This window comes from Zingiber officinale, chromosome 6A, assembly GCF_018446385.1.
Source record: "Zingiber officinale cultivar Zhangliang chromosome 6A, Zo_v1.1, whole genome shotgun sequence".
Taxonomy (NCBI): Eukaryota; Viridiplantae; Streptophyta; class Magnoliopsida; order Zingiberales; family Zingiberaceae; genus Zingiber; species Zingiber officinale.
In genome coordinates, this window is record NC_055997.1 from 76642798 (window position 1) to 76713908 (window position 71111).

At 38.5% G+C, this 71111-nt stretch overlaps 6 protein-coding genes across 9 annotated transcripts; 3 read left to right on the top strand and 3 right to left on the bottom strand.

Annotated features, from left to right (window-relative positions):
- Positions 1 to 24535: 24535 nt before the first annotated feature.
- LOC121996628 (malate dehydrogenase, chloroplastic-like) lies at positions 24536 to 26905 on the bottom strand. Of its 2 annotated transcripts, none has more exons than XM_042550648.1 (2): positions 26778 to 26905; positions 24536 to 25930 (listed from the first exon to the last, which is right to left on the bottom strand). In XM_042550648.1, exon 2 carries the CDS (start codon positions 25916 to 25918, stop codon positions 24695 to 24697), a length of 1224 nt encoding a protein of 407 aa, XP_042406582.1. In that variant the 5' UTR covers positions 25919 to 25930; positions 26778 to 26905; the 3' UTR covers positions 24536 to 24694. The 2 variants fall into 2 exon arrangements, with proteins under 2 accessions (XP_042406582.1, XP_042406583.1); XM_042550649.1 differs by having other exon boundaries at positions 24536 to 25936; positions 26778 to 26873.
- A 164-nt stretch (positions 26906 to 27069) lies between these two features.
- Positions 27070 to 29647, top strand: LOC121996629. The gene is made up of 6 exons (XM_042550650.1): positions 27070 to 27468; positions 27595 to 27645; positions 27727 to 27860; positions 27971 to 28062; positions 28166 to 29210; positions 29287 to 29647. The coding sequence occupies exons 1-5, from the start codon at positions 27127 to 27129 to the stop codon at positions 28363 to 28365; spliced, it is 819 nt and encodes a 272-aa protein (XP_042406584.1). The 5' UTR covers positions 27070 to 27126; the 3' UTR covers positions 28366 to 29210; positions 29287 to 29647.
- Positions 29648 to 37524: 7877 nt separating this feature from the next.
- On the top strand, positions 37525 to 40932 carry LOC121996632. Its single transcript, XM_042550654.1, has 2 exons — positions 37525 to 37992; positions 39926 to 40932. Exons 1-2 carry the CDS (start codon positions 37594 to 37596, stop codon positions 40748 to 40750), a joined length of 1224 nt encoding a protein of 407 aa, XP_042406588.1. The 5' UTR covers positions 37525 to 37593; the 3' UTR covers positions 40751 to 40932.
- Positions 38227 to 51802, bottom strand: LOC121996630 (probable protein phosphatase 2C 3). 3 transcript variants are annotated; one of them, XM_042550652.1, is made up of 9 exons: positions 51395 to 51802; positions 49309 to 49480; positions 49059 to 49212; positions 48914 to 48977; positions 48699 to 48806; positions 48333 to 48458; positions 47960 to 48192; positions 46258 to 46465; positions 38227 to 38268 (listed from the first exon to the last, which is right to left on the bottom strand). In XM_042550652.1, the coding sequence occupies exons 1-9, from the start codon at positions 51638 to 51640 to the stop codon at positions 38242 to 38244; spliced, it is 1338 nt and encodes a 445-aa protein (XP_042406586.1). In that variant the 5' UTR covers positions 51641 to 51802; the 3' UTR covers positions 38227 to 38241. The 3 variants fall into 3 exon arrangements, with proteins under 3 accessions (XP_042406586.1, XP_042406585.1, XP_042406587.1); XM_042550651.1 differs by having other exon boundaries at positions 38227 to 38307; XM_042550653.1 differs by lacking the exon at positions 38227 to 38268 and adding an exon at positions 45216 to 45384.
- On the top strand, positions 42357 to 43240 carry LOC121996633 (protein HOTHEAD-like). Its single transcript, XM_042550655.1, has 2 exons — positions 42357 to 42941; positions 43071 to 43240. Exons 1-2 carry the CDS (start codon positions 42598 to 42600, stop codon positions 43135 to 43137), a joined length of 411 nt encoding a protein of 136 aa, XP_042406589.1. The 5' UTR covers positions 42357 to 42597; the 3' UTR covers positions 43138 to 43240.
- Positions 51803 to 53605: 1803 nt separating the features above from the next.
- Positions 53606 to 54873, bottom strand: LOC121996634 (probable pyridoxal 5'-phosphate synthase subunit PDX1.1). Its single transcript, XM_042550656.1, has one exon. The coding sequence runs from the start codon at positions 54795 to 54797 to the stop codon at positions 53865 to 53867; it is 933 nt and encodes a 310-aa protein (XP_042406590.1). The 5' UTR covers positions 54798 to 54873; the 3' UTR covers positions 53606 to 53864.
- Between the last annotated feature and the right edge of the window lie 16238 nt (positions 54874 to 71111).

Below are 71111 nucleotides of genomic sequence, written 5' to 3' on the forward strand. Positions count from 1 at the left end.
AAATTTTTAATTCACTTTTACCTTAAGAATCTTTATTAGAAAGTTTTTTTGCAATTAATTACCTACAAAAATATTAAAGCATTAGAAATCACTTTTTCTAATTTTCCTTAAGAAAAGTTTTTTTTAAATAACTTTAAAATTCTTACTTAGTAAATTTTGTTTAAAGTTATTTTGAGAAATTTACTTTGAAAAATTTTTAAACTTAAAGAAGTTTTTGAAATTCTTGGAAATTTCTACTTGGATATTTTTGAAAAATTTTATTCAGAAATTTTTATTAAAAAATCTACTTAGAATTTTTTAAAATTCACTTAAAAATTCTTAACTTAAAAAATTTTACTTAGAAAATTTCTAAAGTTTTCAAAGCTTTACTTATAAATTTTTGGAAATATACTCAAATGTATTAGAAATATTGTTTGAAATATTCACTTTAAACTGAAATATATAAAGCATTTGCCTTCGATTATTTGCTATATTACTGTAAAATTATTTGTATGATTGTACTTCCTTTTAGCCTTATTTTATGGTTTATGCATTTATCTTTTTGACGTATGTCAAAGGGGGAGGATAGTGGGTTAGGTTAGAAAAATCTACTCACTTTAAACATTTTATGCTTTATTGCATTTTTTTCTAACTTTAACCCAGGTTGTCATTACATCAAAAAACAGGAGATTGTTGGTGCAGGTTGCACTAATAATCTAATTTTGATGTATGATAAATAGGTTAAAGTTAGATGTGTTATTTGTTTAACTACTCTACCAAGTGTGCAGGAGTTGATTGGTCTGAGGGACCTGACATCAGGTTGAAATCCAGCTAGGTCTGCAGGCCTAATAGCTGGTGGAAAGTTCAGATAGGTCCGTGAGGCCTGATATCTGGCTGGAAGTCCGGTTGGGTCCACAGGACCTGACAACTGGCCAAAGTCTAGTTGGGTCAGTAGACCTGACAACTGGCGGAAAGACCTGGTGGGTCAGAGGTAAGTCAAGTAACTGCAGTTGGTAAGTGAAGGTAAGAAATTGGAGGAGAGATCTAGTGAGAATGCATTCCCCGTTGAGGGAACTGTAGGTTACAACTTAGGTCCATTTAGAAAGCCTAAGTTGAGATCTTGACTAGATTCTAGTCTCTAGGAGATAGGATCTAATTACTACCCTATCTGCTATGTTGTACTAACTCTATTTTGCAGGATAGATATAACCTTTGATTGCCCGGACTAACCTTTTCTTGTAGGGAGAAGGCTATTGAAGAAAAGGGCCTGAGCACCGGGAAGAAGCCCGGACACCTAGAACAGGCTCGACCAGCGGGTGTTGAGGGCGCCCAGGCAATCTAGGTGCCCAGACTCGGTTCAGGTGCCCGAAACTGAAAAATCATCCACAAGCTGACGTAGATCGCATCAATTGGCTGAGCCACGTGGCCCAAGCGCTCAGAGGGGTTTTAGGCACCTGAAATGGACCTATTTAAAGGCCTTCAACCCGGAGCTTCAGAACAACAATTGTGTCAAGTTTCCTTCTTGCTCAGTGCTCCGAAAAAGCTCCTGCGACACTGTGAAGCTCCTCCAACAACCAGCGACTCAGATTTTCATATTTTTCTTATTGTCGATAACCTTGTTTTTTAGTTCTTGTACTTATCTTGTAACACATTTTTACGAACTATTAGTGGATTGCCTAATGAAAGCACTTGATGAGTGCGGGCCTTGGAGTAGGAGTCATCGAAGGCTCTGAACCAAGTAAAACCAACTTGTGTTAGAGTTGTTTGTTTCTTCCATTTTTCGCTACGTAACTTAGTTTTAATTCGAATTTTTTGACAATCGTTATTCACCCCACCTCTAGCATTCTTTCCAATCCTACGGTTGCATCTTCCGCACAACTTCTTGTGCTCTTAAATTCTTGCACACTTAAACACAAGGAACATATACAATATGACCTAACTTAACTCGGTTGATCACATCAAAATTTACCCGGGGTACTTACAATCTCTTCCTTTTTGATGTGCATCAACCTCAAGTTAACTTAGGATAATAAAGGGAAACTAACAAAAGTAAATTTTGATTTTGCAATTTATAATATAATAAATATGCAATTAAGTAAAAAAAAATTATTCCTTTCCTAAACTTAATCATATTTCTCCTCATTTGATCATATTAAAAATAAGAGTAATCATTAAAAGGAATCTAAATAAAATTCTAAAGGTTACTGAAATAGTAATCAATTTTTAGAAAAATTATGAGAGTTATTGTTCAATAATTTGAATTTCTAAAAATAGAAAACTCGTTTTGCCAAAAATAATTTAAAAATTATTTTTAAACTTCTAAAAATTCTAAAAATTTTTGTCATGGTTAAATATAACTATCCAGTGTGGTAATAAAGTTTTCACAAAAAAAAAAGATTAATATTAGTGAAAACTAATTATTTTATTCAAAAAAATATATTTCTAAAGAAAAATACTTAGAAAATAGATTTTGAGTTCAGAAAATCTTGTAATTTTTTCTTAGTATGTAAACAAAATGTACACCCTGCAAAAAAAAAAAAAAATTTAAAATTGAATGTTCAAGAAGTTTTAATTTTAAAATTAATATTTTAGTAAAAAATTCATAAAAAATTTATTAATGATCAGAAAATTTCTAAAAATTTTATTCTAACAGAAGATTTACTATCTTATCACTATAAAATTTTGAAAAAAAATCTAATAAAAAGTTTACATGAAAAATATTTTTCTAAGTAAAGCACTTCTAATTTAGCAAATCAAAAGAAAATCTACTTTAAATATGATTTAGGAACCCAATATAAGTTCCTACCTACTGGTTTAATAAGATATTTTTTTTTAATATATTTTTGTGATACTTTTACAATTTGACCTTGTGATATCTGAAATACCAATTCAGTCATTGAAAGTTTCTACAATTTTGAACTTTTGAACATGCATCACCTTTTGCAATTGTTCTAATTTTTATTTTAACTTAGTATTTTTAATTTTCAGTTTGTCAAATTATTCTAGTGGGCATGCTTTAGCTAAAACTACTCTTATTTCTAGGTTTTCCTTTTTCAATTGTTCATTTTTTATTTTAAGCTTACATAGAAACTTAGATATATATTTTATGCCTTAATATAAACGACCAAGAGGTAGAAGATATACCTCACTTACCATATTAGATCTAAAGCTCAATTCTCCCCCTTCATCGCTGTTGTCTTCTGATGTGGCTTCCCCTTCATTGATGCTTGCTTTTGAGTTACTTGATTCTTCATAACTCACCATCAATGTCAATCTAGAGTAAGCTTCTATCTCAGATTCTGATAAGGAGCTTTCATCCCAAGTAGACTTGAGATTCTTGTGCTTGGATTGCCTTGGCTCTTTATCTTTATCCCTCTTGAGCTTTGGACAATCATCCTTGATATGCCCTTCTTTTTGACAATTGTAGTATTGAACCTTTCGTTTGCTCCTTGGATTTTTCTTGGCCTGCATCTCATTAAACTTGTTAGATTTAAAAAACTTTTTAAACTTTCTTACTATATATGCTTCTCGATCTTCGTCAAGGGATGAGTCTAACATGAGTTTGTCCTCCTTGTTGGCTCTTAGTGCTAGGTTATGGTATATCTCCATTTTTTGTCACTTCATCACATCTAGATTCATATAATTTGAAAGTTAAAAAAATATTCTTCTAAGGTACTTACTGTAAGTACCCCGTAGTGATTTTAAAGTGATCAACCAAGTCAAATTAGGTCCTGTTATGTTTTGATGCCCTATGTCTAAGTGTGCAGGAACTTAGGAGCACAGCAAGTCAAGCGAAAGATGCAACTAGCAAAAAGGATGGTACAACAGAGAGTCAACAGGCTTGGTGCATCCGAGGGACAAGGTGCTGCGGAAGAGTACGTTGGCGGACGAGAAGGAAACACGCTGCAGTTTTGAGGGGCGAGAAGCCGAAGTGGAAGACTGCTTGAGAAGGCAGGAAAATGGGTTCAGGTGAGTCCTATTCTGAATGGTTGAAATCACCCTAGCGAGCGAAGCTAGAGTGAAAGACCCAGACGAAAAGTCAACCGGAGGTTGATTGTGCTCCGAGCGCTAGGACCTAAGGCACCTCAGGCTCACGCCCTAGTCGAGATGATTCATCCCAATTCGGGCGTTCAGACCAGAAAAGTTATCAAAACATGTGTTGTCACGATTCAATGTGATGTGGATAAAATTCTATCCATGTCTAGGCGCCTAGAACCCTTCTAAGCTCTCCGATCACGACTATAAATACATCCCTGATACCAGAAGCTAAACAACACTAAAAAATATAGAGAATAACACTTGTAAACGTTCTACCTTTTGTTTAGCTTTATATTCAAGTACTTTAACTACTGTAAGAAGCTTATCCGCCTGAAGGAGATTTGATAGTGAGCTTTACTTGTCTTATATTAGTAATCCTCTGATTGCAAACCAAGTAAACGATTTGCCTCTTCTTTTTTGTTTGTTAATTAGTTTCTTTTTATGCAAGTATTTCTTAATTTGGTTTGAAAAAATGAGAAAGGTTTTAATTTCTATTTTAGGCTATTCACCCTCCTCTAGCCGGCAGCAAAGGGGTTAACAATTGGTATCAAAGTGAGGTCACTTCAGAAAGAATAATCGCCGACTGAAGTACAAGAAATGGCCTGAGCTAGAATCTATCCACCAATGTTCAAGGGGGAGTTCACGTTTTGGAGACTTCAAATGGAGGTATATTTTAAAACTGATTTCAATATTTATCTAATGATTAAGTATGATTTTGATATGCCCGAGAGCGAAGAAGGAAAAGAACTTGAGGAACATCGATGGACTGAGAAGCAGTGCAATGATTTTATGGAAAATGGTAAGACTCAGTTCCACCTTCTGAGCATTCTATCTGCTCAGGATCTCGACAGAATCGATAAATACAAGAGTGCAAAGAAATTTAGAAAAAGTTCTTGAAGCTCTATGAATAACCAAAAGAAGTCGAATCCAACTCCTTGATGGACACCAAGTAGTTGTTAGAAGAATCCGAGATTGAGAAAATTACTGGAACATCTCTTATAGCTGAATACCTTCCTGAAGACAATGAAAGCTCATTTGAGATGTGTATCGATGAAGGGGGAGAATCTTTCGAAGAAAGCAGCAATAAAGGAGGAGCATCTACCGATGAGAATGATATGGTAAGTCAAGTATGTGAACTTCCTCCAAATCAACTGTCTGAGGTGGCGTTTGATTCTTTCGTAGGAATCAGAATCAGAATGGGAATCATAGAATTATAGAATGGGAATGGGTATGAATATGAGTGTCACTCTTAAAAATAATGTTTGGTTAGTTGAATATTTTCTATCGGAATAAACATAAATTTCCTTCTTTTACCCTTAAAGAAAAATAAGAGAAAAAAATAGATATGAGAGAAAGTTAAATGTGAGAGAAAAATATGATGAGAGAGAATGGTGAAAGACAAAGTCTAATGAGAGAGAAAATGTGATGAGAAAGAATAAAGAGAGAGAAAGTGTGATGAGATAAAATGAGGAAAGAGTGTGTGATGAGAGAGAGCATGATGAAAGAGGATGAGAAGAGAGAAAATATGATAAGAGAGAAAGTATGATGATAGAGAATGAAGAGATAGAAAAAGTGATGAGAGAAAATGAGAAAAGAGAATGTGTGATGGGAGAAATTAAGGAGAGAGAAAGTATGATGAGAGAGAAAGTGTGATGAGAAAAAAAGATAAAATAGAGTGTGATGGGAGAGAAAGCATGATGAGAGAGGATAAGGAGAGAGAAAGTATGATGGGAGACGATGAAGAGAGAGAAAATGAGGAGAGAGCGTGATGACTGAGATTAAGGAGAGAGAATATATGATGAGAGAGAAAGCATGATGAGAGAAAAAGTGTGATAAAAAATGATAAAAGAGAGCATGATGGAAGAGAAAGAGCATAACGAGAGAGGATGAGAGGAGAGAAAATATGATGAGAGAGGATGAAGAGAGAGAAAGTGTGATGAGAAAAAATAATGAGAGAGAAAGTAAGATGAGAGAGAAAGTGTGATGATAGAATGAGGAGAGAGAAAGTATGATGAGAGAGAACAAAAAGAGAAAAAGTGCCATGAAAGAAAAATTGAACAAATATATTAAGGGTATTTTCATCCAAAACTTAATTTTCATTCTCATTCCCATCAAAACCCCAGAGAGGAGGTGGGTTTCATCAAAACCTAAGTTTTGGGGTTTCGTTCCAAAATTTTAATTCCATTTCTATGAACCAAATACAAGGTTTGGAAATGAATCCATTCTCTCATTCCCAAACCCCTAAACCAAACGCCACCTAAGTGCATTAAAATGATAAGTAGATCTTTATGCAAAACCAGATCTGAGTATGCAAAATTAAAGAAAGAATATGGATGTCTAAAAGAAGAAATTGATAAATTAATAGATGAAAATATAAAATTGAAAGATAAAATTGAAATGCTAGAAAAAGACAATTCATGCTCAAATCTTTCACATGCTCTAGAGAGAATTTTCAAATATTATCGGAGGCTTACTTGGTATTTTAGATATCATCAGAGACAAATTAGAAAATTATCACCAAAAAATATTCCTAAAAAATTTTTAATTTACTCGATTGGAAGGAAACTATTTTGGATTTCAAAATCATGCATAAATTATTTGTTTTTTTGCATATCGTGATTTTTTTATTATCAAATAAATTTCTTTGAATGATTTCGGTTAGATATTAATTAGAATCTAATTTTTATGAAAAAGAAATTTTCATTACTCATCTATGGAAAAAATTTTAACTTTTTTTACGGTTGTATTATTTTTCTATAATTTTTTAATAAAATTCATATTTTTCAATTTAAAAATATCTTTCGTTGCTAATTTTTGTAAAAATTATTTTTTCTGTGAAACTTTATCATTTTCTCTATCAAAGAAATATTCCTAAATTTTTTTTACCGTTGGTGAATTTTCTATGAATTATTTTTCCAAATGCAAATTTTTAATTTTCGAAAATTAAATATTTGAAAGTTTATTTTTTTTATAAAAATACTTCCTCTATTATTATTAGAAAATTTCTCACAATTTTTTAGCTTTGAAACAATTTTTAAAATTTTAGCGAAAATAAATCTTTATATAGAAAAGAATTTATTAATGATGAAATTCAATTTTATTTCAACTTGAGATATTTATACTTAACAATTATTCTCAGAATTTTTGAATAATTATAAATCATTTTAAAATTATTTTTTTAATAAATTATTTTTGATGTTAGTCACTATATTTTATTCCTTAGACATTATTTTAAATTGATTTCAAGTTATTTCCATAAGTGTTCTCCTATTTTTAATGTAATCAAAGGAGGAGAATTAGAGGTTAAGTGTCTAGGAGAGGTTAAGTGTCTAGGGAGAGGGTACATTAATTTTTTTCATATTTTTTTAAATGCAAAATATGTACTTGCCATTTTTTACTATTTATTTTTTGGTTTACCCTAACTTAACTTAGAGTTGCTCACATCAAAAAGGAGAAGATTGTAAGTACCTCATGATGATTTTGAAGTGATCAACCAAGTCAAGTTAGGTCCTGCTATGTTTTGATGTCCTATGTCTAAGTGTGCAGGAACTTAGGAGTACAGAAAGTCGAGCGAAAGACGTAGCTAGTGAGAAGGACGACATGACAAAGAGTTGACGGGTTCGATGTGTTTGAAGGACGAGGTGCTGCATAAGAGTATGCTGGTGGGTGAGAAGGAAACATGCGGCGATTCTGAGGGATGAGAAGTCGGAGCAAAAGACTGTTTGAGAAGGCCGAAAAATGGGTTCGAGTGAGCCCTATTTTGGATGGTCGAAATCACCCAAGCGAGCAGAGATAGAGTGAAAGACCTGGATGAAAAGTCAATCGGAGGGTGACTGTGCTCCGAGAGCCCGGACCGCCTGGACCCAGGGTGCCCTAGGCTCGCACCCTAGTTGAGTTGATTCGGCCTAGTCCGGGCGCGCGGAACAGAAAACTTATCAAAATGAATGCTGTCACGATCTGATGTGATGTGGATAAAATTCAATCCACGTCCAGACGCCTGGAACCCTTCTAGGCGCCCCGATCAGGGTTATAAATGATGGTGATCTTGCGGCTGACTAGAAGGGGGTTGAATAGTCGGTGCCCCCAACTCGTTCGCTTCCTAGGTATTCATTAGTTACACAACGGAATAATACAAACAATATAAATATGAAAGCTAAAGACTAAGAAAGGAAATGCAAACTGCTAACACGTCAATGTAACGTGGTTCGGAGATAACTTGCTCCTACTCCACAGCTGTCCGTAAGGTGGACGATCCCTCAATCCGTTGGTGGATTAGTCCCCAGAAACTTCGGCTATCTCAAGTCGCTCCTTGTGAGTAGAGAAACCTCACCACAATACTCACCAAGACCTCTTGGATTATACAAGTACTTGAGAACTTTGGTGACTACTAATTGTTGGTGCAATATCCCTAGGTCAAGGTTGACCTGGTTGACCTGGTTGACTAAGCTTGAGTTGGATCAAGCTTGAGTCTTGATATTTGGGTTTTGATATTTGACAATACATGGAGATTGCAGATGCAATCATCTGGTTGGAGAGATTGTTGATACAATTTTTCTCTGGTTAAGGTTGACCAGTTAGATATGAAGAAGAGTTAAGTATGTCAAAGGGTTGACTGGATACTTGACTCGGAAAGTCCTGGTGAGTAAAGTCAGGTAGTTAGGAAATCCTGGTGAGTAAAGCCAGGTGAAAGACTTAGTGAGTGAAGCTAGGCAGTGGGAAAATCCTGGTGAGTGAAAACAAGTGAAAATCCTAGTGAGTGAAACTAGGTAAAAATCCTGGTGAGTAAAGCCATGTGAAAACCTTAGTGAGTGAAGCTAGGTAAAAGTCCAGGTGAGTGAAGCTAGGCAGATGGAAAGTCCTAGTGAGTAAAGCTAGGCAGATGGAAAGTCCTGATTAGTGAATCCAGGCACGTGGAAATCCAAGTGGGTCAAGGTTGACCGGACACCTGGTATTGGAAAGTCCAAGTAGGTCAAAGGATTGGTCGGATACTTGGCACGAGGAAATCTAAATGGGTCAAGGGTGGCTGGACATCTGGTGGAAGTCCAAGTGGGTCATGGAGGACCGAACACTTGGCACGAGACGGTAAGTCCAAGTGGGTCAAGGTTGACAGGACATTTGGCATGAGGATAAAAGTTAAAGTGGGTCAGAGGGATTGACCGAACACTGGATGAAGAAGTCCTAGTAGGTCAAGGTTGACCGGATGCCAGACATAATGTTCCAACAGTCACGGTTGACCAGATGTTGGAATTAGGGGTCCCAGACCTTGGTTTAAGCAAGTGAAAAGGGAGGTCAATCGATCAACTGATCGATTGAACAAGGGTTCAATTGATCAGCCGATCAATTGAGGTTGTGCTGCAATAAGTAGTGGCCCAATCGATCGGTCGATCGATTGGGAGCTTATATCAGGCACACAGAAGTGTTCCCAATCGATCAGTCGATCGATTGGGCACCTCCAATCGATCGACCGATCGATTGGGGAACTGGAAATCGCGTACAAAAGCTGAATCGATCGAGTGATCGATTCAGGCGATTTCCAGAGAGCACAGAGGTGCTTTGAATCGATCGACTGATCGATTCAAAGCCTCCCCAATCGATTGAGAGTCATTCAATCAATTGGGATCCGACCATTTCACAGGTTATAGCCGTTGGCGAGCGATTTCTTCAACACAACTTCTAGATCTTTGTCTCCACTCTCACGATCCGTTCTCCACTGAGCTCACCGACACATACCAGATCTTGGAGGCTTAGAGAGGAGTGTTTTTGCACTTCCAAGCAAGTCAAGAGGTATATTTAAGCAAGAAGAAAAGCAAGCTAGGGTTTCTACCGTGTAAATCTTGTAAGATTTGATATTGTATTAGATTGTATTTTGTTCTTCTTGTATATCTTTGTGTGTGAGCTAGTACAAGGCTGCTCCACCTTCGGTAGTTACCGTAAAAGAGTATTTTCATAACGGATGCGTGAGTGAGGGCCAGATCCTTGGATTAGTCACCTTTTCTTGAGGTGGATACTAAGTAAATCCTCAGCGTTAGCGTTGTGAGTGTGTTTCTTGTTGTTTATTTTACTGTACATCATCGAAGAAGCACATCACCGAGTGCGACGAGCCATTCATCCCTCCCCTAGCACATTTTGACCCTAACAAATGATATCAAAGCGATGTCGCTCTTCACCAGAATCATCGCCGGAAGGGGCAACAAGGCTAGATAGTGAAGAAGTTGAAGCAAGTTCATCAAAATCAAAGAATTCAAAAAGCTCAACTTTAAGATGAAATTCCAAGATAGACTTGGATTCGATATAAGGGTGCCTCCACCATTTGTATCCACGAGCTTTGATTCTTGGAAATCAAGGATCGAAAATTTTCTTATGATGGAGATAGAGCAATGGTTTGCTCTAATGGAAGGCTTTGAAACTCCAACAAATTCAAAGGGAAAAATTCTCAAGAGGAGCAAGTGGAGCCAAGAGCAAATTCAAAGGAACGAGGCAAATGACAAAGTGACCAAGCTATTGGTCAATTTATTGCTAAGCAATATTTTGGCTCAAGTTGGAGAATTCAAGGATGCTAAGGAGCTTTGAAGCAAATTGGCAAAGATTTATGAGATCCCCTCCACTGTACAAAATCAGGAAGAATTCAAAGAGGGCGACTCATTGGATCAAGACAAAGAGGAGGAGGATTTCGAGATTGAGAGGTGCTCAACATCAGAAGAAGAAGAGGAAAGTCCATCCTCAAGAGGGCACAAAGATAAATGCAAAGGAGTGTACTCTCTATTTCATGTGTATGAGGATTCAGAAGTTGAGAGATGCTCAACATCCGAGGATGAAGAGGAAAAAGCCTCCACCTCTAGGATTGAGGGGGAGCGTGGACCATCATTGCCGGATCAAGAGGAAGCCTCTACATCCGGATCAAAAGGAGAAGATATCACTCCTACAAGCAAAGGTATAACAATTTCAATTGTTAATAATAAAAAATATATTATATGCTTTGAGTGTAGGGAACATGGGCACTATAAGAGAAAGTCTCCTAAATTGGCTAAGAAAAAGGGACAAGTGACAATTAAGGGCAAGGAGAAGCCCAAGGAGATCTCCCCCACAACAAAGAATAGAAAGGAGCACATTGTATGCTTCTTGTGTAATCAAAAAGGACATTATCAGAGTCAATGTCCAAAGGGGAAGAAGTCGGTCAAAGTCAAAGGAGAAAGCTCAAGTCAAGGGGGAGCTTCCAAAGTAAAATCCATGGTATCATTTATTGAGCCTACCCCTTTAAATAATGGTAAAAAACATGCTAGCTCTACTTTATTTAATTTTAATGCTATTTACCATAAGAATAGACAACATGATAGCATTAAGGAAAAACATGTTGCTCTTCATGCTAAGTCTACCACACCTAAGGTTAGGAAGGTAGATAACAACTTAGGCAATAACTCTAAGGACCGTAGTTATAGGCCTAGAAATAAAAATACTCAAGGACAAAAAGAAAAACCAAAATCTAGGGATTTATGGAAAAAAATCAAGTCTTAAGGTCAAAGCTTGATAAAATAGAAAAGACAATAAAAAGGATGGAATATATCCTAAAAGGCCAAAATGAGCATAACCTAAGTCTAGGAGCAAAAAAGTCATCCAATGACCATAGAGGTTTGGGATACAAACCTAAGGCTAAGAAGGATGTAACTTCTTACCATAGGGTTCCATATAGCTATGGGACAAATCCTAGGTCTAGGGGTCAAGTCAAGGATACAAGGAAAGTCATCCCTAGAAGTATCTTTGCAACAACAAATGTGACTAAGACTTCTAAGAATTCTAAGCAAGTAACTAAGAAGGTCACAAGGGAAGCTATCCCTAGAGTTGACCTAGAGGAAATGACCAAGGCTAAAAAGGTCATTAGGAAGGTATTTAGGGAAGTTATCTCTAGTGAGTACCTAGAACATTCAAGGAGCTCCAATAGGTGTTGGGTTCCTAGAAGTATATTCTCTACACCCTAGAGGGTTAGGGAGTGTCAACTCAAATTGGAAGGGTAGTTAACCCAACCTTGATAAAGTTGAAACTTATAGAGCATTTTCAAGGTTATTGTTAACCTTTGAAAATGAAATGGATTATTTATTTACTCTTTGGAAGAGTAAAATGTGCCAAGCTTTGAGGAATTGAATTTAATGTTAATTGGCACAAATAAGAAAAGCACAAGAAATGTCAAGTTAGGATTTTGATATTTTCTTAAGGAATTAAGGGCAAATTTAAGCCTTAATGTAATTTGTTTACTCTTTGTAAAAGTAAAATGTGTCATTATTTAAGAAACTTGATGTAATTTATATTGGCACAAATTAATCAAGTGCAAAAGAAATGTTATGTTGGATTTTGGCATTTTCTTGAAGGAAATATGGGCAATCTAAGATTACTTTTAGGTTTAGCTAAGGATTTAAGGGCACGTAGATAGATAATCTAGGTATATTTTATTTATATTAATTGCTATGCTTTGTTTGCCCATCACATACCATGACATCATGTTTAGCATTCATGCTTTACTATGAAAGATACAAAAATATCATATCATGTCATACATACATCATGTAGTTATAGCAAATTTTATTTTGAAAATTATTCTTTTTGATGTATGTCATAACTCATCGTGCATTATGTTTAATTCCTTAAAATTAAGGATAATGACATTTACTATCAAGTAACATCCTAGGTGGGTGTTCATAACTTTTAAAATGCTTAGATAGAAATGCATGATCCCAGTTTAGGGCAAAACCAAAATCTACATCTCACAAAGAATCATAAGGTGACTTGTATATGTTTTAGTACACATTAGATACAAGTGAGATGTTAGGATGATGAACAAAACTCAAGATGTTGATTTAATGCATTCTTTTTTAGTTTTAGGTTCATCAAAATACATATTTATGTGTATTCCAATCATTGGGAAAGCTAATGTACAAGTCATGTGCATTGAGCCCAAAGAACATGGTTGGATATTGGTTTTGAAAATAATTTTAAAATGTTTTTGGAAAATCTTGGTGAAGACTATCTTTTGATAGTAATCATCATTGAAAAGTTAGACACAAACTAGAAGAAATTACTAAAGTTTTTACAAGTTTTCAAGTTTATGTCAATCTTTGAAAATATGAAGTATTTTCATAGAAAACTATTTTTCCTTGATAGTATATATCCTAAATAGTGTCTACAAGAGTTTTCATGATTTTTATAATTTTGTAGAATTTTTAGGGCATTTCTGAAATTTGGCTGAAATTGTATTTCAGAAACCCAATTGATCAGTCAATCGATTGGGAAGCCTCAATCGATCAGCCGATCGATTGAGATGCGTTTCTTCATGAGCAGAGCCTCGCCAGATCTATCAGCTGATCGATTCAATCTGCCTGGATCGATCAGTGGATCGATTTAGAGGCAATTTTCGCGAATAGAAGCTGGCGGAATCGATCAGGCGATCGATTGAATTGGTTCCAATTGATTGAGACTCAATTTCAATCGATTGAGAATGCTGATTTTAGCTGGGAAAGCCTGATTTCAATATTTTAAACCATTTTTAGTCTAGGTAACCATTCCTAACCCCTTGAAATATATTTGTATATATTTAGGGGAAGTTTTCATGATGAAAACAAGGGGAAATGGTTAAGGAAAACTAAGTTGAAGTTTAGGTTGAGGCGTGCATTCAAATTTTGATATTTGAACCTCAAAACTTCAAAATTTTGGATTTCCTAAAGGTTTAGGAGTTCCAAGTCATTGTTGGTGCAATGACAAAAGTTTGAAGCATGTCTTTAGGGGGAGTTACTCTTTAAGGACATGAAAATTATTTTCCGAAACCTTTGAAGGTGGTTAAACCTTCGTTTAAAAAAAATGCTCAAGGTTGAGCGTTGAAAAATAATAGAGAGTGAATATCTTCATTGTGGAGTTATGGATGCTCTAGGATGAGAATTATAGCATGGAGTAATGCTCAAGGGTAAGCATTTGATACAGTGAACGGTATGAGACCTTCATTGTTGAAATAATGAATACTTAAAGATAAGCATTAATGCTCAAGGGTGAGCATTTGGATATAGTGAAGGGTATGAGACCTTCATTGTGGTGTTGTGAACAACGAGTGAAGTTGTGAATAACAGTGAGTAACTCTTCAAGGGGAGAGTTCTTTTTGATGTATGCCAATAAGGGGAGAATGTAGGGTTTAAGTTAAGCCTTTATTACCTAAAGAGAATGTTTACCCTCTAGGAAAGGGGGAGAATGAAGGAAACCCTCATTTATACTTTGGCATGAAAGGAAGTTGAGGCTATGAGATTAGCCTAACTTAAAGGTATTATCAAACATCAAAAAGAGAGAGATTATTGGTGCAATATCCCTAGGTCAAGGTTGACCTAGTTGACTAAGCTTGAGTTGACTCAAGCTTAAGTCTTGATGTTTGATAATACATGGAGATTGCAGATGCGATCATCCGGTTGAGGAGATTGTTAATACAATTTCCCTCTGATCAAGGTTGACCAGTAAGATATGAACAAGAGTCAAGTAGGTCAAAGGCTTGACTGGATACTTGACTGGGAAAGTCTTGGTGAGTGAAGCCAGGCAGCTGAGAAATCTTGATGAGTGAAGCCAATTGAAAGACCTAGTGAGTGAAGTTATGCAGTGGAAAAATCCTGGTAAGTGAAGCCAGGTGAAAATCCTAGTGAGTGAAGCTAGGTGAAAATCCTGGTGAATGAAGCCAGGTGCAAAACCCTAGTCAGTGAAGCTAAGTGAAAGTCCTGGTGAGTGAAGCCAGGCAGATGGAAAGTCCTAGTGAGTGAAGCTAGGCAGATGGAAAGTCATAGTGAGTGGAGCCAAGCACGTGGAAATCCAGGTGGGTCAAGGTTGACCGGCCACCTGGTATTAGAAAGTCCAAATAGGTCAAAGGATTGACTGGATACTTGGCACAAGGAAATCCAGATGGGTCAAGGATGGTCGGACATCTAGTAGAAATCCAAGTGGGTCATGGAGGATTGGACACTTGGCACGAGACGGTAAGTCCAAGTGGGTCAAGGTTGACCGGATATTTGGAATGAGGATAAAAGTCCAAGTGAGTCAAAGGGATTGACCAGATACTTGGTGAAGAAGTCCTAGCAGGTCAAGATTGACCGGATGCCAGGCATAATGTTCCAACAGGTCACGGTTGACCAGATGTTGGAATTGGGGGCCCCAGACTTGGTTTAAACAAGTCAAAAGGGAGACCAATTGATCAACCGATCGATTAGGGCTATACTGCGACAAGTAGTGGCCCAATCGATTGGCCGATCGATTGGGAGCTTATATCACGCACACAGAAGTGTTCCCAATCGATCAGCCGATCGATTGGGCACCTCCAATCTATCGGTCGATTGATTGGGGAACTGGAAATCATGCACAGAAGCTAAATCGACCGGGCGATCGATTCAGGTGATTTCCAGAGAGCACAGAGACACTCTGAATCGATCGACCGATCGATTCAAAGCCTCCCTAATTGATTGAGAGTCATTCAATCGATTGAGATCCAACCGTTGCGTAGGTTATAGCCGTTGGCGAGCGATTTCTTCGACACGGATCCTAGATCTTCGTCTCCACTCTCACGATTCGTTCTCCACTGAGCTCACCAACACACACCAGATTTTTGAGGCTTAGAGAGGAGTGTTGTTGCACTTCCAAGCAAGTCAAGAGGTGTATTCAAGAAAGAAGAAAAGAAAACTAGGGTTTCTGTCGTGTAAATCTTGTAAGATTTGATATTGTATTAGCTTGTATTTTGTTCTTCTTGTATATCTTTGTGTGTGAGCTTGTACAAGTCTTCTCCGCCTTCGATGGTTACCGTAAATGAGTGTTTTCATAGTGAATGAGTGAGTAAGGGTCGGATCCTTGGATTAGTCACATCTTCTTGAGGTGGATACCAAGTAAATCCTTAGCGTTAGCGTTGTGAGTGTGTTTCTTATTGTTTATTCCATTGCACATCATCGAAGAAGTACATCACCGAGCCCGATGAGCTATTCACCCCCCCCCCCCTTCTAGCACATTTCGACCCTAACACTAATTAGGGTTGACCACATCTAATTTCGTCACCTTGGTTGGCTATCCCAAGCTCCTTCTTATAGAGATTGGAAGAAAATAGCCCTGTTGTTTTACCGTTACCAGTCGACTGGTTCTTGCGTCGGTCGACTGGTGTCAACCCAACGGCTCTCTCAATGGTTCTCTAGCAGTCAACTGGTGCCATGTACCAATCTACTGATCCTAGCTGTTTCAGGCACAAAAGCTCTCTGTGCTCTCTCCTAGTTGACTGATCCGAGTACCAGTCGACTGATACAACCCTAAACCTAGGGTTCCCTTTCCCGAGTACATTTCTCTTACACTCGGACCCTCACCACTCACTTGACTCTTCTTCTTCGCAGCTTTGACTTCTTGCCTTCAAGCTTACTTCCTTTGGCTCTCATCCCTTGGATGCATCCAAGCCCGCGGCTCATCCCAATGCCATCCTTCGCGTATGCCTCGAAGTGAACTTCCCTCGGCTCTTGTCCTTGTCACCTTGTCCACAGTCCCTTGGATGCTCCATCCTTCACCAAACCCGACACCATCAAGTTGAGTCGTATATGTATCCTGCAAACATGCACACTCACATACACATATCAAATAACGAGGGTAATCCTAACTTAAACCCTTTGTCTAAATACCAAAATACATGGTCGCACGGACCATTGGGATTGCTCCAACAATAAATACAACCCTGATCCCAGAAGCTAAACAACACTGAAAAATATAGAGAACAACACTTGTAAACGTTCTACCTTTTGTTTAGCTTTGTATTAGAGTACTTTAACTGATGTAAGAGACTTCTCCGCCTGAAGGAGATTTGATAGTGAACTTTACTTACCTTGGATTAGTAATCCTCTGATTACAAATCATGTAAACGATCTGCCTCTTCCTTCTTATTTGATAATTAGTTTATTTTTATATAAGTATTTCTTAATTTGGCTTGAAAAGATGAGAAAGGTTTTAATTTCTATTTCAGGTTATTCATCCCTCTAGCCGACAACCAAGGGACCAACACTTACTTCCAAGTCCTTAAAGATGTTGTATGCATCTACTAAGGTTGGCAACTCCATTGTTCTCGGAAATGCATTGAGCGTGTACCGGCATCTCGATTCATTATCGCTTCTCTAAGGTTGCTAAGTTAGGTGATTAGTTCCTTGATCTTCACATGGAGTTAGGCCATCTTCTCTCCCTTGTTCATCAGAAGGTTTGTTAGTTGATTTCTGAGGATGTCCCTTCTTGCTAGCTTTGCTTCTGAGGTACCTTCATGGACCCAAAAACTTTTTCCCAGAGTTCTTTGGCTGAGGTGTAGCTTCCGATGCGGTTGACCCTCTTGAGGTGACAGAATACTAAGCAGATAGAATTCTGCCTTTCTATTTGCCAAGGAGTCACTCTATTCTTTCTTGTTCCAGAGTTGTTCTTTCTTCATCTCTTCATGCTAATCTCTAGGTTCTACAAAATCATATTTAATAGTTAACAATATTTCAAAATCCATTTTTTAAAAATACCTCCATCTTTTTCTTCCATATCGCGAAGTCTCCCTCGAACTTTGGTGGATGAATGCTAGCTCCAGCAATTTCTTGTGCTTTAAATGGTGATCTTCTGAAGCGTCCTTGCTCTTATACTAATTGATGGTCCCGTTGCGACTGACAAGAGAAGGGTGGTGAATTGGCATGTTAAGAATTTTAACACTTTCTTTTGCTTTCTTATTTAGCAAAGACAAATACAAGTTATAGTTAGGAAAATAAACATAAATTAAAGAATAAGAGGTAGAAGAGTTACTTGTTTATAACTAGGGAGGTCACTAATCCAAGGCAAAGTAAGCTCACTAAATGACTCCTTTGATGAAGGCGGAGTAGTCTCTTACAGATGTTGAAAACTTAGAAAAGAAACTATAGAGTAAGAAATTGACAGTATAGTATTCGTATTCAAGTGTTGTGAAGAATCTCAAACCCCAAGACTCCTTTTATAGCTTCACTGGTTAAAGTAACTGTTTGTTAACGTGGTGCATCTCAGGCGATTAGACCTGGTACGGGTGCCCCAGCTAGTTGCCTCAATCCGCTTCGTAACAGCTAAGTGATAAGCCTTTTATTCACTCTGAAGCGCCTAGATCGATCAGGGCACCTAGATCACTGTTGACATGGACCCTAAATCTATCCACACTAAAACAACTACGTGTGGGCATCACTTCTGCACCATATCGGTCCAGGCGCCTGGATAAGTCAACTCTGCATTGACTTGTCCAGCTACTGTTCTGGTGCTTAGGTGATTGATCTGACATCTAGAATTGAGCTCACTCGAACCCATCTCCGACCTTTCCTCCTTGAGCATTCTTTTGCTCTGCTTCTCGTCCCTTAGAAGTATCACGTGCGTCCTTCTCGTCCACCGATGTACTCTTCCACAACACCTCGTCCCTCGGATGTACCGAGCTTGTCAACTCCCTTCCAGTGTCACTCTTCTCACTAGCTGCGTCTTCCACTCGACTTCTTGCGCTCTTAAGTTCCTATACACTTAGACACAAGGATCGAATATACAGGACATAATTTAACTTGGTTGATCATATCAAAACATATTCGGGGTACTTATATCGGCTTCATTCAACAATTCAAATGGAAAATTTTTTATTTAATTGCAAAAAGGCCACATTTGATCGGCTTCTATTGAAACAATTTCCAATCACCTTTAGGTGACACAATCCACTTGGTAATCCCAAAACAGTAGATCTGCATGATCCAACCATAGGTGAAGGGGTCCAACTCAACTGTAGTGTTCGAAACCACTTATTTAATTGAGAGAATTTATTGGATTAACTTACAATTTAATTAGAATATGGATTTATTTAATTAAGCGATTTATTAGATTAATTACAATTTAATTAAATTTTGAATTTATTTAATTAAGAATATTTATTGGGGTAATTGTAATTGTTCACTTGATTTAATTAAGAATTTATTATATAAATAGATTTAATTAATTAAATTAGCTTATAATTAGGAAGTTTGGATTAGTTAATTATATTAAGAAAATAGAAAAATATAAATATATAAAGACTTACTATTTATATAATTTATGTGTATAAATTATCCATCTAATCAATTTGGAAATGAAATATAAATATTATATATATAATACAAATTATAGAGTATAAATTTAATGTAACGTGTATATAATAATTAAGAAAATATAATTTGTGAATAATAAATGGATAAAACTTAGTATATAGAAATTATAGGACTTAGCATTTATAAAGGGATAAAACTTTGTATGTATATACAAATTTATATAATGCAAGATATAAATATATAGTACTAGGATATAAATATATAAAGACTTAGAATTTATATGTCTATAAATTTTTATAGATTATTCACCTAATTAATATAAAAATAAAATATAAATAATATATATTATATAATATAAATTATAAAGCATAAATAAAATTAAATAAGGAAGAAATAAGATATAGAACGTATAAAAATATATAGTGCATATAAACTAATTAAGAAATTATAGTATTATAAATTATAGATATCATGAATAAAATTTATATGAATAAGTAAAATATATATGAAATTATATAACCATGGATATAGGTTTATATTTAGACTTAGTATTAAGTTTTATAAAAATACTATATAGGACTTAACATTTATAAAATTGGTAGGAATTAGAAATTGAGAACAAGTCCTAAGTTCCTCTTTTATTTAAATACTCACCTAGAACTCCATCTTGTCTTCTTATTTCCGTCGGCCCTAAACCCTCACCTCACCCAACTCTACCAGTTCTAGAGCTCCAAGAGAAGACAACTAAAGGAGGGGTTGGTAGCTAAGATTTAAAGTCATGTTCTCAACCATGTTATTGTTTTATTTAGCTTCTATGTCTTGTGAAGTTTTGGATTTTATAGTTTATTAGGTTTAGTTTTGTTGTGGTATAAATTAGCCACAATGAGTGAACGAATTTCACTTCAATGTCTTCTATTAAAATGTATAAAATTTAGTTATCTTTTATTAGCAATTTACAGAACACTTTTTGGATCAAAGATGAATTTCATATGATTTTTATACCACTGACTGACGAATATGGAATTATGTCGTGACCCTGTTACTTTTGGTTCTGTTGTTGTGTAAATTAACCTCAATGAGTGAACGAATTTCACTTCAGTGTCTTCTGTTGAAATGTATGAAATTTATTTATCTTTCATTACCAATTTACGGAACCCTTTTCGGATCAAAGATGAATTTCATATGATTTTTATACCACTGACTGACGAATCTGGAATTATGCTGTGACCCTGCTGCTTTTGGTTCTGTTGTGGTGTAAATTAGTCTTAATGGGTGAACGAATTTAACTTCAATTTATTCTGTTTAAATGTAAAAAATTTATTTATCTTTCATTATCAATTTACGAAATTTTTTTTGGATCAAAGATGAATTTCATATGATTTTTATATCACTGACTGATGAATTTGGAATTATGTTGTGACCCTACTGCTTTTGGTTATGTTGTGGTATAAATTAGCCTCAATGGGTGAACGAATTTCACTTCGGTGTCTTCTTTTGAAATGTAAAAAATTTAGTTAGCTTTCATTATCAATTTACGGAACCCTTTTCGGATCAAAGATGAATTTCATATGATTTTTATACCATTGACTGACGAATCTGAAATTTTAATGTGACCTTGCTACTTTTGGTTCTATTGTGGTGAGTTTAAATTCTGTTTTAAGGGTTATGAATATGAATGTTGCATTAAAATTTAGGCCATGCTTCTAATTGTCTTTCCTTAGAAGATCCATGCTTAATTCTAAGTATTAAACTTGTAAATTTCATATTTATGGGAGTAGTTCTAAATTCTGTTTAGGGGGTCTTATTCACCATGATGTTGCGCTACCGTTGTTCCATGTTTTTCCCCACATCTTGCTTTATTTTAGTTCTTCAAGTTCATGTATGTTTAGGTAGCCTATATAAGTTTCGGTTTCCTATATAAGTTTCGGTTTTGGTTGTATGTATGTGTTAAGGAGATGATACCATGTTAGCTTTTATAGATTTGTAGGGTTTGGATTGTATAAGACCTCATGCTCTTTTATTATTTAGAAGTTGATACCATGCTAGCTCCTAGAAATTTTGATACCATAAAGTTGAACCAAAGTTTATGATTACTTTGTTTCATATGTAGGTTGGATCTTAGGGGATAAGTTGCCATGAAACTAACCATCTTGTGCTTAAGATATTTGTAAATTTTTGGAATTTGATTTTGTTATACCTTTGTTTATTTTTGCTTCTTATCATGCTAACTAATGAGTTACATGTTAATGTTAGGGAATTAGGATGTTGGATCTAGTTATGCTCATGTTTCTTCTTTCTCTTCATCATGTTAACTTTATGAGTCATATGTTAATTCTATGTGTTTCGGACTTTTGGGGTTTAATATATGCACTCAATTATGTTTTGATAACTTAGTATGTTAAATTAGTTCGTTATTTTAGGGGCATGTATGTTATGGAATTGATGATAATATGCATGTGTAATGTGGTTCCAATGTGTAACTGATATCATGTGAAGTTATAAGTAGTTCTCTTTACAAAGACAGTTTAAGAACCATGCATGTATACTCGCGATGTATCATATGAAAGAGTTATATGGATAAGTAGAGGAATACGTGCATGCGTGGTGACAATACGGGATTGGTGTCTCGGGATGAGCTCCGGGGAGGGACTTTCTAAAAATGAATGATGGTGCAACGCATTGGTTTCGACTAATGTGAGTTGTACCATAAGTCATATGCTGGTTGCGCAACTAATTACATGATCATGGACCAAATGAACGGGCTCTAATGATGGTTACCCCACATGCGTTATGTTCGCCCCTTATTAAGTTATGCATATGTTTTCCTTTCTATAAAGTAAGTTTATGCTCCATGCTTCCTAATTTTGTTATTGCTTATGTTATGTTTTTGTTAGTTTTAGATCTTTGCATTAGTAATGCTTAAGATTATATTTTGCTATGCTCATGTTATGTTTTATCTATGCAATTATTTATGTGGGGCGAAAAGTATGATAACATATATTGATCCGGTCGTTCGGACGGGGGGCCCTCTGGATGGAAGTCAACGCCACGTGGTGGTCAAAAGTTAAAAGGGTCAGCAGGAGGTCCGGCCGACTAGAGAAGGGTTAGGTCGACCGGCCGAGCGAGCCCTGGCGGAATCAAAGAACAACTCGACAGGGAGTCGAGTTTCCGACGCTCATGGTGAACAAGGTCGCTGGGCCGAGCGGGCAGCCCGCTCGGCCGAGGCGTAAATCAGTAAGACTGTAAAGGGACGTTCTTAGCCGAGCACGCGACCGGGCAACTTCCTGGTCGGACTGATAATGATGTCCGACCGGACGTCATGAGCCTGCCGAGCGGCTGGACGCTCGGCACAGGGACAGAAGAGACAAAAGGACAAGGGAAGCATCGGGGAACATATTCTGACAGCAGACATGTCCAACGACCAAGCCATACGTAGAACCTTGCGACAGAAGGTTCTGCCGTCCCATCAGAGAGGTGCTCGGACTATAGCAGTATGGTGTCAGGCAAGCTCCTCTGACAAGTCCATACTGAGGTGTGGTAAGAGGACACGTGTTCGCCTTGGTATCTGTGCATAAGCCTCTTCGTAGCTCTATATAAGAGCCCTCAGACTTCGCCGGAGGTACGCATTCTCTGAGATTAGAAGCCACTTCATAGTTTCCTCTTGCCTGACTTGAGCGTCGGAGGGTCATCGCCGGGAACCCCTTCCCGACTCGACTTCTTTGCAGGTTCGCCGGAGATCCATACGGCCAGTCAGAGATCCACGTCATCGGTCGGAAGAGCGCCACGTGCCCAGCGTCCATCGATTCAGCGTTCGGACAGGATCATATATGTTTGGTAAGAGTATGTTCATGATTATACTTTCCTTATGTTTATGCAAAACAATTAGCTAGAGGATAAATTAATTAGTACAGGTTCCTCGATAGGACACATGGATATAAAACTAAATAATGCATAATATGGTTTGAATGTGCTGAGTCTCTCGACTCACAGACTTTAACTATTTCAGGTAATGAGACGAATAAGGCAGGAGGCATTGACAAGTGGGCTAGCTCGGGACAACGACAGTACAACCCGAAGACCTTCCAGTTTAGTTTCCCCATCAGTTGGATGTTTCCTTTTGTAGAATAAATTCTGAAACTATATGACTAGTACCTAATGTGGCTAATAGTTAAATGTTTTAAGGACTATCCAAGTATCTCAGTTAAATCGAAAGTATATTATGGTTGTAAGTGCATTTATGATTCGGGACGTCCGTAAAAAAAAATTGGACTTTCATCAACCCTGGCCCTGCAATGGGAATGCAATTCAACCTTGCGAGGGGCTTAGTCCAGTTAGTTGGACTTGCGCCTCCTTCGACTAGACTTGAAGGGGAGACTTGTGATACGAAGAATAGGAAGAGCGGCTATGAGGTCAAAGAAGGTCAAATCGACAAGTTGAGTTGTGATAAAGTCAAGAGAGGTCAATGACTATCTTTCCTGACTGACCCAACTAGCCGATCCGCCAAGGTCGATCCACCACTCTGGCCGATCCGTCACTCTTCCTGACCAATCCGCCACTCTTTCTAGCCGATCCATCACTCTTTCTTGTCGATCCGCCACTCTAGCTAACATGTCACTCTTCCTGGCCAACCCGCCTCTTTCCTCATCGATCTGTCACTCTGGCCGACCTACCACTCTTTTTGGTCAAACCACTACTCTAGCTGATCCGTGACTCTTCCTGGCCTATCTACCACTCTTCCTGGTTGATCCGAGCTGACCATTCTTACTGGCTGAATCAAGTCCTTAAGGTAGTCTACATCCTTTATCAAAGTCGACTCCCTCCAAAACTAAGGTTTGATTGGATGTTGTAGGGGACCTAGCTGGCTTATCATCACAACACATTAATGGTTCACCGTCTCAATATTTCTTTTTGACATTTTGTGTCACGAATGACAGAGAATATTTCATATGCAAATTGTATAGTAGAAGCTTCCACTTTATCAAACACGTAGATTGCGGGTCCATTTTGAAAAATGTGTCAAAGTATCTTTATGGTTTATCCTTTTTTAGAAATGCTTTGAGATTCGAGCATAGACAAATAATAACACTATAAAAAGAAATCTCCATCTACCGACATAGGTACACGTTATGCTATGCAACTTTACACATCCATAATCACTGTTCATTCTAGTGTTCATCGTCTTCATCCAGATCACTGACTTGAGCGTCGAAATGTCTATGCCAAAACCCCTCCCTAGCCCGATTAACGACATTCCTTTTAACATGCAGGACCATTCGGAGTCATTTTTTCCAATTATGAATCTTCGTCCAGTTAATATCAAAGTCATTTACCTAATCCACAGTCTTCTCCGCTTTCGGACAAAAATACCTAAATTAACAATAAAAAAAAACACACACACACATTAGGCGAATCAAGACGAAGACCATCTACCTCCGAGATTCATTCGAACATCTAAATTATCAAAAATAAATAAAATAAACACATTAATAGTCTGTTACATCAAGACAAAAATACTTCAACAAAATGTTCTATTCTACATTGGTTGGAGCTGAACTCGAGCATCCCTTTCATTCTGTTTCTGCAGGACTAAAACTGACTCAGGCAGGTGCAGCAGTGGCTGTTGTCTTGTGAACAAATGCCACTCCCTTCTCGATGCTAGCTTTCAGCTCAGGCTTCAGGGTTTCCAGCGCCTTCAACTCAAAATTGGTCAGACCCTCGAGATCGGAGGATATAAAGGCTTCTACACCTTTCCGGCCGAGCTTAACTCTTGAAGCAAAGAACGGCAGCTCAGTTAGTTCAGACTGAACGAAGGTGCACTCGTAGACATCCCCATCGCCGTCAAGCGCACGGAGAGAAGATTCAACAAATCGTGCAGCAGCATAGGCCATTGACAAGGTTGCAGATCCAGCGCCAGCTTTTGCCTCAACGACCTCTGTCCCAGCATTCTGTATTCTAACAGTCAGCTCTTCGACTTCTTCATCTCTGAACGGCACCACTGGCCTTGTCTTTGATAGCAATGGCAAGATGGTAATGCCCGCATGGCCTCCGATGACCGGCACATCCACATCGATGAGCTTTAGTTGCTTCTTTTGAGCAACAAAAGTGTTGGCCCTAACAACATCAAGGGTAGTCACACCGAAAAGCTTCTTGGGATTGTAGACACCCTGCTGCTTAAGCACCTCGGCAGCTATTGGAACAGTAGAGTTCAGCGGGTTGCTGATAATGAGAATGAAGGCATCAGGGCAATTGTCTGCAACAGCCTCCACCAGTGTCTTCACAATCCCAGCATTGATATCGAATAAGTCATCAAAGGTCACGCCTGGCTTCCTTGGAATGCCGGCAGGGATCACCACCACATCTGCACCTTTCAGACAATTGGCCAATTCTGATGGTCCAGTGAAATCTAAAACTTGAGTAGGAGTGTTGCAGTGGCTGAGATCAGCAGCAACTACTTTAACATTTGTAATATCATAGAGATGCAGTGCTGAGACTAGAGGAGACATCTTAATCAGAAGTCCCAGAGGTTGGCCAATCCCACCAGCAGCCCCAAGGATCGCCACCTTGTACGATGCTTGGGGCTGATTTTGATTCGAGAAAACCTGCTTTTCTTCAAGTTTTGGAACAAGAGATGCCCGGAGAGATGCATTGCTAGCCTTGCCCAAAAAGGATGAATCAATTTGAACATTTGATGCAGCCTTCAGACCTCTGACAGCGCAGAAAGACTTCGAGCTACTCAAATTCGAGCAAAGACTTTTAGATCTTGAGCTAGCCTGAATACCAACTAATCCACCAGACACTGTTGTAATTGCTGTGGATACCATCTTAAAAACCGCCTATTATTATAGTATAAATGAAGAATCAAGAGTCAGTTAAAAGAAGCTGTGGCTCACTTCAATATCAAATGAGCATAAAAGATGTCAAACTTTAAGCCAAAGAAGACTACAAATTATGCATGAAAGAAATATTTATAGGATGGAAAGATGGAGAAATATTCTTACAGTGGTGTGACAAGGGTTCATGATTTCTTAAATAAAAAATATCCAAGCACCATCTTCCAAATGGAATAAGGTGCTAAAGAAAACATCTGTTTTAAACCTAAAACAACTACTTTTTCCCTTTTTCCAAATGAAAATCATGTCCAAAAACAGTCCCCCCGTCAGTTATGTGTATGGTGGAAATTTTTTAGCTAATATCCAATAGACAAAGCTTCAAAAGCTAAATGAACTAAAAGAAAAACAAAGCCAATGAATTATCTAAAAGGATCTTGACATCCACTACTCATCAAAGAAGCGTGATGGAATCAACATAATCAGTACCAGTGCCCGATTCAATAATGATAATAAATAAATATTGTGAAGGACGAGTTGCCTCTCCTTCGTTCTCAAATTCTTAGCTTGCTATAAGATTCCAATCTCCAGGAAGCTCAAAACCCCAAATCTCAAAACAAAAACCCCTTAGCCAGCATGTTCGACAATAACAAGATACCAAATAATCTAAATCTTCGGGGAGTAGCACCGTTGCGGATCTCTTCTCCCCCGCGGAATATCCGGTTGACAAAAGAAAGAAACATCCATGATTATTTGCAAACCAACTTCAAACATCTAAGATCTAGATAAGCAAGGAATGGGACAAAATGACACAGAAAAAGTAGGGGGAGAGCGAGGGGGAGCACTGCTTTACCTATCCTCTGGAAACGAACTCTTCTCGCCCCTCGATTTGATGCGGCGTCGACGGAGACTGTGGAGGCAGACGGGTGAGGAGTGAGGAGCCTTTTCCCCTGCCAAGTTACAGAGAGTTTTATAAATTAGACCTTGCAAAAGAGGAAATTAAGCATAGATCCCTTTTGCTAACGTTATCTTTTTCGTTGCCATCGGATAAAGTATTAGGTGGACTTTGCATTGACGAATGTAAATTTGAAAATAAAATAAATTCAGGAGCTTTTATGTATAATTGTACCTCTTCATGACTTCTCCAGCGCAAGCTTCTCTACGGCATCGCCGCCTTTTTTCTCTCCTCCACCATCGAGGCCATGGCACTTCGCCCTTTTCCCCTCGCCGGCATCGAATGCCGACGCAATCCTCCTTTTTCTGTATCTTCCTCCGCCTCCGCATCCGCCTCGTGCTGCTCTAAGCTTCGGTGTAAAATGCCGTCCACCATCGTCGATGGCGGAGATCTCGAGCAGAAAGGGGAAATCCGCCTCCGCCTCGCCGCTCTTTCCCTCCATCCCCTTCCAGTAGACGCCGCCTCCGACGATTTTCCCTGCCATCGATCTTCCCTATCGGCCGCCGTCGGACCTCCGTTGCACTCTCCCTTCTTCCAGTGGAATCTTGATCGAAGGCACATCCTTCTCCTCAATTTCACTGTTTGCGCTGTACGATTTGGATTTCCGTCTTAGTTTTTTCAATTTTGTTGATAAAGATGGGGGAATCACACTTCTTGTTAGAATTTTGGTCTGCATCGTGAAATTTTCCTCCTAATCCTTTCTCCCTTTCTGCAGGCTGCGGTTTCTGCGGCGTGGATATTCTTCTCTGCCATTCCGACACTTTTGGTATGCCTCTTAACTAGAAAATTTCTTTCAACAAATTGAGGCGCTACGATCTGTTGACATTTGTTTTGGATGAAAGAGCAGGCTTTCAGAAAGGCTGCCGAGTCGATTGAAAAGTTGTTGGATGTCACAACAGAAGAGCTTCCTGATACTATGGCTGCGGTTCGATTGTCTGGCATGGAGATTAGCGATTTAACCACGGAGCTCAGCGACTTAGGGTTACCTGATTCATCATTTCTTTTTCTTTTTTTTTGTTTAGCAATTTGTGTGCATTATCTGAATCTCTGATCAGCATGCATCTGTTTGCGTTCATGTTGTTGGTACACAGCCAGGAGCTAACACAAGGTGTGAAAAATTCAACCAGAGCAGTTCGTGTGGCCGAGGACAGGTTGCGTCGCCTTACAACAATGAATCCAGCAGGTTGGACCACTCTCTTCCTTCTGTTCTAACGATTCAAGAAGTGTTTGTGACAATGCTTATGAAGGTTGGACGATGTGTTTCACTTCCATCTTCACTTGTTTAGTGACGATGCAGGGAAAAACACCCCAGAGTGATCAAACTGTCGAGCCTGCGGTAGCTAGAACTGCAAGAAACATGAGAGAAGGAATCGTGAATGGGCGTGTGGCCTTCGGGCTAATCTTTAGCCTCACTCAAGTTTCTCGCTGGGCATTTAACTTTCTGACTTCAGATGCAGGGAAGAAATCATCCAACAAGCAGAGTTAGGCCTAATCTGAAAACTTCAAGGCTTGCACGAGCTACGTACTACTCTTGTTTGACATGATTACCACAGTTTGCTACTGTTAGATTGAACTGCTTTTAGTTCATCGAAGCCTCTCTTTGTTTCTTATATTTCCATGGATTATCTATTTTCTTTTAAATAGCATGAGGTGTTTGATCCTAATCCTTGAGCGAGGACAAGATATTCATGAGCCGTTGGCTTTTTTGTTAAGAAAGGAGGTACCTTGACGCCCATGAGGTTGCAGCCTTCCTGTGGCCGTCCAGAGCTAATCTCTCTAAAATATTATTCTTTAGAATTGGTTATTAGATTTATTATTAATTTAGATTTGGTAATTTATTATTATTTACTCTTTCTAAATATTAGAATAAATTACTAGATTTATTAATAATGTTTATATGGATTTGATATTGTCGTATGACTTATATATAGAGTCCTTTTGTACTCTTTTTTTTTTTTCCATATTTTCTCTATTTCCCTAGCGCCGGTTCCTATCACGAGCCGCCGTGAACTTGCTAGAGTCCGGGCGGCCGCTGGGCTTCTCTTTTTTGCCTTCATTCACATCTCTGATCAGTAAACATAATAGAGGCGTCGAAGGTGTCCGTGTATCGCGCACGTCGTAGGATCGGATGCGCCAGTGTGGATTGATTAAGAGAACTGCTGAGTGAAACGTGGCCAACAAACTTTCTTTGACGTTTGAGTAGGTTTGAATATACCACTCGGACCAGCAGTTGCGGACTCGCAGCTGACGTACGTTTCGACGACTATTAACTTCCACAAAACCTCCAGGCAGAAAACAGTTTACTTCACAGTTGCATCAAAGATCGATATGGTATTCTTTTTACGTCCATCTAATTAATTCGTTTCCAGTCTATTTGGCGTGACCTTATGATATTACTTTGCTGCAGTCTTTGGCACCGGTGCTTGTGAAGTCCATCGTTCGGCCAGCGGTGCTATTGGTTCGACGGCCGGTGGTGGCAGTGACGACAATGCTCTACTACGGCAACGCACTCCCGAGAAACGAGAGATTGCTTCGGCTGGTGCATGGCGAACTGGTGGAGGATGAGAACAATTTCCTCTTCTGCTTCCTCATCAACTTCTTGAAATGTTTTTGTTGACAATTGGACGCTTCCCAATGCTTCCTTGTTTCTTTTTTCTAATTTCTGATGCTTATGAGATGGATGTAACATGGATGAGCAAGAGATTAAGTGCATAATATGATTCCATTCTAGGATGGACAAATACTTGCCATTCTAGGATAGTTTCTTATCCTTGGCGCCGTGGAAGTAGACCATCTTGCCATCGTCGCCCATGAATGGGGGGTCATAGCACACCGATCTGTTTCCTCTGCAATTAGGAAGTCGATCTCCACATGGAATATTAATCACAATCCTCACCCGATCAAAATTCATTATAAATATATTTTTAAAGAAAAAATTAGGCCCGACCCTATGCATGTCACCGATTGATGGTCAAGGGCCTTCGATTTGTAGAGACCTCAAATTTGACATACATAAATAATATATACTAGTGATCGTGCACACGTATCGCGTGTGTAATATAATACATTAAAATCACATTGATCCTTTATAATGAAAATATAATACATTAAAATCACATTGATCCTTTATAATGAAATTATATTAATTAAAGTATTTTAGTATTAAAATACTAAAGCAAAGTCATTAGTAAAGTCATTAGGGTAAATTACTTGACTTTTGAAAATCTGAATTATTTGGGTCTTTGAAAATCAATAATTAATTATTTGGGTAAGATTTTTAAATAATTAATTATTTGGGTAAGATTCTTCAGACTCATGCAATAATACAAAAGTGACGCATTTAATATTATAAAAAAACTAAGAAAAGTATTTTTTTTAACATTGTAAATCTAAAATATTTATAGAATCTTCTATGATCATAGTATTGTCAATTCTAAGATATGATACTAAAGAGAATTATATTTTTTTTATATAAAACAACCAGAGAAAATTAATGATAAGAAAAATTTATAATAATACACCGCAGCTAAGCCTCGAACTCTAGATCACTGATTATTTCGCTTGTGAAATTACTAATAAATCTTGGAATTATTTTTAGTGCGAATAGAAAAAAGGATAATAACGTAAATTCATTTTATGCTTCACCAAAGTTAGTTAGTAAAGGGGAAGATTTTTAATAAAATAATAATATATATATATAGTAAGATTACATATAATTAGATTGTTTTAATAAAAACTTTAAAAAAATATATTTATTAGATTATTTTAATAAATATCCAAAAATATATATATTGTTGAATTATTTTAATAAAGGTCATATATATATATATATATATATATATATATATATATATATATATATATATATATATATTCTATTAAAATTTAAGAAAAAAATCTTTAAAAAACAATATATATATATATATATATTCTATTAAAATTTAAGAAAAAAATCTTTAAATATATATATATATATATATATATATATATATATATATATATATATTCTATTAAAATTTAAGAAAAAAATCTTTAAATATATATATATATATATATATATATATATATATATATATATGCTATTAAAATTTAAGAAAAAAATCTTTAAACAAAAAGAAAAAAAAATAAGGAAGGTTAACCATTCTTTTTTCTTTTTTCAAGATTTTATTTATTGTACAATTCTTTTTTCATTAATTTGTTTACATAAATCATAAGATTCTATGGTTACGTTTGGTTGGGTGTAATGTAATCGAGTTTGTAATGTAATTTTGATTACATTACTACGTTTGATAATATAATGTATATAATCTTTGATTACAAGGGTGATTATATTCTTTTGTTTGGTATCCATTATTCTTTATAAAAAATGTAATTCATATTATTATAAAATGACAAAAATATCCTGCGACTTCTACTGACGACCGCCGCACCTCTGTCAGAGCTTGCGTCCGGTGACTAGTGACGGCCGATGACCGACGGCGGCGGCGGTCGGCGACCAAGACAACCGACGGCGGTGGCAGGCGGCGACGACCGGCGACCGATGGTTGCTGGCGGTGGCGTCCGGCAATCGCCGCGGGGGTGGGCCGCGGACGACGGGCGATTGGCTGACTAAGGATATATTCGACATTCAAATTTTGGTTAAACAGTAACCTCGTAATGTAATCGGATTACATAGTATTTGCTTTGTAATTCAGATTACAAAACTTCACTACCTATTGTAATCGAGATTATATTACTTTACAGGTTTAAAGTTAAAACAAACAAAATAATCAACCTGGTAATGTAATCCTGATTATATTACAAGACACAAATTACACTCTACCAAACGTAGCCTAAAGAGAATCCTGAACGCTAATGTCCTCCCTTTTTTCATATGAATCTCTTCTAATTAAATTAGAAAAGCTTATTCTCCAATTAAAATTTTAATTTCATCAATATCATCATTCATCAATATATAAAATTACAACGTAAGTTACCTACTTATCTATATTTTTTCTATTGTCAATATTCAATATTGATTTTTAATATTGTATTGAGGTCAATATTTTATGATTTTTCTTACCAATTTGAAAGAATCTAAATCAATCATCCCAATTTTAATTATCATAGAATAGATTATATCGATTGCTTCAAACAATTTATTATTCATTGACTATTATTTTCACTGTTTGTGTTTGTTTCATTTTAACTTTGTTGCTAGTTTTGTGTGTTTTATTTTTATACTTAAAATTTATAGTACAAACATATTTCCAAAAAAATATCAATCTTGAAGTTAGAAAAAAAACAAAAGAAAAAAAGTGGAACACATTATTAAAATTCACAAAGGTGTTCTTTATAAGTTTTTTAAAGTTAGTTCTTCAATTTAAGATTAAGTTGATGAATTACAAGAAGAAAGTCAAAAAGAACTAAATGATAATACAACAAATAAACAGCAATCAAGTAATCAAGAAAAATTAAATGATCATGCAATCAATGAGCAGAAAGAATTGAGAGAAAATGATGATTATAATTATGCAACGAATGAGCAGGAAGAATTGAGAGAAAATGATAATAATAATTTGAATATTAATAACTTGATAATTTTATATATCGAAAATGAGGTATTAGAAAAACTTGATTTTGAGGAATTTATTAATGATTTTGCTTCTCAAAATACTAGAAGATATAGAATTTTTATTATGTCATATTTTTTTTTTGGGTATTTGTAGGCATCATATTTTTTTGAGAAAATTAGTAAACATATTTATTTTGTATGGTATTGTAATTTTTGAAGAATTTTGATAAATATATTTTATATGAAATTTATCATATTTTAAATAAAATATATTAATTTTTAAAATTTTCTATTAAACTATATTTAAATTATACGTTAGTAATTTTTTTTTTTTCTACAGACGTCTTTTCTTCCCAAGGATCCTCAGAAATCAGGATCGGCCTTGAAAAAAATGATTTTGAGCTTGCAATCGGAGTACTACTTCTGCAGGTGGATTCGGAACGGCTGAAGTCGGCAAAGGAGGCCTTGAGGCGGCAGTTGAGATAGGGCTTGCGGTGGGGGGCACTCACCAAAGGACACATGTCTTTCCGTCTATATTCTTAGGAAAATTAAGGATAGGGATATTTATTATCTGAATAAAAATAAAATAAAGAAATATAAATAGAAACGAAAATATTTTAGGGAATATAAATAAGAAAAACTCAAAATAAGAAGGATATAATAATATATTTCCTCCGCTATTGATATCTAACGATGCGAGGACTTTCAGATTAGTTAATTTGAACGGTTGAATATTTAAATTATTAAAATAAAACTTAAAATATATTCATGGCGTCTCAATTATTCTTAAGGTTCTAGGAAAAAAAAATTAATATTTTTTAAATAAATATTAAAAATATTTAATTTTATTAGTTATAGCAAAAGGTGAAATTTATTACCCTCGCAACCCAACACGATCAATCCTACGATCATCTGTGAGGAGGTAAATCGGAAAATTGTAGTTGGTCACTGTGAGGAGTGTATTTTTCTTGATTTTGTCAAGATTTGACACCTTACCCATTGTAACAATATCTACCCCGTATTAGCCAACTCAACCATGTCTTAGGGGCGATATTTAATTTTGTTAGTAAAATTTAAAAGGACAATTTTATATATTGCCAATGATTATTTATACAATTAGAAGCAATGACCAATTAGGTCATGTAGCAATAACTTTATCTTAGGTGAAACCTCACTTTTTTATAATTAGTAAAATTTTAAAAATAAAAAATATTTTATGCTATCTAATTTAGAAATAATAATAAATTATTGTAATACTATTAATATATATTTTAATTATAATTTTTTTAAAAAAATATATCAAACATTTTTAACTTCGAGGAAGGAAAGTCTCGATACAACATAAAATTATTATATAACCTAAAGGAAATAGGTTCGAGTACTAGATATAGTCACTACGTATAATAGACTCTTTTTCAGAATCCCTCAATTGACGAGAGCTTCATGAATTAAATTATCTTTTTATCAATTTTAATTTTGATAAATTATTAATAAAATTTATTTATCCAAAATATTTAGCTAAAAAATATTGATGGTGAATTATTTAAAAAAAATGAAAGAAAAATAAAATTTAAGAAATAAATAATACTATATTATTGAATATGTTTTTGACTTTAAAAAAAAAAAAAATATATATATATATATATAAATTAAGTATAACTAATAAATATTTTTAATTTATTAACAAAATTTAGTTTTGATTAATAAATTAAATTTTTATCATTAAAAAATTTAAAATTATTAATTAAATTTTAATTAAAAATAAAAAAATTACCAAATAAATCTAATTTTAATAATAAAAAATTAAAATTATCAATTAAATCTAACATGGGTAAGAAAATAAAAATTACCGATAAAAATAAATCTCAACTAAAATTTATTTTAACCATAATTTTAAATATTTAATATCCATACTAGTACGTTTTAAAATTAATATTCATAATTAATTTATATAGGTATATATATCAAAAATTTGTGGGCCCCAATATAATAGGGACCTTAGGTATTGGTTTTAATGGCCTATGCCTTGAACCGATCCTAAATATATTATGCCCCGAGCACAGTGTCATGGTACAAAGCATGATGTATTTCTTAAATAATTCAATTATCACACAAAATGTATTTATGATAATTAAACTAGTAGTGACATTGATATGTCATATCACGAATCGGATACTCTAGTCCCCATGGGCTGGATCAGCTGGAAGAGTGTTTGACGCTTGCAACGGAGGTTCAGGAGTTGAGGGTCGCCATTTGCACACGGACATAAAATCTCGGTCTGTTGTGCTTTAAATTCCACTCGACCCCAAGTCACCCCTCCTGCTCAGCTTAATCATGATTTATCTCTTCTGGATATCTATGGGGTCAGACTCAGGGGGCCGTTAAGATAACGGTTCCACCTTTTTGCAACGAATCGGATATTCTAATTCAAAATTAATGAGATTTAGATATCAGATATAAAAAAAATGACTTGAAATCTGTTACTAGGCCTGAGCGAATTGAACCCGTACCAAGTCCATATATTTATAAATAATAATAAGCATAATAAATATTAAAAAATGAAAATATGTTTTTAATAATTTTGATTAAAAAAACATATTTATTTTTAAATTTTCAAATATTAAGTCTGACTCTACATGCAGGTCATGCCTAGTCCGATCCATGGGCCGAGCTTGCCCAGTTGCCCCAATCGGCCCGACCTAAGGATTAGGGCTTGGCATGGGTCGAAGCAAATCATGATTGCCTGAGATACTCAGATATATATATGCACGGAATTGCTCTACTGCAGGCTCTACGTCACTCCCTACTGTAGATCCTGGGTATTTGGATTAACTTCAGTCCATCCAAGCATCTGAATTGGCTCTAAATGTTTTTTTTTTAATTTTTTAAATTTTATTTTATGATATATTATATGTATTTAAAGTTTAAAATTTTAAATTTTAGGAATTAAGTTATAATGAATTTAAGCGAATAAAATTTTTAGACTTTTCTCTTGATTTATAATATTTAAGATTAAAAATTTTAGATGTTCGTAAGATAAAATATTCCTCTTATAATGATAAAAGATGATTACATTTGCCCCTAGTGTCTCTATCAGATTTTCTTTCATATAAATTTTACATCTAATTTCTGAATCGGTCATAGTCCTACTTATCTTAGAGCATTCACATCAGCTACCATATTCAAAAATTTTATCTTAAATTTTGGATAGGATAGCTAAAAAATTTTTAAATCAGTTATCCTATTCATTCTTTAAATGATGGGAATGACTATAGATATAGATTTGATAGTAGGATGGAATGAGAATAGGAATGGAAATGAAACCCATCAAGTTATATGAGTTTGGTTGATTCCCATAAATCTAGTAATCATTCCCAAAATGTCATTCTCAAACCCACAATCCAAACACTATTTTTTACTATTATTCCATTCCCTCATTCCCAAACCCATCAACCAAACACCCTAGATTTAGGGGGCGTTTGGTTCTTTTCTAGGAATAGGAATCAGAATGAGAATCATTGTATTGTGGAATGGGAATGAGTATGAGCATGGATATCACTCTTAAAAGCAATATTTGATTAGTTGCATATTTTTTATCGGAATAAATCAAAATTTCCTTTTTACCCTTAAAAGAAAATAAGAGAAAAAAATTAGATGTGAGAGAAAGATGAATGTGAGAGAAAAATATAATGAAAGAGAATGATGAGAAAGAAAGTGTGATGAGAAAGAATGAAGAGAGAGAAAGTGTGCAGAGAAAATGAGAAAAGAGAGTGTGATAGGAGAGAGCATGATGAGAGAAGATGAGAGAGAAAATATGATGTGAGAGAAAGTATGATGAGAGAGGATGAAGAGAGAGAGAATGTAATGAGAAAAATGAGGAGAGAGTGTGTGATGAGAGAGATTGAGGAGAGAGAAAGTATGATAAGAGAGAAAGTATGATGAGAGAAAAAGTGTGATGAGAAAAAAAGAGAACAGTGAGTGTGATGGGAGAGATTGAAGAGAGAGAAAGTATGATGAGAGATAAAGTGTGTTGAGGAAAAAAAGGAGGAAGTGTGACAAGAGAGATTGAGGAGAGAGAAAGTATGATGATAGAGAAAGTATGATGAGAGAAAAAGAAGGAAGAGAGTGCGATGGAAGACATTGAGAAGAGAGAATGTATGATGATAAAAAAAAAGAGGAAAGAGAGTGTGATATGAGATATCAAGGAGAGAGAAAGTGTGTGATAAAATGATAAGAGAGAAAATATGATGAGAGGGAACAAGGAGAGAGAAGTGATATGAAAGAAAAAATAAATAAATATATTTTGATATTTGATATTAAGAGAGAAAATTTTAGTTTTAGGTCAAGGGTATTTTTGGAATAAGGGAATATTTTTATTGATGAAAATAGGGTAATGACTCATTGAAGGGGAGGTACATGAGAATGAATTATTACCCAATTTCAAGGATTCATTCCCTTATTTGCATTCGTATTCCTATAATCCAAACATTAACAATGACAATAAATGATTCTCATTCCCATTCCCCACTTCTATTCCCCTAAACCAAACGCCCCCTTAATGAATAATGATTCTCTAAATTTAAGGAATGAAATCTCTATCCTAAAAATAAAATAATATTTTTTTTTATTTTTTTTATTTCACTCAATCCTTTCAATCTTCCTTTCTATTTATTTCATAAATATAATAATAAAAATAAAAGAAAGATAAGAAAATAATAAAAAGTAGATGTTCTTATAGTCGCTATAATTTTATAGCTATCGCAACAAAATTTTTAATTTTTTAGTATATTTATTTGAATACAAAATATATTTAAAAAATATTTTAGTTTACATAGTCAATATTAATGGACAATACAGAAATCATTTATTATAATAACTATAAAATCACAATTACTATAAATATTTACGATTTACAATGCGCTTCAGATTACAATGCTGGATAATTTTATCATTTTACAAAGAGGGACGGGTGACTTTCATAAGAAATAGAACTATCTGTGAAGATTTGGAATAAAAAAAAAAGGTGCCCAATTGTTTTTTACCATAATTAATGAGAGTTTTTTCGGAATAAAAATAATAACAATAATAAACCAGAGGCGGTGTCGTTGCCCCCTTTTTATTTCCCCTTTCGTGTCCCGGTAGGAATTAGGTTTCGACGCCATGGAGAACGATAGCTTCGACGCCCGAGTAAAGCGCCTCTTCGGCTCTCGTCTCTTCGATACCGTTCCCGAAAACTCCTTCCCGGCGTCTTCTTGGAACGTCGCTGCTGGCGATGTCGAGCGGCAACGCTGGATCCGGGAGAAAGCCCCCGGCACCGACCGCGAGGATGACCCCTGTGCCTCCGCATTTGATGAAGGAGGTTGCTTCGCGCAGAAATCCAAGAGGTCCAAAAGGGACCGCAAGAGGAAGTCGAAAGACGACCTGGATGGATTCGATGAGGAGGAGGAGGAGTTGGACACCGAAGGTAGTGGCGAGGAAGACGATGAAGCCAATGATGAAGACCAAGAGGCGCAGCATGTTAGGGCTTCTGTGGGGCTCGATCCAACCCTCGACCGTGAGGTTCGTCGTCTTTAACTTGCTTTGGTTCTTAATTCTGGTTTCCTATTTTCCATCTATTTGCTTCTGCTGATTAGTATGGCAATCGTTCTAACTGTACTATGATCAATCCTAAGCCAATATTTTTCTTGTTTTGTGCCAACTTTAGCCGATTTCACCGATTTCAACCTCTATCCTCAGATAAGAATTTAAATCGGCAAATTGTTCCCCTCAATTCCTTTCTTCATCCCTCAAATCATACCCATTGGATCCTTAAAGACTTGGTTGGTGAATGCCTTCCTGTAATAATTGCATTCCATGAATGTTGTTTGCTATAATCTGACTCAAAAAAAACGTTATTATTAAGCGGAACTTACGTGAAGTATAAAATTTGTCTCTAAAACAAAGATTTAAGCTACACATGAGATGTAATTAAACGTGATTAGATAGAGCTGATTGACCTTTGTTCAAAGTACATGAATGTGTCTCCCAACATCATTGCATCTATTGGAATAAAGTCAGCTTGAATAAGCGGGAAAACATTCTACCGACATCATTGTATATACCATCATCAACAAATCAATGACTTGGCTTTGAGTATCTCAGAGCTATATATTTCGAGAAACTAATTTAATTTTCTGACATTTAAAATAAGTTATGACTAAATCAACACTTTGGAAAGATATGAAAGTAATAGAGGCAGGAGACATGGTGCCGCTTTCTGAAACCTAAACCTCTAAGAAAAGGGTGAAAAAATAAAGATAGGAAACTAATTACTTCTTTTCTACTTTTGCCCTGTCAAATGAAAAAACCCTTATTTTCTTCTGTCCATAGTCTTTCATATGATATCTACTACCCAGTAGATTCTCCATTCTTTCAATTAAAAGCTCAAAGTCAGTATCGATGGCAAATCAATTGCTAGTTAGTTTTTTTTTTTTTTGCATGGACTAATTTGTTAGCAGTGTGATTGGTCATTCTCGAGTAGAACTAAATGAGTTTCTCATAGGTTTATCATTTAACATCTGTATCACAGGCATTTATGTAATTCCAAAGTTAGCAAGTGTCTAAAGTATGATCTCCTGCATTATGTAATTAGATGTGCATTAAAATAACACTGAATAGGATGAGTTGAAGATGCTCTTGGTTCTTCATGGTTTCAGATACAGAGGAATACAAATAAGATCAATACGAGTATATTTTACTTCATTTTGGCTTATCCACGTTGTTGGGCTAAATTTAAAAGCAGTTGATGAACATAGCAACAACACACTGGTAGAAATGCCCGTCAAATAATTGGCAAAGCAGTAAATGTCACCTTGTGTCATCATATGTCAATACAACAAGTCAAGAATCTTAATTATTTAGAGCAGATGAATGAATGTTATCCCTGCATTAAATTGAATTCTGGTAATGTTATGACTAATAGTATCTGGTTATTTGAAATCTTTTTTGATTATGCTAAATAAGTTTTCTTAGGTCTTTTTGTACCCCTCGTGTATTCTACTTTTATATGATCCACTTATTCCAATTGTAGAATTGTTATTCAACTTTGAACACATTGCCCCATTTTGACTTTTTCCTATCATTTTATCTTATATAGATACACCTAATTGATCCTGGATAGTTATTTTTATCTGTATAGTAACCTAAACATGTGTTTTAGCATCTTACTTTAACTCTTTTCTATATGTTGATTTTTAAGTGTCATGCACTTCTGGATGCATAAAATATTAACCATAATATATGTTGCTACTATGAGTTTTTTTGCTCAATCTTGTCTAATTTCTTTTTCCTCCAATCAACAAAATTAGTCGAGTTAATATCCTTGCACCTTGCGTAATAAAATTAGTCGAGTTAATATCCTTGCACCTTGCATAATAACATTGATATTCTTGAACAGAGATGATTTTGCTTTCATATAGTTGTTTGTAACCTTTAATAATATATTTATTTGCAGGAGGAGGAGGATGAATATGATATGGCAGCCATGAATCGGAAAGTTACCATGGAGCGCATATACATGAAAGATGTCAATGACTACGGCCCTTTTTTGAACTTCCACGCGGCAATCCCTGATTCCCTTGATGATTTGTCCGAAGAGGTCCATGATTTTAGTAGAGATCCCCGTGCTGACCATTTTGCAGCCAGTGTAAGGCTCAGCGAAGATGTCAAGGCAGTGGGAAATAACCAAATTGCTGAAGATGGCATCAAATTGAAGTCTATTCTGAAAAGGAAAGCAAATCATATTGATTCCAACCCAAAAAAACGTGTTCATTTTAGTCCAGGATGCAACGACAGCAATTTTAAGGCTAATGAAGAACAAGTGTCTCTTGTAGCCCCTCAGGCCACGGAGGCAATGGTTGATGGAGAAAACAATTTACAAATTCCTGAAGACCACCCTAAAATCCCCGATTACTTGAGGAACCCCACTAAGTATACTTGCTACAGCCTGGAGTCATCAATTGATGTGGATGATGGAACTAACAAGAAGGCATTTGAAGATTTAAGAAATTTGATGAAGCATTCAAACCCTGCTGAGACGGTGGCACTTGAGAGTTCTGCTGCACTTCCAATGTCCATCACTTTCACACCTCAGAAGAAATCACAAGGTAATATGTTGATCGACAGCAGCTGCCAAACCCATTCCCTTGGAATATCAATAGACACATCTGAAAATGATACATGTGGAATGGATGAAGATGATACTCGTGTAGGAGAAGCTAGCACTCGTGGAAGAAAAGCTCCGCGAAATTATCGATCAAAGTCATCCGATGATTCATAACTTCCTTTTTTTTAATGTTGTAATGTTTTGTGGTCATGAAGCCTCGCTGTGGAACAATTTTTATTCAGGGTGTGATTTTGCTACATGTAGTGTCTAGATGCACCATATAAGTCTTTCTAGCTATCAGGCTCAAGTAAAGTTTATTGGGTTAATAGTTGCTTGAAGACATTTACTTTGCATCACCGGAAGACTTTTCCCTAAAAAAAAACCTTCCTAATAAAGCACGAAGGGAGAATCTGAGGTCTTGAACCTGTGAGAGGGTGATTTTGTCTCTGTATTTTTTTCCCCCAAATTGTTAGAGGCATATCTCTCTATAGTCGTAGTTGAAAGTTGGAACTATATTGCATCTTTGTTATAGTTCTTCTCGCCTCATTCAGCGGCATCTGATCAGCCAAGGCATGTAGTCTTCTACCCCGTGCAGCATTACTGGCAGAGAAGATCCTTCTGGGGTGGCACTAATGGTGGCACATGTCACAGCCAACCCAACTACAAAGTATTCGATGCGTTGTCAAACTTAGAACACACAAGATGATGGAACGTGACCGACGATGGATGGTAATAGATGAATGCTTTAGGCAGATTTTATTGCTCAGTTTACTTCAGAGAATGGATAATAAAGGGAGGGATCATAAAGATATGCTGTGGGATTGCAAGCTAGCGGTCTATGTGCTCGTGAGCCAGTCGCGAGCTCGCAATCGGGCGGCCACTGCGAGGCCACGAGCATGCTTCAAGCTCATCGGTTCGTTGGGCTCGTTGCCTGGATAGTAGTGTAGCTGAAATTTTACATGATGTGGATCGAACTCGTACCAATTCATGTGAATCAGACCAATTCTATCTATGTGGATCGAACTCCAAACATTTTGACCCTCTTCTAGTGAATTTTCCTTGGAATCAAAATCTGCCTTGGATTTGATAATCTAACAAATTCTCACCTTTTGTTTTTCCTTTTTTAATCCAGTCTTGGCTCAACTAATTCGGATATGGGCGACCTTCTTTTGGATCGTCCACCGAGTAAATCCGGATGCACAAGCAAGTTCATGTCCAACCGTCAATTTCCCAAATCTCCAGTAGGTAACGAACCGTGGATTCTGTAACCTCACACCGTTAAGAGGAGGGAGTAAATCAAGAAATTAAAATTAACCATAGAAAGTAATTTTTTGATCTTTACCAAAATTCGACCCCTACTCAATTCTATAAATCTACCATGTTATAATCAACTCAGTTATACCTCGAGGGTCATGATACCCTTAACAGTGATGGCAAAAATGAAATCCGTCACCCTAATGATCTCATACAATCCTATGACTATATGTGAAGAGGTAAATTTAATTGATGGTTGAGGCTTTGTCAAAAATCCCAAGAGGATGAATAAATCCATCATAATGATCTATCCAGTCCGCAGCAAACGGCTCGTGGTAAAAACAACACCAAATCCGTTGATGGCTGAGGTTTTGCCAAAAAGCCCAATGAGGGTTCATAGATCTACCATAAGGATATATCTAGTCCGCAGTAAACGGCTCGCGACCAGCCGATGGTCGACCATGGCATTGCCGACAACCCGATGAACATCTTCGCCGTGCCTTCGCCGGAGCCACTATCACTTCGGTTCAAGTCGTCGGAATCGGGCCGGGCTACTACATGGAGTCCTTGACGGGCTTCAACTTAGTCGCAGCGCTTTTGGGAGGCGCCAACTCCCCAACCGTCCCTTACTTCTTCCAAGGTGGCGTAGTAGGTGAAAAATTGGCAAGGCCTCTCTCCCGAGGATATCTTCGTCTCAAGAATCTCGACCCAGAGGGCAATCCATCAGTAACCTACAACTACTTCACGGAGCCTGAGGATCTTAGAACATGCGTGGAGGCATTGCAGTGCAGGCGGTCATGAGAGTGATCGATACGCAAGCGCTGTCCGAATTCAGATATCCGAATCAAACGGTGGAGTACTTGCAGGCTCTCACTGCAAACTTAATCGTCAATAACAGAGCAAGAAGTCCTCTGGATGCCACTTCGCTGGATCAATTCTGCAAGGACCTCGTGCTCACCTTTTGGCATTTCCATGGCGGGTGTGAAGTAGGGAAGGTGGTCGACAATGAATACAGAGTGATCGGCGTGGCTGGGCTCAGGGTGATTGATGGTTCCACTTTCAGTTTCTCCCCGGGAACTAACCCTCAAGCAACTCTCATGATGTTGGGCAGGTAATAATAAACAACGGAATTTCAGTGAATAAAATTATACTATAGCCTGCGTCTAATTTTAATTATTATAAAAGCATTACTAATCACTAATGAACGCGATGCCGCTGATTTTTGTGATGATACCTGTAGGTACATGGGGATTCTGATAGGAAATGATGGTGTTGAACCAAGCTTAAGTGGCAGCTCTTTTTACTGATATTTCTAAGTATCATTAAATAAATGTAATATTACAGTAAAAGTAATTATACTCCTCCTAAATATCGTCTGATATAAAAGAAGATAAATAAATCTGTCATCTTTTAATCAACCGAACTATAATTATGTACTTTAATTTCTCAATCAAACAATAAATTAAATGGTTGTATATGATAAAGACATAACAAATCCATTGATAGTTGACCACTTGCTAAAAGTGGGACGACATTCTATGAAGTGATGCTCTCTGTTTATTGTTCGTGTTTTGAAGCCACTGCTCGTGCAAATGTTCTTGTCCATGTTTTCCCATGGCTGAACAGCAACTACTCCTCACTTTGGTTATGCTTGCTCTCATTGTTTGATTGTCATTTTAATTGCATGTCATGGTGTTGTATGAGTAAGTGATTGGAGGCTAGTTTGACTTTGTTTTATGGTCATGGTGTTATGTGGCATGCTATGTGTGATTGGTTGTTGGTTTGACTTTGTTTGTGATGGTGTGAGTTGCTTTGAGTGCATTACCATGTGAGTGAATTGAGTGATGATCAAGGGGTTTACCTCGATTGTAGATGATACACTCCTAGCTATGATGTATGTGTTTGATATTCGGTTTGAGAGTCTTTTCCTCTCAAACATGTTTTTATACATATGTACATATTTTCGTGAAGGGGTAAATCATAAAGCAATAGTTAGTCCGCGCGAGAAATTTTTTTTTTTTTTTTGCCATGATACCCTTAATAGAAAAAATAATAATAATTTCAGTTAGTCTCATTGACTATCCCAGAGGTGACCGATTCGATCCCACGAAAGTTTTCCACTGGCCACTAGAATAAATCGGAAAGCGCATGTGGCGATCAGTTTAGAAACTCAGCATCCTTTGGTTGCATTCTCCATTTGGAGAAAAAATTCCTGCATGATACCCTTACCAGAAAAATAATAATAATAATCCTAATTAACCTCATTGACTATCCCTGGGGTGACCGGTCCGACTCCATGAAAGTTTTCCACCGACCACCAAGGTAAATCAGGAAACGCACGCAGCGACCAGCTTAAAAGCCCAGCATCCTTTGGTTACACCCCTCATTTGGAGGAAAAATTTCTACAAATACGTCATAACTGGGAATCGAACCGCGAGTACCTAGGTGACAACTTGGATGTCCTACCGTGACACCATAGCCCTAGAGACTAAAATGATAATTTCAATTAGCCTGATTGACTATTTCCAAGGATGACTGGTCTGATCTCATAAAAAATTTTCATTGGCCACTAAGATAAATCGAAAAATAAAATTGTATAGGATAAAATTTTTTAAGTGACTGACTTTACCACCAAGCGGCCCCATACTTTAGAAAATCTCCTAAGAGATTTTTGTTTGGAAGAGGCACAGCACCATTGTGCTGCTAAGAGTACTCGAACAATACGATATCTCAAACAGTAAATATTTATAAAATTAAGAAGACTAGAGTACTCGAACAACACGGTACCTCAAACAGTAAATATCTATACTATTAAGAAGGCTCGAACTCAGTACCTCTCAGACAACAGATGTCGCTTGCCACTAAGACAAAGGCACATCAACCATGATACCCTTAACAGGGACAATATCATATCATGGCGGTCTAAATTTTAATGTTATCGACCTCCACTAAGTCAATTTCAAAGCTAAGATGTGTTATCTGTCTCATTTGTCAGACTCCACTTGTCACACACATGGAAATGAGAAGCATAGAGATCCCGGAAAAATTCCTCCCTATGTAGCAAAAGCCAGGCTAGTGCCATTTAATTTGCAGTGTACCTTCTCCATCGTCAAAAGGTGCCCCCAACACATGAAATGGACTCTCCCATTTCCATGTTAATTAGCTGCAGAATATTCCCTCCCAAACATCAATAGGCTTTCTTCTTTCTTTTTTTTTATAATAAAGTATTCAACTCTTCGACTCAAGTAATCTAGAAGTGCTAAAAAAAAAAAAAGCGGTGCTTTATCTCTTCTTGTTGTTCTTAAGAAAGGAGCAAAAGCAGTGCTGCAATGTGAAGCACATTTGCTGAATTTGTAATAATATTAGCGCTAGTGACGCAATGTTACAAACACAAAGCAGTACATGCAAGTGGAAGCATCATGTTCCTACATTATACTACTACTACTACTCCGAATTAAGGAGCAAAAGAAAAGGATGGACAGAGAGAAAGAAAAGGGGTCGACCTACGCAGAGATCTCGGACCATGCACCTCAATTCCCCCGCATTGCATTACGCTGCAGCAGCGAGATAAGTCTTAGTCAGAGACGGAGCAGAACAAGGAGAGCCGACCTGAACGGCAACTCTGCTGCACGGAGCTCTCGCTCCCCTGCACCATTAACGCTCGAGGCAAACACCATTTGGCAATCCCCAGGACCGCCGCCGACGCCATGGGGGAAGCCCGACTGCAACATGTTGATGGAGGCCAAGAGAAGTAGAAGAAGAGGGAGAAGAAGAAGAAACAAAAAGGGAGACTAAAGGCAATGATAGTAGAAAAGGAAACGAGGAAATCAAAGATGAAAAAGGGAGGACGGACATGGTGGACTGCAAAGGGAGCATGGTGGTGTGGGAAATTCAAGGCGCACTTGCACGGACTTCAAAGGACGTTTGCGTTGGGGGTGAAAGATTTCGCACGTACGTGAACAGGAAACGAGAGGAATGGAGGTGTTAGAGAAATGGGCCAAATGGCAAAGGAGGGGCACTCGAGACTTGACTGGGATTAATAATGAAGGATCGCCATCATGTGCCTGGATTTTAATCAGTTTGCCTGAATTATTTTGTAGTGCCCAGTGCTATGTTTACTCAGGAGAAATCAAGGGAAGGAAAGTGGAATGAGGGAAGCGAGAGAGAGAGTTGATACCATAACAATACAAGTACAGCAATATTGATTTCAATACTTATTAACTTGCAACCGGCAACAAGCAAACAAAGGGGGTAAAGGAAAAGAAACGCCCAACTTCATACCATAAAACAACCCACCACCTTATAGGTACATGCATTGATGCGGCAAGAACTAAAAATGAATGATGAAGCCAGCCAGTAAAAATGAATACACAAGAACTAAAAAGAAAAAAGAAAAAATCTAGAGGGGAGGGGGGAGGCTACAGCACCTTAACTCCACTCGGGCGTTTGCCTTCCATAGCATCCTTTTTGATGCGGCAATCGGCACAGAGGAAGGGACCTTCCCATGGCTTTGAGCTGGTGGAGAAGATGGAGCCAGCGTGAACAGATACCCCTTCGCTGGGGGCAAGGTGCGTCTGGCATATAGCGCATGTAAAAATATTCCATGTTTTTTCTGCGGATGAGTCGCTTCCTAGCCTGCAAAACAAGTGGAAATCAATATTTGCATGGATTTGAGTTCCCACGGAAATTGCATCCTCGTATGATCATCAGACTATCAAGGTTTTTCAGAAATAGAATTTGATGGTCAGTTTTTTTTTTAATAATTAACCATCTTCATTTTGCCAGTTGAACCGTCCATTTATCTAACTGGTCTGGAACTAAGAGTTTTATGCTCTCTCTCACTTCTTCTCTCTTTAACATTACCTATAAAGACCCAACATAGTTAAAGATGACGAAATAGCTTAGCTCTAAAACCATGTTAGAGCCTAGGATGAAGCGCAATCTAACCAAAAATGCTGACACTTTGGGTGAAGGACCTCTTTTAACTACATTTTAGAAGCTCTCATCTTAAGATGTGAGACCATGAAGTGGAGTTTTTGTCATTTCTCACTTTCACTCTCTATAACAAAATGGAACACTTCCATATAATGCCATGAATTGAACAGTCTGCTTGTATTGGCACTATTCATTTTGTTTAATGGGTCCATAGACCTCCATTTCGATTAACAAGTTTTCATATATTGCAAAATAGTCAAGTTTGTAAGACCTTCAGAACCAAATTCATGTCCATCCATATATTAGTATGAATTTTTTACGTATGCAGTTTTTTTTGTCAAGAGATGGACCCATCTGGGTCACTTATATTTAAAAAAAATGATCAAGAAACGTAAGGGATTAGAGTGCCTATGAGAGACGCACTACAGAGAATTGAACCCAAGCCAATTGGCAGATCCATATAAAAAAACTAGTTTAGACTCCTTCTAAGTGCCTCCTTTGCCAACCAGTTGGCAACTACATCTAGCGGTATGTGTAAATCTATGCAATAAAAATGCATATATAAATTATTGATGGCTTTAACAGGAAAAAAAGCAAGCGACCAGGATAAGTTAAAGCCGAGCGACTCCAAATACTATTTTAATGCTGCTAATTTCCACTTCTAGGATGACAGCGACCAGGACAAAATGCAAGAACACCTACATAAAGACCATTCTAGTCATGAATTACACCATCAAGACCCGTTTTCCCTAAGCACAGATTAACAACAGCATCTGAGTTTAGAGCCCTCTAAATAGTCAGTTGGTGATCTAATGTTTTAGCCAGGCATTCGGACAACCCAAATAAAATTTGTGTTGGACACAGAGGCCATCTGCTACCTGCCAAACACATAAGTACAGGATAGGATACTACAACTTGATCTCCTTTAATTTACATATGCAGTTTGATCAACTAATTACCACAACCATTGACTAGATACTAAATTCTTAGAATCTTGAAGCCAGAAATGATAACATGAGTATAGGACATGATAAATATATCGCATGCTAACTATGCTCTTTTGCTTACATGTGTACTATAAGTGTTGATGGTTTGGTTCTGGCGTCGGAATAGAATAAGAATAAAAATGCACTACGTAAGTATGAAAACTCTGACAAATACCAAAAACTTGAAATTATCTTCCAGAAAGCTTACCTTTCAGAAAGCATTGCAGAACCCTCTTCGAATATTTCTTCAACTATACCAACAGCAGATAGCTTCTTTGCTAGCTTATTAGTAGAATCCTTTGAACTTTTTCTGAAGATGAAAGATTTGAATTTGTTAACCTTTTTTGGTGTAGATTGAGGTGGTTCCGAATGATCAGGTTGAGCAATATCAACAACAATGCAAGTTGTATCATCTTTCAAACCCCTTGTCCTAAGTGCTTCCTGCTTGGTGATCAGCCAAGATTCAAAATTAGCTAGTTGTTTTAGATCACAATTGAATGATTGCTTACACAAACAAAAAATTTAAGGAAGCATGATGATGTAATAAATCTCTGAGACAAAATTGGGAAAATCTTAATCACCTTAACAACTAGTCTAGCAGCGAGCTCTGCAGGCAAACCTCGGCAAGAGTTTGCAGCCATTTCAGAAGTCAAGGCATCCCAGATACCGTCTGAAGCAATTATAAGTCTTCCTCCAGTATTTGACAGCTGGTATAAAAATAAAGATCTTAGGACAAGTAAGATATTCAAAAAGCTAAAGTTTGAAATCCAATTCAACAAAAAAAAAAACTAAAAAAAAAAAGAAAAAGCAGAATGAATCAACGAGAATGTAAGGTTACTCAATCCAGCTTGATCCTCTATTCGAGAATTTATATAAGCATTGATATCTTTAGAGCATGTATAGCATACTCCTTATGAACAAGAAAAAATGTCGATGGGGATAAATACCTTGACTTGCTTGACATAAGGAACAGGAACAATAAATTCTCCAACATCCATATCTCCTATAGATCTGGATAGGCACAATCCTCCCGGCCAACAGCGAAGGGGACCAATCTGAATAGAAGATATAAAATCTCAGAGAATTATTATGAAGCACTAAAGTAATTATGGTCTCATAGACAATCCAAAAGACTTTTCATCAAAATCAAATTAAAACACACCTGAGCACCACCAACAATACTGAGCCTCCCTACTTCACCTCCACTAGCAGTAACACGTTCCCGCCTGTCCAAAGCCGATTAATTGAATTCGTGAGATATAGGAAGAGCTAACTAATTGCTGTTTACATACAGCAGCAATACCCACTCTTCAACATTTTCTTCAAGCCTGTGATCAACAGTTAGTGAAGAAACTACCCCTCCCTGTGCATCTAAGATACATCGAGAGTCTCCAACTGAAGCAACAGTAATTGTCCATCCATCAATTATTACAAATGTGACAGTGGTTCCAGATGTTTGTCCTGGTAAATAACATGGAACAGGTAAAATCAAAATTAATATTTAGTCAGGCCATTAAGAAGAGAAAGGTCATCGGGAAGAGGGAAGTAAAAGTATGCCTTTTCTCTGGAACTCTTTATCAGTCTTGACAAATCCAGCCACCAAAGCACGAGGTAAAGCTTGAAGCCATTCTTCCCGCCCAAGTCCACGGGGAATTGCACTCATAACATGATTCAACAAATTATCTCTAGTATATATTGCTGCAGCATTACCATTATGCCCATCAAGGACCTTAAAGAAAATGAAACATAAATCAGTTCACTCAAATGCACAATGCGACAAACCATCATGACACATCACCTTATAAGCTAGCATTACAAGAAGCTCTATAGTAGATACTTTTAAGCATATGGGATAAAGATTCTTGTTGAAATGCTTGTTTCAAAATAATAAATCAGCAAAGATAGCAAACAGTCAGTGACCTTCTCCACCCTCATTGAATGAGCAATGGACTGATTCACTACACAGAAAAATGTGGCTTCACAAGTCAACAAACCCACAAGTATAGATATTATATAATCCATCAGATAGATTCAAAGCAAATTGGAAGCATAACACTCTCCTAAAACTAGGGGGAAAATGAAATATCCTTGGTCAGATAGATCAATAACCTTCATATTAGGATCAAAATCGCTGTTCAACTTCATGATATTATTCACCGTTCAAATCAACATTTAGAGAAATTTCAATAAGATTATTAAAATGTCAAGACTGATCGGAACCTTACCATGTTAGCCAAATGCATTCACATTCTACATGATCAATCAACTTATATCCTCAAGGTAATACAAGAACTCCTTCCCCACGACATGGCTTTTGGTTTTTTTGTTTTGTTTTGTTTTGTTTTATGCACAAGATGCCTTTTGGTGTTAAATTAGATTTCTTCATCAATTCTTCCTTCTATAAATGAATGTTTGAACATTTTGGGAAACTTGGTTAAGTTTTAGCTTTGACCTTCCATTTGCTTCTAGGCTCCATTTGCTTTTCTCAAAAATACCTTTCTATGAGGAAATCCAAGTAGATTTCACCCTTATATTAAGTAAACATACACTGATGAGGATTTCTTGCACTTAATTGTGCATACACTAATGACTTGACTCAGTCAATGTATAAAAAGATGGTGATGAATGGACCAAACATCAACTAATATGAGGACAAACCTTGGCCCATCCCGCTTATGATTTTTTATATTTATTTAAATATTATGTTTCAATATTTCATTATTTTACTGTATATATTAACAAATATTTATGATCGTTAGGCCAAGTCAGAATCAAATATCCAAAGGTCAAATAGTCCAAGCTTCCGACTTGAAAACATAGATGGTGAATGAAACCTCGTGGCTCTTGAAATGAAGAGAAATTCATTACCCCATTAATCCTAGACTTGGAAACAGAAACCGAAGAAAAGCTTAACTGATGCAGGGGGCGAAAATAGGCATTTGTAACTAACATATAAAAGCCAGTAAGAATAAGATTAACAGTGAGACCATGTGTTTTCTCATTTTCAAGAATCTGAAAAGAAATGACCTAAACAATCTGAAAATAATGGGAAAAAAAAAACAAATTAGGTGGATTCCAAAGGCAGAATCCCGATGCCTATCTTATTTACTAAGATTTTTTATTTTTTTTACACTTATCATTAATGTAGCAACTTGAAAATATTATTATTATTTTACAATTGGCATGGATTTGAGCACTTCTCGAAGCTCTAAAACCTACTAGGTACAATTGTACATACCGAATAATTAAGTCAGAAAATCTAAATCCTATAGGATTTCTCTCGTCCAACCCTCTGTTTTAACTTGCCTCCTAACTATTGAAGATAATCTACCATTTTGGTTGATGAATAGAGCACATCTATATCCTTCATTCCTTAAAAAATTGAGACACAGATCTATACTTGACTTGCGTATTCTCAATAAGTCAAGAAGTAGTTTAACCAAACACCCAATAGATAAGAGTTTTCTACAGCTATTTATCAGGTAGAAGCCCCGCATGGAACTACATTATAATGATACTATGAGCAGCGCCTGAATGAAAATGGAGCAAATTTCCCACCTCGAGAGGAAAACTACTAACTTACTTCTTCAATCATGTGATTCAACAAGTAAACCCCCTAAAAAAATAGAAAACAGGTGCCTACCGCGAAAACGGAGAAGCAGGAGGAAGTGTCGCCGGCGACGCGCTGGCAATCGGTCCGGATGAGGAAGTAGTCCTCCCCTTTCTTGGACTGCGCAGCGCAGCCGTACCGCACCCGCGGCCTCTCCATCTTACCCATCCTCGCTTCCTCCCCGATCAGCAGCGCCAGCGGCACCATGCTGCTACTTTTCGCGTGGCGCCGCCGCGCTTCTCCACCGCCGTCCTCCTCCAATCTCACGCGCGCTGCCATCTCCGCCGCCCTAGGAATTCATCAAACAGCGTAGATCTGGCGACAGCGGACGAAGGGGGATGAAGGGAAGAAGCAGAAATAGGCGAATGATGAAATAATCAGGACCAAGACCACCAGTCCACCCCACGACGCGCAAACGCCGACTCCCTTCTCTAAACAAATCGAGGATTATAGCTATTGCGGGACAAAATACAAAAGAGGGTACCTTAATTTTTAAAAATTATCAAAGGTTATTTTATTTTATTTATTTATTTTTTTATAATATCTAACTTCTACTTCCGATTAATTATGAAAATGATCAATTTAATTCTACTAAAATTTTATACCATCCATGACGATAAATCGAATGGATCTTAACGGACGACCTAGTCAATGAGATTAGAACCCTATTTACTTAGGGAGTACTTTACATCATAACCCAGTGATCGATATCGTGCACCACTTTGTATTATAAACTTTACACTGATATAGAGACAGTAATTTACTAATGGTATGATTAAATCTTAGCTAGCAAGATTATAATAAGTAGTACGTTTTAAGATATTATTATCTTAAACTTGTTTAAATTCAATTCCATTGAAATTGCACCACTCATGACATCAAGGCAAATAATTTGGCACAAATCCACTATCACCGATGTTGGATTAGCTAGGTATGTTCATGGAGAGTTGTGGAACAGTGGATCACCGACTCCTCTCTCCAACCTTGTGAATGCCCAATAGAAAATTGAATTATCTCTTGATTTGGGGATTAATTATATTAATGGAGAATGGTACTTATCAACTCTCTACAACCTGTGTCGACTAACATGAAGAATTGGCCCCAGTGATAATGATCTCATTGCCCAACAGCTGGATCGAATATAAGGCAATTGCTAGGAAATTGCTAGACCTTGTCTTACTAAACTTCCATTTACAATTGTATGCCTTGAGAAGACAAGTTCTAAAAATTGGGTGGTGGAAAGCTTTGTAAAGAAGTTGGTGAGAGATACCTAATGAGTTGGTGAAGCCGGTCAATAGAAATCCTCGTAGCTTCAGAGAAGCACACTGTTGAATCACTACCCATATCATGCCTGTAAATTTCTTGGTAGCTTATAATGACAATAACAGAATGAAAATGCAAGAGGAGAAGCAATGAAGAGAACAAACAAGTAGAGGGGGGCAAATGAAGAACTTGGCAAGGAATTCTAAGACTTGAATTGTTATTTCAATAAAATACACACACAAAAAAAAGACTACTGCACTTGCACTCTAAGGCATAGAATTTCAACTCACATCAGACAATCAAATAATTGAAATCAATGGGCTACTTTGGTACTTACAAACAAACTTCCCGTGTGACAATGAAATCAATGGTGTTCTTCAGTTCATAGAGCCAACCAACCGGTGTTATCAATAGTTAAATCCTTAGCCTGAAGAGAGGTTTGTTTTTCCTGATATCAATATGAGTTCAGGACTGTCGATTCTGAAACAAAATTGAGTTGCAAGTGTATCCAAAGTCTACAAAGAAACACTAGAATATGAACTCAAACATGGTTAGTTCATACAGCAACTGGCGTGCCAACTGCATCAGTAAATGTATAACAATATCACTCAGATAGACAGCAAAGATGATACCAAATTTCAAACTACTAAATTGCTACTTGAAAACTGCTTCATTAAAGGCAAAGGGCACAAAAAGTTCACCACATCCACATGTCTGTTTGATTGACACAACTAAGCAACAAAATCAGTCACTAAATCATTTCGCATATTGAAACAATAAAGAATACTTCAAACTTCCATTAACATAGTGATTGTAACATATCTATCATCGAGATTGAGCAGGATAAGGAACCTTCAAGCACAGGATAATGAAAAACAAGCGCATTACAGGTGCAGCCATTCAGGTACAAACCAATGTCTTTTACAGCATAATAGAGAGAGTAATGAGAATCAAAATCTTCATCCAAGCGAACAAATAATGTAAAATGAAACTGCCTTGCATCCATTAGAACAGTAGAAGCAAAGAAACACTTCTATAGCTCCTATGATCATAATCAGCATTATTAATCCATTAAACACTAGTTAAAAATAAAGCGGAGAGTTTTGCCATACAGGCGTAGATTTTGTCTTGAGCACAAAGTTATCTGTAACGGAGAGAAATCGCTAGAGGATAAGTCTTACTGCGGACTAAGTGCAACTACGAAATCATAGTAAGCAGCAATTTTTGAAGCCTGTCTTTTTTACTCTGAGCGGCTAGCAAACCTCTCGACCTTGGGGTCACTGAGATTGATCCCAACCATGGCCTCCCCAAGGCCGCAGCTCACTTCAGCGAGGATCTCTGGATCGCTGTAATGGGTGACCGCTTGCACGATCGCCCTAGCCCTTTGTGCCGGATCACCGCTCTTAAAGATGCCAGATCCAACGAAGACGCCATCACAGCCGAGCTGCATCATGAGGGCAGCATCAGCAGGGGTGGCCACTCCGCCTGCAGCGAAGTGGACGACGGGGAGCCTACCGAGCTGCTTGGTCTGCATGACGAGGTCGTAAGGGGCAGCGATGCGCTTGGCGAAGGCGAAAACCTCATCATCGTCCATGTTGCGCAGGGCGCGGATGTCGCCCATGACGGAACGGACATGGCGGACGGCCTCGATGATATTACCGGTGCCCGCTTCGCCCTTGGTGCGGATCATGGCGGCGCCCTCGCGGATGCGGCGCAGGGCCTCCCCGAGGTCGCGGCAGCCGCATACGAAGGGCACGCGGAAATTGTGCTTGTTGATGTGGTTCTGGTCGTCGGCAAGGGTGAGGACCTCGCTCTCGTCCACGTAGTCGACGCCGATGGCCTCCAGGATCTGCGCCTCCACGAAGTGGCCGATGCGTGCCTTGGCCATAACGGGGATGGTGACGGCGCGCTTGATCTCCTTGACGAGGCCCGGATCCGACATGCGCGCGACGCCGCCTTGGGCGCGGATGTCGGCGGGGACGCGCTCCAGCGCCATGACGGCGCAGGCGCCAGCCTCCTCGGCGAGGCGGGCCTGCTCGGGGGTGACGACGTCCATGATGACGCCGCCGCGCAGCATCTGGGCGAGCCCCACTTTGACGGAGAAGGTCGAGGATTTCTTCGGCTCCAGGGCGGCGCCGCTGCCGTAGACCGTGACTACGCCGGCGTCCGACATGTTCGTCGAAATGCCCGAGTGAGGCTTCGAAAGACGAATCACAGTTTGGAGTGGAGGAAACCAAAAATAAGCCCTAAAATTATATAGCCAGGCGTCGAAGCTTCTCGCGTCGTCGAGGGTTCCTATGGCATGGTCTGGTCGGTCATAATTTGACCGCTGGGTCTTTTTCATTTTTTCCATTCCTAATTTCTATATTACAATTATTCAATCTCCTTTGCTATATTTTCGACAAAAATTAATCACATAAGTATAATATTTGATCAATTGTATGAATAAAATAAGTTCATATTATAATAATTATGAAATTATAATTATTATAATAGTATAATAATTATTATTTTATAATTATTATTATAATTATAACAGTTATAATTTCATAATTATTATAATAAAAATATTACAGAATAATATAAATTAGTATTGTAACAGTAGAGCTATTATAACTATATTATTATAAATTAAAAAATGCCACATGTTAAAAGACTACCTCTGCATTAATTTTCATCCATATTAAAATTAGAACAGTTTAGTTATTTTAATTAAACCATTTATTAAAATTACTCTAATATTAATTGCAATTATTTCAACTTAATTTAACTTATTAAAATTTATAATATTGTACCAACTTTGACCAAATTTATAAAATTTAAGATTACATTTTATTGATTTTTTTTTAATATAGGGACGTTGTTTGTTTGTTTTTCCCCCAACGAGTTTTAGTTGAATGGTGAATAATTTATTTCTATTATTTGTTTGGAAAAATAAAATATCACAATCCTATAATTGATTGTTGAGGAAAAAGATTTCTAGAAGGTTCGAAAAAGCAATGACTCCAGGCGAATGATCCATAAAAGAAGTGATTTTCAAACATTATTTTTCACTTAAATGAAGAAGATTTTCTATTAAAAGAGCTTTCAATGATTCTAAACATTAATTTATTAATTCAACAGATTTGTGATTTATGTTGTGATTACAAACTTGCAAATGATATAATTTGAAATTAATTACTATATCGAGTTTTTGATAAACCACATGCCTAACTATATGAATGAACCTAAATCACAAAGATACATAGTTAGATGAAAATATAAATAATATAAGAAAATAAATATTTTTAAAATTTTAAGACAAATTATAGATGGATGAATTTCAATTAATCTTGGATAATAGAATTTTTGAATTTAATTAGTCGATGAAAATGTTAAATTAAATATTTATTAGATTAAAAGAAATATTTATCTGTTTTACACCTATATTATATGACGATGACGACTAACGAGTGCTCATATTTGAATGAAGGTTAATATGACGGATGTCATGGAAGAAAAATCTGTTAAGATTTTTCGTAATAAAATTCTGTTAAGATTTTATATAACAGAATTTTGTTATATTTTTCATAACAAATTCTGTTACGTTTTTACCGGGTCTGGGGTTTAGCATTATTTATAGGGATCATTGTAAACTCATTGGATAACAACAAAAACACAATAATCATTAGATATGATTCTCTTGTGTAGAGAGAATTCTAATAAAGCTTCAGCCTTTTTTATGGAGTAGGCACATCGCCGAACCACGGTAACTCTTCTTCTTTCTCTTCTTCTTCTTCCACGTGTTTGCTCCTTTTGTGCGTCTTTGTCTTGTTGCTCCGTGTGATCTCTTTTCTCTCTTCCTCTTCTTCCACGATTTAGAGGTTGAGAGGTGTTGCCCCTCTCTTTGCGCAACAATTAGTATTAGAGCTACAGGTTTTTAGCGGATTTCTTCAACATGTCAGGGACAACTTCTGCAAAATTTGATATGGTGAAGTTTGACGAAACCATAAACTTTGGGTTATGGCAGAGAAGGGTCAAGGACTTGTTGGTGCAACAAGGCAGGGTGAAGGCGCTAGGAGACAGAAAATCGGAAAGCATGGAGAAATCAGATTGGGAAGAACTTCAGGCGAAGGCAGTAGCAACAATCAAGCTTTGTCTTACAGATGACGTGATGTACCATGTCATGGACGAGGAGTTACCAGTGACAGTTTAGCAAAAGCTGGAAAGTCGATACATGTCAAAATCATTGACAAACAAGATGTATCTCAAGCAGAAATTATTCGGGCTGAAGATGACAGAAGGAACCGATCTGAGCCAGCACATCAACGTATTCAACCAGATTGTAAGTGATCTGAAGCGGATTGATGTGAAGATCGAAGATGAAGACAAGGCGCTGATGTTGTTGAATTCTCTACCTTCATCTCTTACGTACGAGAATTTGGTTACTACTTTGATGTGGGGTAAGGAAACTCTCAAATTGGAGAAGATCACAAGTGCGTTGCTAGGTTTTCACCAAAGGAAGAAAACAAACGATGAAATTTCTCAAGGAGAAGGACTTGTGGTAAATAGCAACCAAGAGCGAGAGCGTGGTAGGAGCAAATCTCGACATGGATATGACAACAACAACAAGACTCGTTCTAAGTCGAGAAGGAAGAAGGTGATCACGTGCTACAAATGTGGAGGCAAAGGTCATATCAAGAGAAATTGTCCAGAGATAAAGAAACATGTTGTAGAGAACAAAAGTAGTTTGGCAAAGTCTGCAAACATAGTTGAAGAGGAAAACTCAGAGAGCGGTGATGGAGATATGCTATCAGTTATGTCAAGTTCGGAGTAGCTGACGGATACATGGATTTTAGACTCTGCATGTTCATATCACATGACTCCAAACAATGATTGGTTTGACACCTATAGGGCAGTGGATTCTGGTTCAGTGTTGATGGGAAACGATGCATCATGCAAAGTTATTGGCATAGGGAATGTCAGAATCAAGATGTTTGATAATGTGATCAGAACTTTATGTGATGTCAGATATATACCAGAGCTAAGGAAGAACTTGATCTCACTAGGCACACTGGATGTTATTGGTTGTAATTACAAATCAGTGAGCGGGGTGATGAAGGTCAACAAGGGAGCTCTAATGGTAATGAAAGGACAAAAGGTAGCAATAAACATCTACAAGTTGATAGGGACTACAGTTGTAGGTGGATCCGCCTCGGTGGAGTCTGAATCAGATAGTACTGTCCTGTGGCATATGCGGCTAGGACAAATGGGTGAACGTGGAATGCTCGAGCTTCACAAGAGAGATTTGTTGAAAGGTGTCAAAACGTGCAAGCTTGAATTCTGCAAATTCTGTGTTCTTGGGAAACAGAGCAAAGTGCAATTCAAGACGGCAACAAACAAGACGGAGGGTATTCTGGACTACGTACATATGGATCTCTGGGGACCGGCCAGTGTAGCATCACGTGGATGTCACTTGTATTTTGTGAGTTTTACTGATGATTTCTCACGAAAGGTATGAGTATACTTTATGCGTCACAAGTCAGAAACTTTTGCAAAGTTTAAATTGTGGAAAACTGAAGTAGAGAACCAAACCGGAAGAAAGATCAAATGCCTTAGGTCAGATAATGGGACTGAATACATAGATTCAAAGTTTCAGGAATTCTGTGAGCAGCATGGGATAATGAAGCATTTCTCGGTTCGTAGAACACCTCAGTAGAATGGGGTAGCGGAAAGATTGAACAGGACAATCATTGAGAAGGCAAGATGTCTCAGGCTGAATGCAGGGCTTGCAAAGAATTTCTGGGCGGAAGCATTTAACATGGTATGTTATCTCATTAATAGATCACCAAGGGCAACACTAGAAGGCAAAGTATCAGAGGAAGTATGGGCAGGGAATCAAGTAGATTACTTTCATCTTCGAGTTTTTGGATGTCCAGCCTATATGCACATATCTAGTGAGGAGAGATCAAAGCTGGATGCAAAGTCAAAGCAATGCATTTTTCTAGGCTATCAGAAACGAGTTAAAGGCTTCAAGCTTTGGGATCCTAAGGTAAACAAGGTGGTGATCAACATAGATGTGGTGTTTGACGAGAAAGCTATGTTACAACGTACTCAGGAAGAAGGAAAGGAAACACCACAAAGCAACATAGAGAAAGATATTATGCAGGTGGAGCTAGAGACTCATGACTCCGATGATTCTAGCTCAGAGCACACGGAGCATCACACTATAGCTAGTGGTAGAATGAGATGAGTCGTAAAACCACCCACTAGATATGGATTCGAAGACTTGGTATCTTATGTGTTGGTGCAACCTTAGGTCAAGGTTGACCTGGTTGACCCGACTCGAGTTGACCTGACTCGAGTTGTATTTTGATGTTTGACGAGAATAGAAAAGTTGTATCTTGATGTTTGACAAGAATACAAACTTCGGAGATTGTGGGTGCAACCTTCGGTCAAGGTTGACCTGGTTAACCCGACTTGAGTAGACTTGGCACGGAAAAGTCCAAGCAGGGAGTTTGGCACGGGAAAAGTCCAAGTATGGAGACTTGGCACGGAAAAGTCCAAGCAGGGAGCTTGGCACGGGAGAAGTCCAAGTATGGAAGCTTGGCATGGGAAGTCGGAGAGGGTTCGGCAGCTCATTCTCCGGACTAGGTCAGAGAGGGCTCGGGAGCTCGTTCTTTGGACCAGACGAAGTCGGAGAGGGCTCGGCAGCTCGTTCTCCGAACTAGGTCAGAGAGGGCTCGGGAGCTTGTTCTCTGGACTAGATGAGGAAGTCGGAGAGGGCTCAGTAGCTCGTTCTCCGGACTAGGTCAGAGAGGGCTCGGTAGCTCGTTCTCTGGACCGGACGAAGTCGGAGAGGGCTCGGTAGCTCGTTCTCCGGACTAGGTCAGAGAGGGCTCGGGAGCTCGTTCTCTGGACCGGATGAAGTCGGAGAGGGCTCGGTAGCTCGTTCTCTGGACCGGACATGGGAGAGGGCTCGGTAGCTCGTTCTCCGGACTAGGTCTGAGAGGGCTCGGTAGCTCGTTCTCAGGACCAGGTAGGGTTTAGGGCTGGGAGCTCTAAACCTGGATCGGTCTGGTGACCGATCCAGTGATACGCTGGTTGACTGATCGGTCTCGTGACCGATCAGTAACCAAACAGTGTGATTCTGTGAATTACCTGATCGGTCTGGTGACCGATCAGTAATCATACAGAAGCGAAGAAGATCGAGAGAAGAAAGAGGGGGATCGGTCTGTGGACCGATCCACCTGAGTCCTGATCGGTCCACAGACCGATCAGCATAGGTCTGGACCGATCAGGATGGAGCCTGATCGGTCCAGGTCTAGCCGTTGAGACACAACGGCTAGATTTCTCTCTGTGTCTTCTTTGTCTTCTTCGCAGGTTCATATAAGGGGGTTTCAAGGGTTGGCTCCGGGGGCTACAGTGCTTCTTCTTGTTCCTCACTCTTGCGATCTGAGCTTTGCTGAGCTCCCTATTCCTGAAGCTTCGTGTGAGCTTCCCTCGACTGGGTGATCAGCTGCTGTTGACATCGTGAAGTTGCTGCTTCATCGAACTCCAGTCGATGAGAAGGCAAGAAAAGTGTTTTTACATTTATACTGTTCTTGTTTTCTTTCTCTATTTGTTGTACTCCATTCTTGCTGTTGCAAGAGAGATTGTGGCGAGGTTTCTCCACCCAGAAGGAGTTCATATTAGCCGGTTATCTGGGGTCTCATCCACTGACGGATTGATAGGCTTCGTCCACCTTACGGACACGCTGAGGAGTAGGAGTATCATCTCTGAACCTCGTTACATCATCGTGTTTGAGGTTTGATCTTTTCCACTTTCGTTTCTACATTGTATTTCCGTTGCGCTAACTAAAATTGTAGGAAGAAACGCGAATTTGGGGTCGGCTATTCACACCCCCCTCTCTAGCCTCGACCATCGATCCTAACAAGTGGTATCAGAGTCAGGTTGCTCTTCGTCGGATTAACACCCGGGGGAGCACAAGCTAGAGAATGGATCTACTTGGAGAAGACATCACGATTCCACCCTTCTACGATCGCGACGACTTCGCGTATTGGAAGGTAAGAATGAAGTATTTTCTTATGACTAACCTAGTGAATTGGAATTGTGTACGAGTAGGTTTTACTCCTCCGGTGGATAAAAAGGGAGAACCTCTCGAGAAGAAGAAGTGGACAAAGGAACAAATCCACCAATCCACAATCAACGACGAGGTAACGAAAATCCTTGAATTTTCATTACCTAATGATATCTTGTGTAAGTTTGGTGGATACAACGATGCCAAGGAGTTGTGGAACAACTTGGCTAAGTTCCATGAGTAGAGCTCCACTTCAAGTCATGAAGAGGAGTCAAGTGAGCCAAGTAGCTCACATCATGGAGGAAAGGAATTAGAAGTTGAGGGCTACTCAACATCTAAGGAAGAGGAGGAGGAGAGTTCTTCTTCAAGATTGGAGCAAGAAGAAGAAGCCTCTACTTCCGGAAGGGATGAAGAAGAAAGCATACAACCATCCTCAACCCTAGGTAACTCAAGCAATTTACTTTCAAGTAAATTACATATAATATGCTTTGAGTGTAGGGAATTTGGGCATTACAAGAGTAAATGTCCAAAGAGGATTAGGAAGACCCCACCGGCGCCAAAGGTCAAGGAAGCCGGAGTCCCGATACGCAAGGGCAAAGAGCACGTGGTGTGTTTCCAATGCAAGCAAAGGGGACATTATAGGAGCCAATGTCCGAGGGGGAGGCAACCTCACAAGGACAAGAGACCAAGCACATCTATGGGGGGAGCTAAGGCAAACCCTAAGGGATCTTTTAAGGCACATTATTGCAATTCTAATAAGAAATATGCTAGTAGCTTTATTGCAATTGCCAATGATGATAAGCATGATAACCATAGAATCCGATACATGTCCTTAGGTGCCAAACATGTTAGCCTAGGTAAGGACAATTCTAGAAATGCTAACCCTAGAATTAACTCATCTAAGGCTAAGGAGAACCTAGGTAGAAATCCCAAAACAACTAGACATATGCCTAGGAATACCTCAAAGATAAATGACAAATTAAAACTTGAGGTATTAGAAAAGGAAAATCAAGTCTTGAGGTCAAGACTTGACAATTTAGAAAAGGCCCTTAAGAATTTAGAGAAGTCAACTCTAGGGTCTAAGGGTCAAAAACCAAAGCCCAAGGACATGAGAGGTTTGTGTCACAAACCTAAGTCTCAAGTAGTCAAGCCCACTTATCATGATGTTCCATTCGATTATGGAACAAGACCTAGGGTTAGGAAGACCATCACCAAGGTCACAAGGGGAGTCACCCTTAGAGTTGATCTTGATGAGTCTCAAATGACCAAGGCTTTAAAGCCTAGGAGGGTCATTAGGAGGGTTGCTAGGGAAGTCATCCCTAGTGAATATTTAGTGAACCCAATGAGCTCAAATAGGTATTGGGTTCCTAGGAGCGTGATTCCATCACGCTAGATGAATTAGGGTGTGCCAACCTTAATTGAATAGGTAGTTAACCTAATCATGGAAAAAAGTGGCACTTTAGGAATGTTCAAGGTGTAATCAAGCCTTGAAAATGAGATTAAGAAATTATTCCTAAGGTGATTAGCATGTGCCAACCATATTCGAGGAATTCTCTAGGGTCAATCTAATTGGCACATAGTGATCTAAAAATCTTTAGTATACGATTTTAGGTCTATTACACTTAGGAATATGGAATTTATGGCAAAATGATCAAAATTATCAAAAATGGCAACTAAGGCTAGAATTAGGTATTTTCTATACCTTTATATGTTATTTGCCATGTATTGTTTGTCATATGTCATGTCATGACATTATATTTAATTTATTATCATTTGAAATGTCATGATAATACTTAGGTTAGTTATATGTCATGCCTTATTTAAGTTTCATACTTTATGCCATGACATCATGACATTGGCACATGTTTTTACTTATGATATCATTATATGCCATGTCATCATCTTTTGCATTTATAATCAATTAATTTGATTTAAGGACAAAAACACAATTTGATATGGAAATCAAATTGTTGTTTAGAAAATGCATGAGAACTTAGCTTAAGATGACCTAAACCTATATCTCACATCAAAATTGACTTGGATGTGTTTGATACACCTTAGATGTGTGTGAGATATTATGATTATGAGTTAGGATCAAGGTGCATAGTTCTTGTACCTAGATAAGCCTAATTCAAAATGGAGGATCATAGGGAAAGCTTGTGTACAAGTCATGTACATTTAGCCCTAAGATTGTGGTCCTAAATTGAATGGTTTAAAATCATTTCAAAATTGATTTGAAAAACCTTGATGAAGCTTTTCTAGTGATAGCATTCATCATTGAGCAAGTTGATACAAAGTTGAGGTAAACTTGAACTATTTCAAAGTTTTTAAACTTTGTATCAAGATTTGAAAATGGAAGTTATTTTCATAGAAAACTATTTTTCCATGATAGTATATGTTATGAGGAATGTATCCTCAAAATTTTACAATTTTTGGAATTTTCTGTAATTTTTTAGGGGTTTCTGAATTTCGGGAGAAAAAAAAATTCAGAACTCTTATCAGAGAGTGGTGGACCGATCAGAGAAGAGCCTGATCGGTCCAGAGTAGTGTGGATCGATCACTGGACCGATCCAGGGAAGTCTGATCGGTCTGGTGACCGATCCAGAGGAGTTCTGATCGGTCTGGTGACCGATCAGAGCGTGCCAAAATGCTGATTTTCGACTAATTGTCTGAAATTTCAGCTGTGGAAGTTGTATTTTAGATTTCTAAAGGATTGAAACTCTCCAAGACATTGTTGACATTGTTGGTGTAATGGTCAAGGGGGAGTTGACCTTTAGGGGGAGTTTTACCTATTGGTCAAGCGGGAGTTGACTTTTAGGGGGAGTTTTTACTTGATTTCTGAGGATGAGTGATATGAGATTATCACTATGTTGATTGTTGTGTTTAGTATCAAGGGGGAAATTAAGGGTTTCAATGAAAGGTATGGGGCTTTCATTAGGAAGAAACTCTTGACCTTGATTCACTCTTTTTGATGTGTGTTAAAAAGGGGAAGAATGTTTAGAAAATGTTCAAGGAAGAACATTGGAGTTTGGGGAGAATGCTCAAGGAAGAGCATTGGAGAACTATTGGAAAACCTAAGTTAGGTTATCGGGTTAACCTAACTTGATTATGGTTTTTGTCAAACATCAAAAAGGGGGAGATTGTTGGTGCAACCTTAGGTCAAGGTTGACCTGGTTGACCCGACTCGAGTTGACCTGACTCGAGTTGTATTGTGATGTTTGACGAGAATAGAAAAGTTGTATCTTGATGTTTGACAAGAATACAAACTTGGGAGATTGTGGGTGCAACCTTCGGTCAAGGTTGACCTGGTTGACCCGACTTGAGTAGACTTGGCACGGAAAAGTCCAAGCAGGGAGTTTGGCACGGGAAAAGTCCAAGTATGGAGACTTGGCACGGAAAAGTCCAAGCAGGGAGCTTGGCACGGGAGAAGTCCAAGTATGGAAGCTTGGCATGGGAAGTCGGAGAGGGCTCAGCAGCTCGTTCTCCGGACTAGGTCAGAGAGGGCTCGGGAGCTCGTTCTTTGGACCAGACGAAGTCGGAGAGGGCTCGGCAGCTCGTTCTCCGAACTAGGTCAGAGAGGGCTCGAGAGCTCGTTCTCTGGACCAGATGAGGAAGTCAGAGAGGGCTCGGTAGCTCGTTCTCCGGACTAGGTCAGAGAGGGCTCGGTAGCTCGTTCTCCGGACTAGGTCAGAGAGGGCTCGGGAGCTCGTTCTCTGGACCGGATGAAGTCGGAGAGGGCTCGGTAGCTCGTTCTCCAGACTAGGTCAGAGAGGGCTCGGTAGCTCGTTCTCTGGACCGGACATGGGAGAGGGCTCGGTAGCTCGTTCTCCGGACTAGGTCTGAGAGGGCTCGGTAGCTCGTTCTCAGAACCAGGTAGGGTTTAGGGCTGGGAGCTCTAAACCTGGATCGGTCTGGTGACCGATCTAGTGATACGCTGGTTGACTGATCGGTCTCGTGACCGATCAGTAACCAAACAGTGTGATTCTGTGAATTACCTGATCGGTCTGGTGACCGATCAGTAATCATACAGAAGCGAAGAAGATCGGGAGAAGAAAGAGGGGGATCGGTCTGTGGACCGATCCACCTGAGTCCTGATCGGTCCACAGACCGATCAGAGAGTTCGGCAACTCTCTGTGAAGCGTGCTGATCGGTCTGGGGACCGATCAGCATAGGTCTGGACCGATCAGGATGGAGCCTGATCGGTCCAGGCCCTAGCCGTTGCGACACAACGGCTAGTTTATGTGTCTTCTTCTTCGCAGGTTATATAACAGGTCGAGGTTGGCTATAGTGCCAGTTCTTCTTCCTCACTCTTGCGATCTGAGCTTTGCTGAGCTCCCTATTCCTGAAGCTTCGTGTGAGCTTCCCTCGACTGGGTGATCAGCTGCTGTTGACATCGTGAAGTTGCTGCTTCATCGAACTCCAGTCGACGAGAAGGCAAGAAAAGTGTTTTTACATTTATATTGTTCTTGTTTTCTTTCTCTATTTGTTGTACTCCATTCTTGCTGTTGCAAGAGAGATTGTGGCGAGGTTTCTCCACCCAGAAGGAGTTCATATTAGCTGGTTATCCGGGGTCTCATCCACCGACGGATTGATAGGCTTCGTCCACCTTACGGACACGCCGAGGAGTAGGAGTATCATCTCCGAACCTCATTACATCATTGTGTTTGAGGTTTGATCTTCTCCACTTTCGTTTCTACATTGTATTTCCACTGCGCTAACTAAAATTGTAGGAAGAAACGCGAATTTGGGGTCGGCTATTCACACCCCCCCTCTCTAGCCTCGACCGTCGATCCTAACATTATGCACTTATCACTAGTAGCTGAGACCCTACATCTTTTCAGGAGGCAATACATAGCTCTGAGAAGGACAGGTGAACGGATGCTATGATAGAGGAGATGGAGTCGTTGCATAAGAACCAAACGTGGGATCTAGTGGAACTTCCTGAAGGAGAGAAAGCTATAGGGTGCAAGAGCAGTTGGGATCTAGTGGAACTTCCTGGAGGAGCAAATTTTTATGTCACAACCTGAGGGATTTAGTAAGCCCGGACAAGAGCAGTTGGTTTGTAAGTTGAAGAAATCACTCTATGGATTGAAACAATCTCCTAGGCAATGGTACAAACGTTTTGATTCATACATGATTCAAAACGGATATAGGAGATGCGAGTATGACTGCTGCATATATGTGAAGGGTCTTGAAGATGAATCACTGATTTTCTTACTACTATATGTAGATGACATGCTCATTGTTGCGAAAAAGATGAGAGAGGTTGACAAATTGAAGAGGCTACCGAGCAAGGAATTTGACATGAAAGATTTGAGAGAGGTCAAGAAGATTCTTGGGATGGAGATTCACAGGAATAGAGCTGTAGGGAGATTATGGTTGTCTCAACATAGCTATGTGGAGAAAGTGTTGGATAGAGAATGCAAAGTCGGTGAGCACACCCCTGGTGCATCACTTCAAGTTATCCAGTACACAGTATCCAAAGACGGATGACGAGATCCAAGAGATGTCAAAGGTTCCTTATTCCAGCGCAGTTGGTTGTCTGATGTATGCCATGGTTTGCACGAGACCAGATTTGGCGCAAGCAGTTAGTATGGTAAAGCAAGTTTCTCTCAAATCCTAGTCGACCACATTGGGATGCAGTGAAATGGATTTTCAGATACTTGAGAAATACAACTGATTATGGCATCATGTTCAGTAGACAACCGGAAGATTCTTTAGTTGCTGGGTACGTAGATGCAGACTATGCAGGAGATTTAGATAACAGGAGGTCTACAACAGGATACGTATTCACTGTGGCAGAAGAACCTATTTGTTGGAAATCTATGATACAATCTATTGTTGCATTGTCTACTACGGAATCTGAGTACATGGCAGCAGCTGAAGCAGCGAAGGAAGCTTTATGGCTTACAAGGTTGGTCAGAGAACTAGGTGTTCAGCAAGGTGGAGTCAAGTTGTTATGCCATAGTCAGAGTGCTATCTATTTGACGAAGAATCAGGTGTATCATGCGAGAACCAAACACATTGATGTGAGGCTTCACAAGATCAGAGAGTTGATTGCTTCCGGAGAAATTCAACTTGAGAAGATTCACACTGCAGACAATGCTGCAAATATGCTGACAAAACCAGTGACCACAGAGAAGTTTAAGCATTTCTTGAACTTGATCCATATCTCTAGATGCTAGAGGAAGGAAGCCCAGACCCAGAGATCCAGATGGAGTTTTGTCCAGATATTCGTATTCTTCGAAGGGGTGAATATTCGTCAAGGTGGAGATTGTTGACGAGTGGCTCGTATTTGGATAATTGGATGAAGGTTAATATAAGGGATGTCATGGAAGAAAAATCTGTTAAGATTTTTCGTAAGAAAATTCTGTTAAGATTTTATATAACAGAATTTTGTTATGTTTTTCATAACAAATTCTGTTACATTTTTACCGGGTCTGGGGTTTAGCATTATTTATAAGGATCATTGTAAACCCATTGGATAACAACAAAAACACAAGAATCATTAGATATGATTCTCTTGTGTACAGAGAATTCTAATAAACCTTCGGTCTTTTTTGTGGAGTAGGCATATCGCCGAATCATGGTAACTCTTCTTCTTTCTCTTCTTCTTCTTCCACGTGTTTGCTCCTTTTGTGCGTCTTTGTCTTGTTGCTCCGTGCGATCTCTTTTCTCTCTTCCTCTTCTTCCACGATTTAGATGTTGAGAGGTGTTGCCTCTTTCTTTGCGCAACAATGACAAAGAAATGATAATGTATGAAAATAAGCCCCAGACTTTGAAAAGTCTTGTGAAAAAAAAAATCATTTTATTCATATAAAAAATAATAAATTGATTCTTAAAAAATAATTTCATTAACGGAACATATAAACTAAGATTTATTATAAAACATATTATATTTCATATTACTAATAATCATTATCATCCCATCATTAAAAAAAAATATATAAAAGACCTATTATAAAAATTAATTTATTTATATTTTTATCTAAAAGTCAACAATCAATTTTGTATGATTAATTTTTTTTTTTTTGAAACTCATCCTCAATCGAAATTATAATTAATACATTCAATTTTAAATTATATTTAATACATTCAATTTTATTTGAGTCATGATCTCAAATAAAATTTGAACAACTTTAATTTAAAAAAAAAATCTTTTTTATATATAATATGTTGAACCCATAATTATTTTAATGCGATCAATTAAGTTAGGTTATATCCTGTCTGATTTTGATCCCTGTGTCTAAGTGTACAGGAGCGAGCACAGAAAGTCGAGCGGAAGATACAACTAGCGAGAAGGACGACACGGAAAGGGAGTCGACGGACTTGGTGCATCTGAAGGATGAAAGAGTTGCGGAAGAGTACACCGATAGATGAAAAGAACGTACACAACGTTCAAAGGATGAGAAGCCGGAGCGAAAACCTGCTCGAGGAGAAGGCCGAAAATTAGGTTCGGGTGAGTCTTATTTCGATTGGCCGTAATCACCCAAGTGAATGGAGCAATGAAAGATCCAAAGGAAAACTGGAGCTATTTATATGTTGCAGTATTGAGGACGCCCTCTATAACTGATCCTGTCCGAAGGCCGAATCAACGGACGCTGGGCACGGGGCACTCTTCGACTGCTGATGTGGATCTTCGACGGGTGGCACGATGCTCCGGCGAACCTGCACCAAAGTCGGGCCGGGAAGGGGTTCCCGGCGGCGACCCTCCGACGCTCAAGTCAGGTAAACAACGATAAAAAAGGTGGCTCCCAAAGTCTCAGAACGCATAGCCTAAAAAACGTACCTCCGATGAAGGATGAGAGGCTTTATATAGGGCTGTGGAGAAACAGGTGCACACATACAGAGGTGTACACGTGTCCTCTGCCCATACCATAGTAAAGGCCCGTCAGTGAGCTTACCTGACCCCATACTGCTACAGTCCCCGCATGTCCTTGATGGGGCAGCGGAATCCCCTGTCATAAGATTTGGAGCATGGCCTACACGTGCGACCTACTTGCTGTCAGAAAAAGGTGTCCCTTGTCCTTTTCCACTCGATTATTGCACTAGCGGACGTCGACCAGCTGACCGTCGAGCGTCTGGCCGGACGACCTCCGATATCCGACCGACCCATGTCCGTCTTCTGTCCGACCGGTCACGTATGATAGTGCACTTGGGAAACTATCGGTAGTGCTTTGTGGTGACTGTCAGCAGTATGCTTAACGTCTTCGGCTGAGCGTGTTGTACGCTCGGCCCTATGATCTTACCCAATGAGCGTCGGAACCCCTTCCATAAGGGTGCCTTTTTGCCCTTAGCTAAACACCGGATGGCCGCCCGGACGGTCAGCCCAATTTATCCGGTCGTCCAATCTGGCCTCCCGATCGGTCAGCCTAGCTGGTCCGACCTTCTTCTATGGACCGCCCGGCTCTTTAACTTCCACGTGGCGTTGACCCCTTACAACGAGGGTCCCCTGTTCTTATCGCCGGATCACTTGCCTCCCCTTCAAGTCTATTCGAAGGAGGCGATTAGTCCGACTGACTGGACTGCGAGTATGGTCGAACGGCTCCTTCGTGCTAGTACCCTCCGCTCGGTCAACCATAGATATAACCTTGAACGGACCAACAATGGTATTCACCGGATCCCCTCGTGTTCTGCGCCAATCTTCGACATTAAGGTTGAGCATGCTTTCATTAAATGCTCCAAATGATTGAATGCCACGTGGAGCGCTGCCATCAGCGTACGACGGTAGTGACATGGTATTTTGATGTGATCGAAGCAATTCGAAATGGACGGCTAGATGCATGCTTTGATTCCCGTGACCTGGATCCGACGGTGTGGGCCGCCCGGCCTTCACCCTATAAATTCTTCGTTTCCTTCTCTCCCTCACTTACCTCCGCGATTTCCACCACTGCATCCTGCGCTTTTGGAGCTCCGGCGATCCGGTTTCTGCTCTGGGTATCTTCTGGACAATAACTTCCCTGAAGTCAGCTTTTAGCTTCTCGAAGGCTTCCGCGTAGAGCTTGAGCCGAGCACTATTAATTTCGAAGGTACCAAAGAGTTGCTGAGCGGCCAACTGCGAATCCGAGTGAAGCGTTTCGAGCTGCCTGCAAGCCGGCTATGAGGGCCTCATACTCTGCTTCATTGTTGGTAGCTTTATAATCCAGCCGGACGGATACGTGCATCTTCTCTTCTTGAGGGGAGAGTAACAATATTCTAATCCCGCTTCCGAGCCGAGTGGACGACCCATCCACATATATTCTCCACATAGCTTCCGGCTCTGGCCTTTGCACTTCAGTCACAAAATCGGCCAAGGATTGCGCTTTGATCGCCGAGCGGGGCTGGTATTGGATGTCAAATTCACTTAATTCCGTCGTCCACTTGATGAGCCGCCCGGAAGCTTCTGAATTCAATAGCACTCGCCTGAGCGGGCTGTTGGTCTTGACGATAATAGTATGCGCCAGGAAGTATGGGCGAAGTCGCCGAGCGGCGAGGACCAGAGCAAACGCCAACTTTTCGAGCCCGGTGTAGCGAGATTCAGCGTCTTTTAAAATATGACTGAGGAAATACACCGGCTCCTCTCCGCTCGCCCTCACTAGTGCTGAGCCAATTGCTTGTTCGGTGGAAGATAAATAAATACACAGTGGCTCACCCGCAGCCGGCTTGGCTAACACTGGGAGGGAGTTCAGATATGCCTTCAAATCTTCAAATGCCAGGTCGCATTCTTTGTCCCAGTGAAATTTAGTGGCCTTGCGCAGGATTTTGAAGAATGGGAGGCTCCGGTCGGCAGTTTTGGAGATGAACCTGGAGAGAGCCGTTATCCGACCGGTCAAACGTTGCACTTCCCTCGTGCTTCTCGGCGGCGGCATGTCTTGCAGAGCTTTCACCTTGCTAGGATTTGCTTCAATACCCCGCTCGGTCACTATGTATCCCAGAAAACGCCCTCCTTTTGCTCCGAACAGGCACTTCTGGGGATTTAGCTTGACTCCATATTTGCGCAGCGTTCTGAAGGTTTCCTCCATGTCTTTGAAGAGATCCGCCGCCCGGACGGATTTAATGAGAATGTCGTCCACATAAACTTCTAGATTCCGCCCGATCTGCTCTCGGAAAACTTTATTCATCAAGCGCTGATATGTGGCCCCCGCATTCTTCAATCCGAACGGCATCACATTGTAGCAATAAGTGCCATCGGCCGTCACGAAGCTGACTTTTTCCTGATCTTCACGGGCGAGCGGCACTTGGTGATAGCCCTGGTAGGCGTCGAGCATACAGATTAATTCACAGCCGGCCGTAGAATCAACCAGATGATCTATCCGAGGCAGAGGATAAAAATATTTCGGGCAGGCTTTGTTGAGATCCCGAAAATCTATGCATACTCTCCATTTGTTGTCCGGCTTGGAGACTAATACTACGTTCGCCAGCCAGCTCGGGAATTGCACTTCGCGTATA

What these genes read in the sequence shown, in the direction of transcription:
- LOC121996633 (XM_042550655.1), top strand. Translation starts at nt 42,598, where the DNA reads ATGCGTGGAGGCATTGCAGTGCAGGCGGTCATGAGAGTGATCGATACG. An exon ending in ACTCTCATGATGTTGGGCAG is followed by an intron (nt 42,942 to 43,070) that starts GTAATAATAAAC and finishes TGATACCTGTAG; the next exon opens with GTACATGGGGATTCTGATAG.
- LOC121996630 (XM_042550651.1), bottom strand. Translation starts at nt 51,640, where the DNA reads ATGGCAGCGCGCGTGAGATTGGAGGAGGACGGCGGTGGAGAAGCGCGG. An exon ending in GTATTGTTGGTGGTGCTCAG is followed by an intron (nt 48,807 to 48,913) that starts GTGTGTTTTAAT and finishes TCTTCTATTCAG; the next exon opens with ATTGGTCCCCTTCGCTGTTG. An exon ending in TCTGCAATGCTTTCTGAAAG is followed by an intron (nt 46,466 to 47,959) that starts GTAAGCTTTCTG and finishes CTTGTTTTGCAG; the next exon opens with GCTAGGAAGCGACTCATCCG.
- LOC121996634 (XM_042550656.1), bottom strand. Translation starts at nt 54,797, where the DNA reads ATGTCGGACGCCGGCGTAGTCACGGTCTACGGCAGCGGCGCCGCCCTG.
- LOC121996628 (XM_042550648.1), bottom strand. Translation starts at nt 25,918, where the DNA reads ATGGTATCCACAGCAATTACAACAGTGTCTGGTGGATTAGTTGGTATT.
- LOC121996629 (XM_042550650.1), top strand. Translation starts at nt 27,127, where the DNA reads ATGGCACTTCGCCCTTTTCCCCTCGCCGGCATCGAATGCCGACGCAAT. An exon ending in ACGGAGCTCAGCGACTTAGG is followed by an intron (nt 27,861 to 27,970) that starts GTTACCTGATTC and finishes GTTGGTACACAG; the next exon opens with CCAGGAGCTAACACAAGGTG. An exon ending in TACAACAATGAATCCAGCAG is followed by an intron (nt 28,063 to 28,165) that starts GTTGGACCACTC and finishes TCACTTGTTTAG; the next exon opens with TGACGATGCAGGGAAAAACA.
- LOC121996632 (XM_042550654.1), top strand. Translation starts at nt 37,594, where the DNA reads ATGGAGAACGATAGCTTCGACGCCCGAGTAAAGCGCCTCTTCGGCTCT. An exon ending in ATCCAACCCTCGACCGTGAG is followed by an intron (nt 37,993 to 39,925) that starts GTTCGTCGTCTT and finishes ATTTATTTGCAG; the next exon opens with GAGGAGGAGGATGAATATGA.